At 43.3% G+C, this 71719-nt stretch overlaps 3 protein-coding genes across 7 annotated transcripts in view; 1 reads left to right on the top strand and 2 right to left on the bottom strand.

The window, feature by feature from the left end:
• Positions 1 to 28076, bottom strand: part of aacs (acetoacetyl-CoA synthetase) — a 33693-nt gene extending 5617 nt beyond the window's left edge. Inside the window, exons 1-12 of the mRNA XM_062381523.1 lie at positions 27121 to 28076; positions 25695 to 25798; positions 24698 to 24818; positions 23256 to 23369; positions 19875 to 19972; positions 19362 to 19476; positions 18905 to 18986; positions 18645 to 18798; positions 15012 to 15092; positions 13707 to 13831; positions 4308 to 4372; positions 2260 to 2382 (exon numbers count right to left, since the gene is read on the bottom strand). Of these exons, the coding sequence (XP_062237507.1) occupies positions 2260 to 2382; positions 4308 to 4372; positions 13707 to 13831; positions 15012 to 15092; positions 18645 to 18798; positions 18905 to 18986; positions 19362 to 19476; positions 19875 to 19972; positions 23256 to 23369; positions 24698 to 24818; positions 25695 to 25798; positions 27121 to 27259 (1321 nt within the window). The 5' untranslated portion in view covers positions 27260 to 28076. The remainder of the gene's footprint in view (positions 1 to 2259; positions 2383 to 4307; positions 4373 to 13706; positions 13832 to 15011; positions 15093 to 18644; positions 18799 to 18904; positions 18987 to 19361; positions 19477 to 19874; positions 19973 to 23255; positions 23370 to 24697; positions 24819 to 25694; positions 25799 to 27120) is intronic.
• Positions 28077 to 32860: 4784 nt separating this feature from the next.
• Positions 32861 to 56179, top strand: gak (cyclin G associated kinase). 2 transcript variants are annotated; one of them, XM_062381520.1, is made up of 30 exons: positions 32861 to 33217; positions 38738 to 38799; positions 39121 to 39180; positions 40006 to 40120; positions 40698 to 40840; positions 40995 to 41120; positions 41840 to 41929; positions 42321 to 42456; positions 43015 to 43127; positions 44992 to 45070; positions 46173 to 46290; positions 47625 to 47633; positions 48586 to 48635; positions 48793 to 48941; positions 49142 to 49264; positions 49365 to 49498; positions 49589 to 49783; positions 49871 to 49988; positions 50141 to 50220; positions 50443 to 50636; positions 50738 to 50911; positions 51097 to 51263; positions 51375 to 51624; positions 51709 to 51903; positions 52230 to 52367; positions 52478 to 52564; positions 52656 to 52910; positions 53190 to 53338; positions 53644 to 53820; positions 53907 to 56179. In XM_062381520.1, exons 1-30 carry the CDS (start codon positions 33079 to 33081, stop codon positions 54006 to 54008), a joined length of 3927 nt encoding a protein of 1308 aa, XP_062237504.1. In that variant the 5' UTR covers positions 32861 to 33078; the 3' UTR covers positions 54009 to 56179. The 2 variants fall into 2 exon arrangements, with proteins under 2 accessions (XP_062237504.1, XP_062237505.1); XM_062381521.1 differs by lacking the exon at positions 47625 to 47633.
• Positions 56180 to 56922: 743 nt separating this feature from the next.
• On the bottom strand, positions 56923 to 67093 carry LOC133950855 (cytadherence high molecular weight protein 1-like). Of its 4 annotated transcripts, none has more exons than XM_062385002.1 (12): positions 66938 to 67093; positions 64276 to 64713; positions 60736 to 60783; positions 60014 to 60058; positions 59626 to 59925; positions 59219 to 59278; positions 59017 to 59109; positions 58593 to 58637; positions 58325 to 58474; positions 58109 to 58216; positions 57897 to 57975; positions 56923 to 57800 (listed from the first exon to the last, which is right to left on the bottom strand). In XM_062385002.1, the coding sequence occupies exons 1-11, from the start codon at positions 66980 to 66982 to the stop codon at positions 57913 to 57915; spliced, it is 1395 nt and encodes a 464-aa protein (XP_062240986.1). In that variant the 5' UTR covers positions 66983 to 67093; the 3' UTR covers positions 56923 to 57800; positions 57897 to 57912. The 4 variants fall into 4 exon arrangements, with proteins under 4 accessions (XP_062240986.1, XP_062240987.1, XP_062240988.1 ...); XM_062385003.1 differs by having other exon boundaries at positions 56923 to 57716; XM_062385004.1 differs by having other exon boundaries at positions 59626 to 59898.
• Between the last annotated feature and the right edge of the window lie 4626 nt (positions 67094 to 71719).

The following is a 71719-nucleotide window of genomic DNA, read 5'->3' as shown; positions in this document are numbered from 1 at the left end:
ACACACACACACTTCCTCTGCTGCAATATCCATTCGTCTCTTTCCACCTTCCAATCATTTACTATTTCTGACGCATTCGATTCATCTCGCCTCCCATTGTTCCTTCTCCATCTCCCCGTTTCGCTCCCTCCCTGTATCACAGACTCCATCCATCCATCTTGTTCGCTTCCTTTCAGCTGCTTTCTCCCCCTCCGCTGCTCCCTCCTTCCCTCTCGCTTTTCTTTCTGTTCTTTACACTCGTTGTCTCTCTTGTTTCTCTCTCTGCCAGGTTCTTTATTGAGCTTTAATTGGCTCCCAGGAGGAAGTGGAAACGTTGTCTCCTGATTAAACACACATACACACACCCACACACCCACACCCACACACACACACACACACACACACACACACCTTTAGCAGGAAGAGGAGGCATTATTTTATCATCACGCCGACTTTAATGGGTGGATACACACACATCCACGGGCACATGCACGCACACACTCAAGCAAATTTGAAGCAAAAAGCCACTGTTGCCTTGTTGAGATGCCTTCCATCAGCAGCCATTAAGTGTGCATGTGTGTGTGCATGCACAACAAGGTAACTTAATAAACGTTATTAAATTAAAGTCTAGGGTCAGACTAAATCTCCAAGTGAGACAAAAAGGAAAGCATCTCAACACAGGCAGGCACAGAGGCATGGAAAACAGAATGACACACAAAAAAGAAGAGAAGAGAAGAGAAGAGGAGAGGAGAGGAGAGGGAAGGAGAAGGAGAGGAGAGGAGAGGAGAGAAGAGAGGAGGAAGAGGAGGAGAGGAGAGGAAAGGAGGAGGAGAGGGCTGACATATGGGCAGTCAGATGGAGGTATATTTCAATGGGGGGATCCAGCAGTGAAAGTGTTAAAATCCCCCAATGGGACACAACGGGGGTCAAAAATCCCTGCTAACACACACACACACACACACACACACACACACACACACACACACACACACACACACACACACACACACACACACACACACACACACACACACACACACACACACACACACACACACACACACACACACACACACACACACACAATTTGTAATAAACTGAATTAAAAACACAAAAACAGACATATTCCCACTCGAGCACACGTCTGCAGACATGTTTACACAGAGACACAATCACACAGGGTGCAATCGGCAAATGGGCCTATCACATATGTCACTGTGGCCTCCAGTCACACACATATGCTGGTAATCCAATGAACAGACACACACACACACACAAGCAGCGTGTTAACCTCGGGGGTCAAGGTTTGGGCGGTTGGCAGCCAACAGGGCAGCAACCTGCTGGTGCCCTTGGTGAGAGGGAGGAAACTGACGGGGGCAGGACATGCTGTTCGGTAACACACACACACACAAACGCACAACGCACACACGCACAGATTCAAATAATGTGTCTCGAAACAATAAAACCCTGTTAAGCACAATTTGAGTTAAACAATGTTTTGGCCGCTCTTCCTTTCACTTATGATAAAAATGTCCTCACCAGAGTATTTCAGTAATAACTGGACAGTTTGTGTAGTTGTCACCTATTTTCTCCTCCAACTAGATTTTGTTTTGTGTTCAGGCTTCACATTAGTGGTTTGAAGATGCTCAGCATTAAACCCTTGACTGAAGCTACAAAATGATGATTCACGAGTGCTTTAAAACTCAGCTTGCTGTGAACTATTGAGTGTTTCACTGTGTAGAGTGAAAAGTGGATGGAGAGTGAGTGCAGGAGAGGTCAGACACAGGGATGGTCATTACCATAACAAACTTTCCTTGTTGTGTCCAGTCTCTTCTACATGCATGTCACTGTGTGTGTGTGTGTGTGTGTGTGTGTGTGTGTGTGTGTAACAGTGCTTTTGAACCTAATGCTTAGTGCACTACAGCTGTGCTTCATTTGTTTTGGTGCAGCCAATCTGCAAGAGTGATGCTCCAAGCTGCTTCTCAATGTGTGTAAATGTGTGTGTGTGTGTTTGTGTGTGTGTGTGTCTTCAACACGTCACCCAGGCTGTCTAAATATTAAATGTGTCAGGAAGCACAGGGAGGCAGATAGCGTTCGAGGGCCCTGTCAACATTACAATGGACCGAGAGGGCCCCTGCCATTGTGTGCAAGTGTGTGGGTGTGTTGGCATTGTGGGTGGCGAGGAAAATGTGCATTTCTATACAATCTATTTCACTGTGTCAGTCATAAACAGTGTTAACCGCCATTTGTGCCCTTGTGTGGAAGATGTCGCTCGGTCACCTGAGATGGAGCCCAGCAGCACGTTGCTCTTGATGCAGCGGTAGACGTAGTCGTAGCTCTGAGGTTTGAGAGGAGACCCGGTCGACAGGATGGTGTGGAGCGACTGGAGGTTGTGTGTTTCCACTGAGGGACAGAGAGAAAAAAGAAAATAATGATGAACACACAAGAGGAAAGATGATTTTAAAAGGTTTAATAGAGATAAACTGTGTGTAAAGATGAACGACATGTTTCCACTTTCTATCACAATCCAGAAATGAAGCCAAAACCTGTCGGATACGAACCACACACTCTGTGACACACACACACACACACACACACACACACACACACACACACACACACACACACACACACACACACACACACACACACACACACACACACACACACACACACACACACACACACACACACACACACACACACACACACACACACACACACACACACACACACACACACACACACACACACACACGCCCAAATCACCACAAGCCAATTACACCCTGCAAACTAATAAGCTTCCAGCAACCGCCCCTCATCCCATAAAAACACCCGCACGCACATGCACAGTCTAACACACACATGCACAGTCTGACACACACACAGACACACACTCAGTGGGATATTTTGCTACCCCCCCACCATGCCTCCAGGTGTCCTGGTCCAAATGTCAACCCAGGGAAAGGGCCTCTCCGCTGGGGCAGCCCATGAAGAAGCTCCCTCTACCCTTCCCAGTCCACTGGAGGCACACACACACAGACACACCCAGACACACACACACACACACACAGATATACAGCTCCCTCTGCCATGCTTTCTCTAATAAGCATCCCAACACACACATACACCCACACCCACACCCACACACAGTGCCAACTGGATCAAGAAGTTGGCTGACTGATGGGGGAGCAGCAGAGAGACAGAGACACACTGGGAAAGAGCAAAGTTGTCGTTGTTTTTTTTTGCCGGGGGGGGGGGGGGGGGGACGATGACGACTGTGTTTAACTAATTTGCAGACACACACAAACACACACACGCATAGGAGGCACCATGAATAAAGAGTTGTGGTGAATACAACAGCACAGTGGGAAGTGAGACACAACACTGGTTACAATTGCTGATTTAACATTAGGAGAGAAGAGGAGAGGAAGAGGAGAAGTGATGGAGAACGGGAGAAAAGGAAGGACAAGTGGGCCCCGGCTAAGCCCTTTGCATTAGTTAAAACTGCTAATTTACATGATGATGAGCACAATTCCATTTGAGGGTTTAAAGAGGAGAGGATGAAGACCAACAAACGAGAGGACACGAGGAAGAACACAACACAAACTCACATGTGCACACGCCATTTATGGGACTTAAGTGCTACTCCATCGGAATAATTTCGCTTGATGGATCAAATTTACACCCAGTTAAGGATTCGGAGCTTAAGAATTTGATAAAAACCTGCTAAGTGCTTTGTTCGGTGGCAACGAGGAACGCACCTTCACACAAGAGCACAGCAATAATTTGAGCGTGCACGTCTAACGAGGCATTTTCTGTCACACAAACACTGAGGGGAGAGCGGCGTGAATGAAGGTTAGCACGAAGGCTAATAAGCACTGGCACAACGCTGATTATGTGCAGAGACCTGGTCCCCCCCCCCCCCCCCCCGGAGAGCTGTGACAGTAAAAGCAATTAGACGGGCCTATCCATGATTCACATGAATTATCCTAACAGCACTTTTATCCATTCGATTCAGTGTCAACCAGCAGAGCACAGGGCAAACTGTTGATTCACTCGGTAAATGGCATAAAGGACATTTAGAGTCAAACAGCATCACTTTAATAATCATTATCGCGTCCATCTGCTCTTTTGGTTTCAGGTTCCACAGAGGAGATGTGTGAATGTGTGTGTCTGTGTCTGTGTGTGTGTGTGTGTGTGTGAGAGGATGCATTTCTCTCTCTGGCTTTCTGCTTGTTATTTGTGTGCGTCCATGTGCGTCTCTGGTTGTCTGCTTGCACGCTCACGTAGGTGTGTACACGATTGGGTCTGTGACCACGACTCACCGGGTTTCAGGTTCTTCTCCTGCAGCACAGACAGCCACTTGGCCCCGGTGCCAAAGATGGTGATGCTGGAGAAGAGGAAAAGAAAGACTGATGAGACCAAAAAGTATTTTCAATATAAATATGTAGGATTTTTTCCAACAATAAAATGAACCCATGAAATGAGGCCGTTGTCTTTTATCTTTGGAAAAGAGACAGAATTTGTGTCAGCGTTGCCAACAATGACAGCCGATGTAAAAGTCCTCCTACATACATGTACTGTATTCTGCACAGTGACAGCAGAAAGAATAAACGGAACCGAATTAGAAAACTTTATGAATCATCCCCCCGGGTGGTTTTAATGTTGCTGCCAATTTTCACGGCACTCTGTTTATTTTTCGAGGGACGGAGGTAGATGGGTGGAGGGGCGCACCGGCTGACACAAACCTTCCCCATCAGCTGAACCAGAATTTTTTTTTCCAACTGTCTGTACAGTTTTTTGGTCTTTGGGGTCTCAGAGGCTTTTATTCTGAAATTTGCAACTCAGAGTAAAATTGAAAAATTTGGAAAAACAAATGTCAGAATCAGATCTTGGTTCATGCTATGGTAACTGGCCTATACTTACAGATACTGAGATTATGATACAAAGATCTTACACACGTGTATGAATATGATGGGATGTTATTATTCAACTGGCAGCAAAGCAGTTGAGACAACGATGGGGAAGCTTGAATAAACAAGCTTATCCAAGTGAGACTCCAGAAATCACTGGGAACTGATGCAATGCTCCATTTGTTGCCCTGAATCTTTGCATGACAAGGCACAATTTAAATTTGCCTGTGTGCTGAATGCAGACGTATAAAAGGAAAGAAAAAGGACAACAGTTACTGAAGAGCCTTTGCCCTTAATCCCGTCTGCTCCAGTGGAGCTGCTCAGTATCCTGCTTGTACCAGGAAGCTCCCAGGAGACTGTGTCACTGTGTAAATGTAGAGCAACGTGATTCTGAAACTCTGCCTGTGTGCTCAGTCAACCCTCCGTGGATAGATAAGAAAAACGAAGAGAGGGAGAAACTGATTGGAAATTGACTTTCAACCGAACAAACAGAAGAAAAAAAAAAAGAGTCAAACACAATAATGGCCAGTGTAGCATAAGAGGACAAAATGTCTCCTTTGTCAATGTCTCGCCAGGAAATATAATTCAAATGGAGAGTGTCGTGAGGGGATGTGTGCACACAACCAACGCTGGAATGAAATGATTCGGGGAAGGTGCTTTCTTCTGTGAGGGGAAGTCGCCCTGACAGCTGACAACAGACGGACAACATGTGGAGGACGAGAAGTGACAGAACGTCACTTCAGTGTTCCCCTGCACTTTAAATCTTAAAACAAAGGGCCTTTTAAAGTCTGCCTGTGTGAACGGGTGCGTTTGTCTCCATCTGCGTCTTTTCCAGTTATTTCTGTCGACACTCAATCAATACCATCGCCGCCCCATCACTATGGTTACCGTGTCCGTCAGTCAAATATGAAAAAGAATCTGTCTCCAGGACACAAAACAACTGTCCGCCGCTTGATTGGTCAATAACATGGAATTGGTTTGCGGTGAGGGAGATGTGATTTGCTCTCGGTGCCTCGCATCGATTTGTACTGATACAGGCCGCTCCGGGTGAATGAAGGCGTTCCAATGAGGGAAAGGGTCAAAGGTCACAAGAAGTAATATCTCACAAGGAGCAAAGTGAAGGATGCACGCAGCTCTGGGTCTGTTCGGCCTCTGACTCACACTATCTCTCATTCCACCTGTTGAATGATCTCATCTATAAAGTGTTAAGTCATATTCAATCTAATGTGTGTGTAATGTGGATTAACCAGACTTGAACGTTGTTTCATTCATAATCTGCTTTATCACAGTGATGCAACAATCTGCAATAAAAGGTTTTATCTTGATCTTATATCTATGAAACTTCAAACCGTCTGGAGAGAATATTCAAATAAAACAATAACAATGCTGCTTTAACGATCTTTTATTTTGTTGATATAACAAAAATATTAACCAATCAAATAGAAAACTATGAAAACATAGTTAGTAGAAGATAAATGGTAAATGGTTTTGTATTTATAAAGTGCTTTTCTAGTCTTGATGACCACTCAAAGTGCTTTACAGTACAGTTTTAAATCGCAGCACTTTGTTGTTCTATTTGGGGGGGGGGGCATTCAGGTTCAGCATCTTGCCCAAGGACACTTCGGCATGCAGATGGGTCGGACTGGGATCGAACTACCGACCTTCAGGTTGGAGGCAGCCACTATACCCCTCAGCCACAGCCGCCCTGCTCTGTCAATTTGATTTCTAACTTTAAAAAGTCCTTAAATCTCCATATATGTAATAAGCGTGTTATATATAATGTATGTAGATTTATATTTGTATAACATGTGAAGGTAGATAGGATCTATATCTGTTCTGCGTGTTAACAGACAGATCTGACACGGCCGACGAGAAGCATGAATTCATAGAGCTCATTTGTCATCTGCACTCTCACGCTGGCCCTCTTCACTCTTTCCATCATGTCTGACCCCCATCCCCCACCCCCCCCCCACCCCCCCGCTCCGCTCTGATTGGAGGCAGGTGGCCGGGTGTGGCAGCTAATGGGAGGTTTAGGATGGAGGGCGGAGGGGAAGCTGCGAGCGGCCGCCTGCGACTGAGCGTGTGCAGATGTACCTGCGCCTCTGCCTCACTGCAGACATGCCACTGGAAGCTGCTCGGTCAATAAGAGGCACTCGAAGGCCGACCAGTCACTGAAGAGCTCTTCCTGGCAGTTATTACATTAATGTGTGTCTGTGCAGGCCGGGATGCGGCGACCGCGGCTCCCACTTGTCAGCGAGTGCTCTCTGAACGGATCTCACACTCATCCTCCAGGAAGAATTGTGATTGCTTTCGTCTCAAGCAGGCACAGGCCGACACTAGTGTTTGATGGCGTAATTGTTTTGCGGTATGAAGCATAAACCGATGTATTCAATAAGTCATCACACACCTTATTCCTTAGTGTAGCTTGATTTAATTACTTTGCATACACGAGGAAATGTTCAGTATGATAGAGTGTGTTTTTAGGACGAAAATGAAATGAAGTTTCTCTCACCAAGAGGATTCTGCGGCTCTGCCCCCACTGTCCCTGGCAGATATCTGTTCTCTCCCATGTGTTACTCAAACGACAGACATGTTAGGAGGGATTTTATTCTCTTTATCTTTCTTTCGGTTGTGTATTACTGTGAAGCTCTTTCCATTTTTTTTCTCCTCCTCCTCCTCCTGCTACAATCTATTCCATTGGCAGACAATTTAAAAAGACAGAGCAGATGTCAACATGTCTCAAAACGAATCGGGTCATTTTACTTGTTTCAATGTTTATCTAGCACTTCAAACAAGAATGGATGAACTAAGAGTGGTTGTAAAGTTAGTCTGTCAAACATGAGGATTATTTTTAATTTTTTATGCTGATGTTTCTAAAAGTGTAACTGAGCTGGCAACACGCAATCTGCTTAAACTGTTTCTGTACATATCGCTCCAAGGAGAACAACTTGAGAAAATTCCTGGTCATTAGCCAAAGTTTCCATTCATGAGATGGTATGAGAGTAGAGGAGGACTAAAAGGTGCCATGGTGTAATGGTTAGCACTCTGGACTCTGAATCCAGCGATCCGAGTTCAAATCTCGGTGGGACCTGACTGGCGGTGGACTAAGGGCAGAATGCTACAGACATCGGACTGGAAGGTCTCTGGTTCAACTCCTCACAGTGACAATAAAAACCATACCTGGATGGACAACACCTGGATCTGTTCTAAAGTCCAAAAAGGACTCTCCCTACCCCAACTGTCTAAGTGCCCCTGAGCAAGGCACCTTACTCCCCAAACATCTGCTGTCCACTGCTCTGTTTGTCCTGTGATGTTCACCAGATGGGTCAAAAGTAGAGGACACATTTTTTCATCTGCATGTAGAGTGACTGTGCATGTGTTTTGGATCAATCTCTTGTATCTTGAATGTTTCCGATCATATCGGCCTGAAACATAATTGACAATGGATAGAAAAGACGACAGGAAGTTCCTCAGAGAACACAGAGCAGCCCCTGAAGTGGCACACATCCATGGAACCTGTCAGGATTGTTAAATGCTGTAACCTTTAGCTCGTTTCACTGAGGAATACTGCAGAGCTGGTCACCATTGTGGCCTTGTCTCAATATATCTGCCTTTTCCTGCATGACACAGTTTGGAATACTTGTCAGAGCATTGAGAGGTTAGTGAATTCGTCAGTTTTATTGATATTGACATGGATTACGTTGTTGTTGAACATAATGTGATTCTATATTTTTCTAAGAGAAGTTTAAGCTTGTCCAGATTTATTGGAAATAAAACAGTGGACTTATTAACTGTGGTGATCCAGCATTCTGCACCAGATACTAACTGCTATACTTTAGGTTTAGATGAAGAAGGTCTATTGTGCCTCACTTTACTTATAGACAGGAATCCACCGAATAACTAAACCTAAACACACATCTCCTGAGACGGTCACGGTGCAAATCTGCAATCATCCATTACAACAAACACAAAGTTCTTCGTGTAAAATTGTCCGTCCTTCTCCATTATTGAAAATGTCATCTTTCAAAAACTTCTATTAAAAGGGCATTTAAAACTGTAAATGTCACTTAATGAGGGAGATGTGGAAATAAAGCGGTTATTTACAACCGCACAACTAACACACTTCGAGGCAACAGGGGAAGCATCAGTTTAGGTTTAAAGGCTTTCTGCACGGCAATCTCAATACATTGTCTGAATCTAAGTGGCACAAGTGCATCTAGGGTGTGTACAAATACACTGCTGGTATTTTAATGGTGCAAAAAAGGTTGTAATGTCAGTAGCATGGTCTAAAAAGATTGTACTACAGTGGGTGGAACATGCAATAAACCAATCAAAGTGCAAATGGATCACCACAAAACAATCACACACACTACGGACAACCTTTAGGGATTCAGTAACTTGCCCAAGGACAATTAGATACAGAATAAGGGAGACTGGGATCGAACCGCCAACCTTCTGCTTAGTGGACGTTGACGACCCACTTAACCTGCTCAGCAGTACTACTATTTACAAAATGCTCCTCACTTGCAAAATACTGAACCATCAACATCAAACCATGTCTCTGATGGTTAATCGCTCTCTGTGCCAACAATGCACCCGACCACACCTCACACGTCCGGAGATGCTCATGGGCACGAGGGCAGTTGCGAGTTTTAACTATGAATCAGTAGAGTGCATCACCTGCACTAAGGCCCGACAGTCTTCTGAAATACAAGCAGCACTGAATTTCACACACTCGTGGATATGAGTTCTCTTCATTAATCGTACACCCTTCGGAAAACAGTGAAAATGTTGAAACACTCATTTCTCAAATGTTCCAGATGAAGAAAGGTCCTGGATCCGAGGAGTTCTTCCCTGACCCAAACTTCCACCAAGTTTCATGGTAATCGGTTTAGTTGTTTTTCTGTAATCTTGTATACATATCTAAACAAACAGCGGTTACCTCAATGGAGGAGGTAACAATTAATATGAAACCAGGTTTTTATCTTCCAATCACTTTCTGTGCCTACAACTCCACTTGACCAAATGTCGTTATAAGAGCTACACAGCCAAGGGTGCTCAGAACACCAGAGGAGTATTTGCCATTCAAACAAAACGAGCATCGGATGGGGAAACAACTGCATCGGTCAGAAACTAGCAGAGACACTTAGCGTTTTGCTCGGCGCCACTTTGTGCCCGGTGCCAACACTGACAGATTTACCCGATTTAAAACGTCCATGCTTAGATGAGGGTGCAAAAAAACCCCTCATGTCAGCCTCTCCCACGAAGCGGGCGGGGGGGGGGGGGGGGGGTTCACACTCTGGGATATGTCTGAGGTGGCAACATCAGCTCCTAATTGGTTCAAAACTCTTGCCACAGTTTAAAAGGTTCCATCTGTCTTTCTGTCACGCTGGCAGCTCCCCACTCAACTCCTCCATGTGGGTAATTATGCTAACAGTATTCTAACCTTGTTCACTCCATTTCAGGGTTGGGTTTTTTTTTTTAAGGGGGCAAACGAGCAGCGAGGCTGAAAGACGAGGACGTTTATCTCATCTCGGCTGCCACACGCCAAACACCGCTGTTGATATTAACCAACCATAAAGCTTCAGGGAGTCGTTTAATACCTTCTCTATTGGTGACAAAGAACCAATCATAGTTTAAAGACCTGAGTATATTTGGGATTAATAATGTCTGCTACAATAGTGAAAGGAGCTCATTAGGTTTTTGGATCCACACATCCTGCTTCTGGTTTCTGCAGTATAAGTACTTTTTCTTGGCACTTTCAGTCCAGAGCTTCCACTCCTCCCCATCTGTGTCAACTTTTTCTCCCCATTACTCCCTTCCTTGCTGAAGGCAATATGCCGTCTCCCCTGCCCTGAATATGTGTCTGGGGTATAACTGTCTTCAAGCGTCTTACTTTTGCTGACCACACTGCAGTTTAAAAAAAACACACAAAAAACCTAGTTTAACCAGAGGTCCTCTGTAACACACTCACAGGCGGCTCCGTGTGAAACCGTCTCTGGTTGTTTTAGGGATACATCAGGGGCAGTGATGTATCTCACACACACACACACACACACACACACACACACACACACACACACACACACACACACACACACACACACACACACACACACACACACACACACACACACACACACACACACACACACACACACACACACACACACACACACACACACACACACACACACACACACACACACACACACACACACACACACACACACACACACACACACACACACACACACACAAACACATTGTAATTGTGTCATTATGACAACCAAATTAATGTTCTTAACAACTGGGTTTTCGAATTTAAAGCCAAACTCAATTTGTTTGGGAAATAAAACGCGTCCCTCCGTTCTTCCATTGTCTTGTCACTAGAAAACTCATTTTGGCCAAGTGGGGTTTTCCAGATGTCCCTCTATCCAAATCCACCTGGGGGATTCTGTGGCGTTCCCAGGCTTGATGGGATTTGTAGTCCTTCCAGCAAGTTCTGAGTCTGCCCTGGGGTCTCCTTTCATTTTGGCATAACCAGTAACCCTCCAATGGAAAGCACCCAGGAGCCTTTCTCCCACTGGATGTCTGAACTCCTCCCCCCTGTCTCTAAAACTCATTTAGTGTTGCTTGTATTTGCGTTCTCTTGTGTTCTTAAAACTTTGCTGCAGGTCATCTTCATGTGTTACTTCAGTTAACAGTTTATTTTTACTGATTCTCCAGCTAATGTCTTGAAAACTTTCCTCATCATTTTTTAAAAAGGTATCTGGCTACGCTTCAGAAAGCCACGGAAATTAACTGCATGAATAAATATTTCCATGTATTAAGAGGGACGCTCTGATTTGAAAAACTGGTTGAACTGGCCGATCATAGCACTACTCATCTTTGAAGGTTAATTATGCACAATATTCTACGATGTATCCGAGCTTACCACCCTGCAAAACTGACATTTTAATTGGAAACGCTCGGGGCATATTCAGCACACATAAACTTTCACAAATTCAAATACACAAGTGCACAATGAGAAAAAAAACACATATTTGCTCACCAACCTCCCTATTAAATATGAGCCAATTAACTGGGCCCAGCACTCAGTTGTATCCTTGACCATTTCAGCTTCTCTCTCTCTCTCTCTGTCTTCACGAGACAATAAAAGAGGATCAATACTGGCTTTAACATCTGCTGTTTATGGTGGTGATAGTGTTGAATGTTGGAGGAGAAGGGGGGGGGGGGTTGGGTAGAGGATTTGCTGTTAATATCGTCTGTGCTATTTTGGACCTGAACCAACACTGTGTGAAAATAGGACGAGGGGGTTACAGGTTATATAGGTGGGTCTATACAGTATCTTCTGTATCTTCAGTCGGAATTCATCAGACTCAGTAAGAGCTTCTGTTCGCAGATGGATTTGTGTTGTTCAACAACCTCTGGATAAGATGGAGAACTTAAGGTGTGACGGTCGTGCAGTTTGATTTGGGTTTTCACCATCTCCATCAATCTTCAATAACAACAACGACCTCAGGGGACGACTGACCCCGCTGACTTCAAACAGCCCGTTCAGCTGAGCACTTTCAAAATGACAGGAGGGGGGGGGGGCATCTCATCTGTAATAATCGATGAGCAGGTCGAGGGGGGCTTTTGTGCATCTGAAATATGAGCCTGATTTATGTTGATTAATGCTAAGTTATGTGAAACTTCATAGAGAGGTATGGTTTGTGTGAGTACAAAAGGCATTCGCTATTTACAGTAAACCTCAAATGTTTTTGGTTTTCCAAAATGTTTCCTTTTCAACTGACGCGCCCCTCGACACACAAACATAATTACGGTATAATCTACCGCTCTGTTTTTAATGCATGTTATAACGAGCAGAAATCTTTATTCACGAGTCCGCTCATGTGAGCCTGTAAGCAACTTGTCAATTAAGTGAACACATCGTCGGTTCTGAGGTTAAGAAGAACAGGAATACGTCAACCTCTGCTACCACTCTCTTTCTAACTAAGGAAATCACAGGAGCCCACTTGTTCTTAGACCTTCTGTGTGAGTCGAATCATTTATTGAAAATGCAGTATAGACTGTATGGACGACATGACGGCTCGCAGAGAGTGAAGCCAAACCATCTTGATCGCCATCTTGTGGCTAGCTGCGGTACAGGTTATAAACCTAGCTTCCTCCATGTAAGTGGATAGGACAAGGGCCGAACTACATAGCATGCCAAGGACTTCAAATCATTTTTTCTCAAAGATGGTTTCTGTCATTTGAGGTACTTCTCATAACACTGACGTTTGAGTGACAGCTGAGACTGACTAGCAAATGGTCGAGGGCGTGTCTCTGATGAACCGCCCTGCTGCACGCCATCATCACCACTGTCTAGAATGATGTCATAAGCGTATCCAGGATATATTGGCCCTATTTTTGTACAACAGATGAAGTGGAGACGCATCTTCCATCCTTATTTAAATTCTATACTATTAAAGCTACAATAATCACCGAGAGTATCTTCTATAGAGAAATTGAATGAATTATTACTTTCTCCCTTATTTTTGAGTTTGTTTGGAACGACAGGGAAACATGATTCGTCTTTGAGGAAGAACACCAGAGCTGAAAATTACTGTAAATGAGTCTTACAGCTCCGCATTCTACTGGAAAAGGAAAAGCCAATTTTAACAGCACTTATTTGAGGGGTATAAAATAAAAAGCTTCCCATCAGTAAGCAATAAACACCAGAGAAACCCAGCTACTCCCTTTTTGCAGCCCCACTTATTTCTTAGTGATTGTGTGTCCGTGTGTGTGTGTGCGTGTGTAACTCACCCCAGCTGGTCCGTCAGGTTCCACAGTACATCAGGTGTGGGCATCAGTGGTGAACCGTCGTACAAAACCACTGAGGCTCCCGTTGCCAGAGCCGACACCAGCCAGTTCCACATCATCCAGCCAGTCTATAAACGGCACACATACAAACACAGTGGTCACTTTATCCGGCTCCTCTCACGTCAACACTGATTCACGGTTGCGTTTCCCTTTCAGCTTCATGCTGAGCTGCAGCTTCCATCGCTCATATGTACAAACACTGGTGACATTCATTCTATTGCATTAAAACTGCACACAGTGCTATGTGCTTGCTCCAAGTGGGAACTGTTGGGTTCTCTAGAATATTGTAATGTCTCATCCATACTGGGTAAAGTGCATTGAGATAACGTGTGTTGTGAGTTAGAGCTACACAGATAAAATTGAGCTTATATATGCTGAACCGAATATAGGGTCAATACTGCAATATCAGCCAATGGTGAATTTCTCCCGTAAGCAGCAACAGAAGATTCACCGTGTTTCAACAAACTGGTTTTAGCTTCTCAGTTGTGGGTGTTTGCTGCTTTTCTCTGTTTTCTACTATTGTAGACTTAATTCCCATAATTTTGGATTCACAGTCTGAGAAGTTATTCAAAGATATTAAGTTCTGGTAACGTTTTATGGATATTTACAAAATATTTCCAGTTCTAAATACATATTGGTCATTAACTGATTTTAATTCACAGGTTTAATAAACATGTAAAATAAGCACAATAGGATTTTATTTCCTCAAGTGGAGGTAACTTTTATTTATAATCTGAGAATTTCCTCATATGATGCCATGAATACACATCCTACAATACAGCAACCGCAGCTTTAATCCACACAAAATGAGGTGCGGCTGACTAGATCTGCTGTTTGTGCCGAAAATGTGAAAGATAATAATTTTCACATCCGTCGTTATCGATAATTATCACAATAAATGTCACATTATTATTTGTTTCACCTTTAAAGACTGATTTTAGACAGCTTATGTGCTTTACCTCTTCATCAAGCTTGCACAATGCATAATAATTAAGTTGATTATATTGAACTTTTGTTATATTCCTATTAATGACAACGTAAGGCGATAAATAGTGTTATAGTGTCATCGCTCAGCCTTACGTAAGTGTGTCTTAATGACCAGACTTTTTGATTTATTAGAACCTGCCATATTAAACTTCATACCCCTGCATATGGCTACAAGGAGAGGGTAGAAGGGCAAGAGAACCAGGATTAGGAACCTTTGGTACGATTGGTGTTTATCTTATTGTGAAAAAGTCGTGGACTTACCGTTGTGTAGTAGATGATGACATCACTGCTGGTCATATTGCCATGGATGATGTGTTCCTTCAAGTGTTGGATGAGCGTGCCCTGCAGAAACAGACAGAGATATATGAGTGTTAAAGTGACAGGCAACCGGTTTGACAGACAGAACTCATCTTGAATAAAAGACACTTGTAAAACACTAAATCTTAGAATTATAAGGTTTTTTTCCAGACATATTTTCATGCTTCTTCATTCGGCTGCACAGGTGAAGCCTTCTATCCACGGCAGCTACACACAGAAGATCTCTGTCCAACAATAATGGGCAATTCAGGGTAAGTGTGGCTTCTCTCCCGCAGTCACTAACCCATCACAGTTGGAAAGGTTGTTATTGGTGGTGTGGAGTAGGAACTGTACAAGTTTGTCTGTGTGTGTGTATGTGTGTGTGTGTGTGTGTGCTTAAGTTTTGAGCCTACGTGTACATTGCAGTTCACATAAACCTGCTGGTCCGTGTACTTTGTGTGCACGCGTGTGCATATAATCTTTGGCAGGACTCAGCTGCCATGCCCGTCCACGGGTTTGTGGCATCGCGCTGCTGACAGCATGTTAACAGAGCCGTAACAAAGCAGAAAGCACAACGCCGCGGCTAATTGGTGGAGCCAGAGAGGACCGCCAGCGCCACAATGTGAAATGTTTTCACCGACACATTACTGTCCAATTATCTGCGGCATGTGGAGAAGGATGGGTCACAAAAAAAACAGAAAAAAAGAAAGAGATGGAGAAAGACGATAAGGGAGGGAGGAAAGAAAAGGAATAGAAAATACAAGGATAGGAAGGAAGAACGACAGAGACGACAGGGGAGGAGAAAGAAATCGAGAAGGGAAATGAACCTAATGAGCGTCTGAAAAACGAGTAAATGGGATGAAAGGGAGAGAACACATGCAAGTTGAGACAGAAAATGACGGTGAAAGACGGTTGAGAGGGTGAAAGAAGGAATGAAAGGAAAAGGAGGCAGAACGGCTGCTTTGTGGAAACATGTGAATGCATCTGTTTTTGTGTGTTAACCTGTTTGTGAACGTCGAGTGCCTGAGCCTTCAAAGTGCAGTGGTCCTTTTGAAATCACACATTCATCCAACACTCTACGCACTCAGATGTGACATGTAGCAGGGGGGGTGGAATTGTTATTCATGCCCCCCCCCACCCCTTCCACTGAGCAAGAATAACTTTCCGGGACCTGCAGATGGAGGTTTGCTGCCATCTTGTGGTGGAGAGTCACTTAAAGTAAAGGCTGAGAAGTAATACTGAGAATGATTTTAATAACCTGTTGGTGTCATCTATATCAATATGATAGAATTAATACGCCACGTTCTGTCTGTACTACCTCAACGCTCAGGTCCCCCCCCCTCGCCTGAATGTTCTGGACATTTTCCTGTTGTTGTTAATGCGTCTCACTCTGAAAATCTCCAGCTGCGTTATTCGTATGTGAAAAAAACAAACACGGGAAAAATGTCTGCACTTAATTTGTTCACAGACATTATCTGAAGATCATGTAACAGTGTCATCTTCTGTTTATGTGTATTCGTATAAATACTGTGCACTGCAAATCAAACTGTCAATATGGGCCAACTCTGCAGAGACAGATGTGACCAGAATGTGCATGTACGTGTTTGTGTGCGTGTGTGTGTATGTGCATGCGTGTGTGTTTGTGTGTATGTGTAACAGCTGGGGCCTGACTAACACTTATGGGTCAGTAAGAAATCATGTTTTTTTTTATCTACCATTACACAAATACAAACTAGAACGGAGAACAACCCATAGGCCAACTCGTTTTTCTTTCTAGGATGTGTGATGCACCATTTTCTGTGTAGTTTGGCCTCAGAGCCATTAAAGAGTTCACAGTGGGGACATTCAGCTTGTTTATGGACCCAGGGACTCCAATTCCTTCCCTCCTTCAATTAAACTATCACACAGATATTGAGCGGAGACCGAATCTACCCACTTCCAGGACAGAGCCGCCTTTTAACACGTCGGAGAAATTGACGTCAGAGGACTGGGGAGATTAAAACCGGAGAGACTCAAGGTAGCTAAATGGAAGTAAACAAGCAAAGTCTCAGAAAAGAACCTCAGATCTACAACAACAAGGGCTCATCTCTGATTAACAGTTATGTGTTACTTCACTCAGAGAGAGAATGACATGAAAGGGTTTAACTAACACTGATGTGTGAACCCTTCCTCCCGAAATAGACATGAAGCCCTTCTCCATGCCCGTGGTGCTGCTGTTGGTGTTTAATGTGGAAGGGGTTCAGGATTTCTGGTTTGAAAGTAGGAGGAACCGACATCTCTCGCTATGGGAGGAGCTTTGAGAGAAAATAAGCAGAAGCAGCAGCAGTAAAGATGCTTTATATAAAGATGGACGTGCTCTCATATGTCTCCTTGATCTTGATCACCACCTTGTGGCTGGCCGCCGTATATGAATCCCACCTCTTCTATGTTAGTGGAAGGAACATTTTAAAGTCAAAATATACATTTAAGGTACTTTCACGTTAAATGTTAATGTTTCTGGAAGTTTTGGTTTTAATTCATTTTTTGATGCTTTAGAAAACGGGGTGATGATTGACAGCTGAGACCGACTCGTGATTGGTCGAGTGCATGTACTGGTGAGACCTCAATACCACAGCTTTATCCCCTGAGTGCTACTGCGCAGACTCTGGTTATACGGGATATCTTGGCTTCATGTCTCGACAGTGGGAGGAGGAGACACGTCGTCCATCTTTATAAAACAGTCCCTCAACCCTCAAATTTGAGATGTAATGACTTTAAAAGTACATTTTTTTCAAAGATAAACTGGCAAAGCAGCTGGATTCTGTCCGATCTGATTTCTTTCAAATGGACATTATCCCAACTTTGAGTTGGGTTCTTCTTCTTGATTGAGATGTGATGGTGCTTTGCTGCCCTCTAATGGTGAGTGTGAACCAGTTAACGATCCATCTCTGTTCTGGTTTGGCTCCGCGCTCCGTCACTGGCACCGGCCCGGTGTCCTCTCTCAGATATCAGCTTCCTAACAGGCCCGACCATAAATCACGCTGCGCACCAACTGTGACTTAAAAACTTGTTTTTCTCCTTATTGGCACATGATGGGATAAAACGTCTAAAGTAGTGGTTTCATTTATTTTGCAATCGAGTTTATAACATCCAGCCAAATATTTCTGTGACCCAGCCAAATATTTTATCTACCTGCTGCACACAGAGTTACTGACCAGCTCTATACAGCCATCTACTCACATCATCTTATCCAGCATCTAGCACACAAGCCATGTTTAATGTTGATCTTAATTTGTTATAGTATAGCCTCTGCTTATTTTAATAGCAGAAATGATCTACCCTCTGTGGTACTAGATAGCTGATACTAAATCAATGCTCCTTATCTAGACCCTGGTGTGTCTCTTTGTAAAGTAGAGGTTGGAGATCAATGTAATCTACTCATCAATTTAATTATATAGTCTAAGGTTGCTCACATAGGAGCTGATGTCCCCTCAACAAGAGCATTATGTAATTAAATTTGAGCATATCTCTAGAGCTAATTTCCTTTCAGGTGTATTTCATGTGGAGCGATGCAGAGTTTATAAACTATGGGTTGATGTGAGCCAGTGATTTCCTCACCCCAGCAGAATGCACCATGCATTTAGGAGCCCCCGTGGTTCCAGACGAGTACATGATGTACAGAGGATGATTGAACGGAAGCTGCTCAAACTCCAGCTGAGGAAACTGGTCGCCGTCACCTCGTCCGGACGCCAAGAAATCGTCTATGAACACACTGCAGAGACAGTCAAGAAGAAGGAGAATAAAATGTATATTTGACCCGCTCTCTGTCAAGTAAATAATTAAATCCTGAGAGCGTAGATGTATCCACAGACACTCACCTGTTGGGGATCTTGGAGAGGTCAGTCTCGTGTTTGGAGCGAGCGTAGGGGATGACAACCACTTTCTTCAGGTCAGGCAAACCTGGAGGTCAGAGTGGAAGAGAAGCTGAGTTAGTGAAAATGAACTACAGTAGATATTCCTGTGGAAGCAGATTTGTTCTGTGCAACTTTCAAGCATCTGTATTGTATCATTTCATCAATCACTTCTAAAACAGTAAATCTATTTCTTCTTCTTGTCTTTTCACTTTCCACTATTTAGCAGAAATTCCATTACAGCTTTACTTTACTCAGGCAAATGTTGTCACTCTCATATGGTCTCTGTTCATAGTCTGAACTCTTTATCAGATGTTACATCCATCAGAAGGAGAAACTAAATGTATCTGTTATTAAACAGAATAAAACAAAAACAATATAAATAAAGAAAATCGTCAGTCTATTAGTGAATGTGGTTGACAACCTTTGACGACACTGATGAGCTTTTCCATGTGGTCGTGTGTTTTGCCGTTGTAAACCACGGCGGACACAGAGAAGATGAGTTTGGGCTGGATTTGTGAAAACCTGTCAAGGACGCCCTGAAACAAAGAAAAGAGAGAGAGAGTGAAAACTGATGACAAGTAAAAAATATAAGCAAATAATTACAACAACAGAAAAGCCTTAAAGTTTCCTAAATCTCTCCAGGGAATGAGAGAATACAAATAATTTGTCCGACATTCACAGGATTCCAATCGGCCAGATGGGGGCAGTAGCACAACAGAAACACACAGCATGATGACAGAGGGACCATTGATGAAGGAGCTGCTGCAGGATGAAGTTATTCACGCTCACTCATACACATCACACATCCTCCCCTGTGCTGGCTCACCCCACATGTGATCAGTCACCACCACCTCATTCACTTCCTGTGTGTTTGTTTTGTATAATGGTCTGTTCTGCCACAACCATGACTCCACGAGTACAGAGCAAGACTTACGTTGACGCCAAAGTCGACAGACGTGGAGCTCCACACGGCTCCGATGCTGGCGGCGGCCAACATGGCCTCCACTGCATGGACGCCATTGGGTAGGTAGCCTAGAGTCAGACGAGAGGGAAAAGGAAGACGTTAAAAAATAACATAAATAACAAAATTTCGACTAAAATGAACGACAGTACTTCTGTTTTTATTTTGCTCTGCAGATTTTTCTTGTAATCCGTAGAATATTTATCAAGATGGACGACACATCACCACACTTTCTCCAGCTGTGCAAAAATGACCATGAGCCACCATCTTGTGCTTGTGAGGTCAGAGTCTGCACTGTAGTGATCATGGTTTAACGTCGCTCAAAAATACTATCGGCCTTTATGATATACGCTGATACGATAACGTATTTAACTGAATAAACATTGAATTGCATGTTTATTTAAGGTCTATATATTGGTTGTTTTTGTGTGTTTTTTTTATTCAAAGTTTTACAGGTTATAAGGGTTTGATGTTGACATCTTAAGAATCAGACATTTATTTGAATATGTATAATCAGCTGTGAAAAATCCATATTGGCTCTAGTGTCATTTCAATAATTGAAACAATTTGTTGTTTGCGTATTATCTCATGTTGCAATGCTGCCACAGAAAATGTGATTGGTTTCACATTTGTGTGAGTCACCAGTGAGACTGTGGTTTCACACTCTGTTTAATGACACACCCAAGAATATGCACTCCCCAGAGGATGAACAGTGACGTCTATCAGCTTGGTAACCGGGTGGAGGGCACGTCGAAGATGTCAAGACCAAGGAGAAGAGCGATGGAAGGGAAGAGTGCACGGAAAAGAGAATACGTGTGTGTGTGTGTGTGTGTGTGTGTGGACCAGTTTGTGCGCGTGCGTTGGGTTGGCTCATGTTCTACTATAAAGCTCGGCGGGCTTCATCAGCTAAGTGCTTATATATCTCCTGGATTACAGACACTGACACGACAATTAAGCTACGACCTCGAGGAAGAGGACGTCGCTGTCTCTCTCACACACAAGTGAGGACACTCCATAAAACACACACACACAGATTTGTGTTTAGATATACATGTTATTTAAAGGAAACAGCTGATTATCAATCCCCTTCTCTCTCTCTCTCGGTTGTTTCTCTAGCTCGCTCCCCCTTTCTGTCCCTCCCTCCATGCGTCCCGTCCTTCTAATGAGATCCCTACAGGGCTTAAGTCATTTAGCTAATGGATTTCCCTCCAGTGACATACAGCTTTCTTCTGGGCTTTCATTCTCATCCTGGTCACTCCTGGAGAGTGGCTCAATATGAGCTTGTGAGTGGCAGCCAAAGATGTTAGTCCCACTGCTGCTTCAGAATAAAAAGGTATAGGAAACCGATATAGGAACGGACAATTTCCACTGAATGTTGCTGCTTTCAGACAATGCACTGCACTCTGAGCTTTTTGCTGAGGTTTTCAAGAGGGGCTGTATATGAGAATGCAAATGTCAGATTTTTCCCCAGTGAGAATAATAAAGCAGGAAACAGAAAATTCGTAGACGTGATGATTCATGAGGTTTCTAACATGCGATTGAAGTCTTAGGATGAAAGTGTCACACGGAGAAGACGTCGACAAAGACAGAAAATCTGGAAACATAACAAGGTTTGAAAGCTTTCGGTGTTGTGGGCGGAAGGAGGAGTATTTGTGAGGAAAACTAAAACGTGTGATTTGCAAGGGGAATGTTTTCATCATGTCCTCCCTCGTTTGTGCTCGACCCAGACGCCAGAAAGACTCCTGCTGCGTTCTTCACATGGTCATGTGGAAAAAACCCAAGTTTTGGTTAGTTTTCCATAGTTCAAGTTTGAAAACAGCTCTTTAAAACTGCTCAGATAGCTCAGATTTCATTATGTATACATTTTTAAATCCACTAATATTTCCTGTAATCTCTGAACGACGGTGCCTGTTATCTGTTCATTTATTCAGATGTGAGAAAGTATGAAAAACTAAATTCTTGTTTATATCCATCGTGAGCGGCAACAGAAAGAATTCCTCAAATAACGAAATTCTCAGAAATCAGAGATGCTGCTGTTAGACAACCTCGGTGCAAGTGAAGCCTCCGATACTGACCGAGCACAAACAGCTTGATACTCTTCACAGACAGAATATGAAACACAGAAGTGGACAGATAAGACTCATATGTCTGAGACCTGTCCTCACAACAAGCAACAAAGAACTGTCTCATATTAAAAATCAACTCTTCTCCTATTTTTGTTTGTGAAATAACCATGGAGGTTATGTTTTCGTCTGAGTGTGTGGCCCAAGGAAAAACCAAGGATTTGTTCAAATCATGGATCTTGATTTAAAACAAATTCTGACATGTTTAAGGGACTGATATTTATTAGTATGTGCAATTTGGTGCAGATCCAAACACAAATCTAGATCTACTGAATTTAAATTTTGATGTTTAATATACGTTCATGATTAAGATTTCATAATAAATAGATGAAATAAATGAATAAACAAATAATACCTCTGTTCAGTCAGTAATCTTCAGAATGGGTGTTTCTTTTGTGATCAGACAATTTAAAAAAAAACATTTTCTTTTCAAGAGTCTGTTTAACAAATGATTCAGTTCAGAAGTCTGAGATACTTTTGTTTGACAACCCCAGAGTAACATAGCTCCTGATAACAGCTCAATATCCAGCAACAAGTGTGCCAACGAGACAGAGATAAGTTTGACATTTGAATTGTCTTTCTGTAAATGTACGGATTAGAGATTGGCGAGTGGAAAGGTGCACGACCTGCCTTCAAGCCGCCGCTGCACTCACTGCCCTGCTCAGTGTGAATGAGAGGGGTGTGTACATGACTGCTCTTTACTGTGCTGACTTGCAGAAAGACAAATATTAACTTTGAAAAAAGTAAACGCCGACATTCATACAGAGCCGACTTGTGTCAAGAGAACCAGTCCTCCTCCTCCTGAGTGAAGAGAAAACAACTACAACTACAACTAACAGGACTGGATGATGAAGAGGTCAGGAGAGGAGGAGGAATGATTGTAGCTTTACTAGCACACAGGAAATGCTTGGCCTCCAAGTGTCTATTGCTAAATCGGTTATATGTAGGTGTGGCCTAGGGGGTAGAGTAGTCTTTATCCAACAAGAAGGTTGCCGGTTCAAACCCCACTCTTCTCCATCTGCATGCCGAAGTTCCCTTGGCAGAATACTGAACCCCTAAATGGCCCTTCATAAATGTTGAGTGTACTAATTGTAAGTCGCTTTGGACAAAAGCGTCAGCCAAATGAAATGTAATGTAATGTAATATATAAATACATAAAATAATACCCCTGCTATTCCATACTCTTTTGTTAACCCCCAACGAGACAGACAGCAATAACCCTGAGACTCACCTACAACCCTGTCTCCAGGCTGGACGCCCATCTTCCTCATGGCTGCAGCGAACACTGCCACGTCACGCCTCAGCTCCCCAAACGTCACCTTCACGATCTCGTCATTGGCCTCGCCTGAAAGACGGACGCAGAGAGAGGGGGAGACACAGAAGCAGAGATGAATACACACGTCTCGTGAAATGATTAGGTTAACCCAAGATATCTAGATGTGTTTTGATTGGTTTGGACATTTTAGATTTTGTGTACCACTTCAGTAAAAAATGTTTGTGACAATGCAAATTAATTTGAAAACCATAGCTAAGACAAAAGACAACCAGGGAGACACAAACGGAGACAGACTGTTTGGAGGGACAGAAGCCACAGGCAGCAACGGTCCCATTGTCCCTGTCAGCAACGGTTAACTGAGATTCAAAAGGGGCTCCACAGCATTGAGACAAATGGGCCATCCCATAATTACATTCCAGCTCCTGAGGTAGATCGAGTGCAGGAGCTCACTCTCCCTTATACAAGCATCTTGCAATGATGAAGGGTCCTGCCTGTCCATTAGTAAGTGACAGCCAGAGCTAGAGCAGGAAGCAGCGGTTGTGATAAGAAGGAGACGTATGAAGCCCGACGCTCACGATTCTGCTCTCAAACGCATCTTCAACACTGTTCTCACAAATCTGTCGGAGTTTCATTCTGCTTGATTTGGAAATATAAATTCTGAGGATGGAATAAAGTAAAGTAAACCCAACCTGTGTGACTCACAATCACAGAAAGCAAACGTGTTAACACTGACACGTCTGGAGACAATGCATGTTATATTCTTGTGGTAAAAAATTCGGTCTTCAAATTTATGATATGATAATGTTAAGTACTTATATATAATTTATATAGCACTTTTCCAGTGTTATCGACAACTCAAAGCACAAAACACGCTTCTATACACATATTTTTCCATCACCCAGAATTCATACACTGTCAGTGCAGCCATCAGGGCCAATTTGGGGTTTGGTGCCTTGCTCAAAGACACTTAAAAATGCTGAATAAATGTACCAGGGGTTCATTTGGACCCTCTCTTTGGACCCTCTCTTCCCCTTGAGCCACTTTTAATCTTTCTTTTTTAAATCAGATGCTAAATATATACGAACAACAACAATATAATATCTGATCCAAATATCAGGATGGAAGCCAATAATAGAAAAAGAAAAAAACACTGAAAAATAACTGGTTCTGCATGAATCCAGTGTTTGAAGGTGTGTTCAGGAAGGATAAAACTGTGTTATCTGATATTAAGAATGTGTGTGTGTGTGTTTGTGTGTTTGTGTGTGTGTGTGTGTGTGTGTGTTAACGTGCTCCGTGCATAGAAACAACACAACCAGGATTCAGGAAACAGGAGCACCACTTTTACATGTATCAATGTTTATTACTTTTATCAGTTCCATATCACTCCATAAACTCACTTGCAGCGTAGAGAGCCACTTTGTCCTGGTCCGCATGTTTGAGCAGGTTCTCCGCGTAGTTGAGCCGAGCCCCTTGAAACCACTCTGGAACATCTGAGATCCGCTTGGATACGTCCACCACCTGGGAGACAGATCACCAAGGACACACAGAGGAGAGTCAAACCAATGACACTGATCTGGCTGAGATGTTTTAGGCTTCTGTGATGCTGCCAGCAGATAATCAAATCGCCTTTTCCCTTTAATTTGTTGTTATTTTTCACACATGCTTTATGCGTCACGTGTAACTTACAGATTTCTTTGTGCTTGCATCAAAACGTTTGCAAAAAAAAACACAATTTTTCATAAAAATCCATGGCAACATTGGGATTTAATAGTCTCGCCCACATTGTGCGTCACTGTAACAACGTCTCTCTTTCCTCCATCCGGATTCTGCTGCTGCTGCAAACCTACCAAAGGATTAAATGTGTTAGTCGAGTGTGTACAGTGGAGATCTGGGGCCAGCGTGTGCCGTGGGACGTGTTCTCTCTGTGTACTGAAGGGGTGTGTTGAGAACAAGGTTCGATACCAGAACATCAGTCATCTATTGTTATCTAACACACACACACACACACACTCACTTCAGTGGCTACATCCTGGTTCTAAGCAACTTGAAGAGGTTAGAGAGAAAATGACATCATTGATTAATGACCAGGATTAATCTCATAAATGTCTGAGCGCCTGCACATAAAAGGGGCGTTTCTGACTGTTTACGACCAATCACGTCCATGTCCCATCGGCTAACAGGGAGGAGTCAGGGTTTATGACCTGAGCTGCTGCCAGCCACCACACAATTGTAGGGGCAGTCATGCTGGCCATCTTTCAATAGAGTCAAATGTTGAAAATAAGAGAGTTTGAGAGTTAGACATTAGAGCAGGTTAATGTGCTTCTTCTCAGTTTTCATTTCAAACCCTTCTACCTCTACGATCACGGTGTAGCGGCAGAGACCGGCTGGACTCACCTCCTCGTACGGTTTGGAGCTGACGACTCCACAGAAGCTCCACACCTCCGCCCAGAACTCTGGGTAGCTGTCCACCGACCACTGGTACAGGTCGCTGTAGTTAGCTGGAGGAAAGAAAGTCACCAGTTACTACGGATTAATAACAAGTTTTTAACTTGCTGTTGTGTCTAATCTGCTCAAACTTAAAATGACAAGTTGCTGCAGATGACCTCCATGTGAATGACATTATGTTTCACGAATAACAATCCTACAATCTACGATCTTGAACTCTGTAAACCTGAGATTAACGTCACTGATAATCTTCACAACACGATGGAAGATTAATGACAAAATGTCAAAATGAAATCAGCCGCTGCTGTTTTCTCTTCACCATATTTGTATTAGATCTGCATATTTACATTCTCCACTTATAAGATTCTAAGATGTAAAAGTCGAATTTCCCACTGAAAGTTTCCTCTGAATGTTTATAAGAGAAAATGTTAAATAATAATGTGACCTCTATTGTGATAATTACTGATATTGGTTGATGTGACATTTAAAATCTATATTTTTTTCCTTATCTTACTATTTCAACAGATACACTCACACATCTGCCACATCTGTCTGTCTCTACTCTCCTCCCTCAGCAGGGGCAGATCAGGGGGCGGGGTCAGGGGGCACTGGCCCCTGAAGGGCCCCTGTCCTGTAAATAGTCTTAAAAAAACAACAACTGGTCATTAACTTACTTACAATACTATCAGTTAGTTTGACAAATTGTTAAATAGTTTTCAATCTTTACGTTTTAAAGTTCACAATGTGCTTGACAAAAGTGACAAAATATATTCAAAGATAAGTGGCAGTGAGTTTTCTCTGGGCAACTACTCATTTCTGTCTGTACTCCAGTGTCTCATGTGCACTAAATTACACTTTATACAGTGAATACATTCAGTTTTACATAGTATTATAAATCATATTTACATATAGCAAGTTAACTTATAACCTCTGCAGGACTGAATTATATATATTTGGCCCCTCTTAAGCGAATTCAGGCCCCTTTTGATTCCAATTTAGAATAATCCTAGATCCGCCACTGTCCCCAGTCATGTACATCTCTTCCTCTTTCTCTCTATTCATCCACTGCCCTGCAGACCGAGTTCTTCAGCATTCCTCCCTGAACTGACGCGTTATCACACAGACAGATCCAGTCTGTCGTCACCGTCTGGCAGCTGAGCTGGAGCAGAAATCACCGACAGGAGCTGCAGATTCACGCACAGCTACTTTCCTCCTGTGATGTAAACTGAGGTAATTCAGACGGAACGCATCTGCGGGACGGATAATTACACAACAATGTGCAGGCAGATGCAGGGACAATTGTCATGGTTCTCAGAGGATTAACCCTCTCCTCTCCCGGTCCGCCCTCCTCCTCCTCCTCCTCCCTGCTCCTCACCCAGATTAAGCCCGTGGTTCCCGTTGACCTGCGTCCTGAACCTGTCCATCTGCGTGTTCCTCTTGGAGTCCGGGTACCACAGCACCTTGCCCTCCACCTCCATGATTCTCTCGCTCTTTCCCTCCGCGTCTTTGGACATCTTCGCCGGGTGGAGCGGCTGCTTGGCGGCTTGCTGTCTGGGGCTGGGCGGCTGACGGGGTGCACCGGCGGGGAGCTGAGAGGGCTGGTGTCGGGTCGGGCTCAGCGGCTCGGCTGCTAAGTGTCTGCGGGGAATCACAGCAGCTGCGGCGGATACAAAGTGTCAAAGGCAAGCGTGGAGCTAACGCTGTGAAGCGACAGGCCACGCCCCAGCGTCATGACGTAGGGAAAAGAGCTGCGTTCAAGAGCGGAGTGTTCAAAGTGTATCATCTGATCTGAAAGATGAATTTATTCATGAATTTAATTTGAATTGACCTGAAACAAAAACACAAATAAAGTAACCGTGTAACCACAAGCACTGGTGAATATGGTTTAATACGGTGAATATTGTGTTAATGCCACAGCTGCCTTCACTGTTGGAACACTGGTGAACTTGATGGATGAGTAATGTATAAATATATTTTCCTTCACCACTTAAGAACATGTTAAAAGATGATCCTGAAGAAAAGAAAAGTCTGAGCCAAACACCTTCTTAAACTCGAAAAAACGTTCATATCATAAATATGTACCATGTTATCAATCTATTAAACAGATGTTGGATATCGACAAGCGTACTCGTACATTCTGAACTTCTGTAAAGTTTTTGCTCTTTGCAGGAACTGTTGGGTTCTCTATAAATATGAAGGTCTTGACCGCCGTGGTGGAATCCAACTCTTTACAACATTTACAAGGGCACCTCGTTATAATAACATTAATAAAGAAATTGTATGAACACAGCTAAAAAGTGCTCTACATAGGTAAATATGATTAAAACATTCCAGGACTGGGGCCGATTAGGTCAGGGAATAAAGCAATGTAGAAATAAAACAGCATTGAAGCAATAACAATGGAATAATAGAAATATTTTTTTACATCTTATGCTCCTTTCTAACTGGTCTTCCCTACATTCAGAGACAAATGTTTACATGTGACTACATTAATATATATATATATTTCTATTGTGTATGTGCTACTTTTATAGATTTTGATTTTATATTAAATGCATATTTCTACCTAACACATGGCTCCAGGTGCACAGTGTTCTCTTGCTAAAAGGTGTTAGTTTGCATGTTAATGTACATTAAGATTGTGTAACACTGGTGTGGCAGTGTGCGTCTCATATTTTCTCAGAACTCTTAAACCAGTGTCTCCGGTTTTCTATCACATGTTCTGATCAAACCAGTTTCCCCTTTTGGTATGTGCACACAGTTAACCCGAAGTGGGGAGACACATTGCAATGATTGTGCCACACTGTAAAAAGAATGTAATTGATAAATATGAAAAAATTAAAGTTGTTGAAAAAATAGATAGTCTCACCACCACAACTACTACAGAACTGTCACTGTAAAGAAGTATGCGCTAATAAAGATATTGATAATATAGATATTTTAAGGATAAGGTGATTGAAAGATACAAGTAACCAAGGCAGAGTATTGAAACCAAATGTAAATACAGATTTAAAGATTAATAACTGAATCTATCCAAGATTATGTCATTTATTAGACTTATATTATTACAGTAGATGTAAGTGGTTTATTTTAAGTGAAAACAGTGCAAGAGAAAAACTTAAATTATATAATTAAATATATAAAGATAGATATAGGCAGTGTGTTTTTAAATTGATAATAAAGTTATCATACAGACCAGACTGACGGTTTGTAATTGCAAAGGTCTTGTAAATATTTTGCTATTTCGTTAAAAGTAATATTTGGGTCCTGGGTTTTTAGACTTGTAATTCTTCTCCCCGTAGAGGTCTTGAACGTCCCCAACACGTGAACGCGCAGCAACCAGGCCTCTCATGCACACATGCATGCGGGAATCTTGCCTGTCAAACCGGACGCTTCTGATTGGTCCTCAGTGAACTGGTTCCACATCAGACGACTGATCGGTCTATATGTGGGGCGGAGCTTCCCCATTGGACTGGCGTCTTGTTGGACCAATGGCAAGCTGTTGTTTCGTGCTTCAAAGCGGTTGTACTGGCCAATCGGAGAGCGAGAAGGAAGGAGCGTTTTAGAGGTGTGCCCAATCAGAGAGAGGCTTGAAAGACCCTCCTCACTGGAAAGTGGTCTCATTTCAACTGTGAGTCAGCGATGCAAACTTTTTTCCTATAGCTATGTCAAGTTAAGTCAGTTTTAACACAATTTCTATATTACAACAACACAATAATTTCACTATAAGGACCCACAACTTTTTGAAACTTCTTTCATTGTTTAAACTCCTCTGCTCATTATAACATTATGGAAAATGTAATCCATCCACGTTAAACATAAAAGTCACGCGTTGGGTTTTTAAATCATAGATACACAAAAATCAGCTGGGATAATAAACCACTCATGAATAAGTCACCTGAGGCCACATTATCATCTGTCCAGCACAGTGAGTAGGGAATCTCTTTGCTGGAGACGTGAAGCTGCTGTGTGTTCTGGCACAGCAGCTGGAGACACAAGTGTTGTAACTTGTCTGATAGTGTTTTGTAATGTAGGTGTCTGCTTACTTAAAAGCCACCGAGAGCCACAGTCCACATTTGCCCAGTGACTCAAACCTGAACCCTCGTACTCTGAAAGACAAAGTCAGTTTCTTTTATGAAGATATGTCACAGGAGTGCACACAGTGTGTTTGCAGAAACAACATCACTCGGAATTGCTGTGGTGAGACCCTTGATAAAAGCATTAGCCAAATGGTAAAGGTTGACTCAGGAGGCAGATGTAAATATTTTGTCTGTATCTTATACAAGGCCAGACAGAGAAAGTGGCATTTTTACACATATTTTGAGGTAAACTGAACTGGAAGCTGCTTTTAATTTGTCTCTTCTCTCAGTTTTTAGTGTAGTTTACAACCCGTAGAAAACCTTGACAAAAATTAAATACATATATATATTGCTCAAATCATAAAAACATTTCTCTGACTAAAAAACTAAAAGAAGTCTTCTTTAAACTTTGGGTTATTGAGTTCATTTTCAATTAATTGTGGAGAAAACCCCCTGAATATTCAAACTAATTGTGTCTAAGGTTGGCAAGTCCTTTGATCTCCTGTTCAAAAGAAAAGATCCACGATTAATGAATGTTGGTAACAACATTATATGATCGTCTCCTTCAGATAACAATGTATAATTCTGTAAATCTCTATTAACATACCTGTATATCATGTACCGTGTCTTTTTAAAGTATTTAGATCCTTTCCCCCCTTTTCAGTATTCAGTCATTTATCTTCCCAGCTTTAAAAGCCTCGGTCAGCTTTGTACACCTGGATTTAGACACGTTAACCCATTTCTCCTTCTAGCTGTGTCAGATTGGATTGGAACTGTCTCGGAACAAAGTGGTTTAAGGCCAGGACAGATCCAGGACAGATCCAAGCAGCTTGTGTCAGTGTGGCAGAGTTCTGAAAGGTGAAGCATCGCCTCCAGTCTCAGGTCGTGCACACTCAAGGTTTGTGTTCAGACACTCCCTGTGTTGGCTGCATCTTCCCCTCAATTCAGACCAGTATCTGTTTCTGCCAGCACAGACGCATAATAGTGTGAGGAGCTCAGAGCACTAAATACTGTTTTACACCCTTGCACTATTGCTACAATATTCTCATGATGGTCTACAAAGTTGATTGATTTAACCTGACTTGCCAGGACCCAGGCATAACCGAAGCGAACATTGAACTTTGAAATTATTGAAACATTTGGTTTAATTTGATCATTTGTTTGTTGAATACAATTCTACAACACAATAAAGTGTGTATAAAGTAAAGCCACTTCAGAATGGTGCCTGATGATGCCACAGCTAAATGCTCCTGCCTCACTGAGATAAACCCTTTTGTGGCTGATTGGACACTGACGCCGAACTGGAATGAACTCTGGCTTCCCTCCACAGCAAGTGCCTGTTTTATCTGTTTATCCTGGCTTTGCCTCGACATGAGCTCATATGTCCTGCAGTCCAGCCAAGACTCACATTATGAAACAAGCAGTGGCTGCATCTGACAGTTTCTCCATTAAAGTCTCTCCCTGGAAAAGCTGCCCTTTGGATCCTGTGATGGACCACGCGTAACGGAGACTGGCCCCAGTGCCGCCCTGCACCGAGCATCGGTCTGGCAAATCAAATGAATTCCATTCAAAAATAAATAAATATATAAATGAATTAAAACTCACCTTTGAGTGAAGTCAGTGAAAGAAGTTGGAAACTCTGCTCTACTTTCCTTGGTTAAAAGATTAAAACTCCTTTCACCAAAGACTGCTGAGAGCTGATGGGAACATTTCACAGTTTGAGCAAAACTTGAGTCTTTTTGTTTCTTTTTTTCAGGTGAGTCTTGACATGAGGCCTCTGCAATTTCCCCCAAAAAGTAACTACCTTATTTAGTTCCTCATTTCATAAGAATTGCTTTTCATTGTGTAAATCCAGGGGGATTTAATGTGTCACGGAGTAATTGGGCTTTATGGGAAATACAAGTGCCCCCATCGCAAACACTGGTTGTTCAATTGAGTTTAAAATACAAACAATACTGGTCCAAATGCTGTGGAGCAGACTCCTCTCCACTGAGAGGCGCCATCATGACTTCTACTCTTCCGTGTTTAAAGTTGGGAAGGCGAGCTCCATCCAGAGCAGGACACAATCTGATTGGTTGAACAGAACCAGTTAATAGGGGGCGGGGCGTGAATGGAACGTGTCGACTGACAGCTTCCTTGATAAAATAATAAACAGTCATAGCAGCCAGGTATATTCAAAATACACAATACAGACAAGAAAATACACAATGTGCAGTGGAAGTACACTTTGAATACCACAGAATCCAAAATTAAATTGATAAGGTGCAAAGGAAGTGGTGATAACATATGATGAAATGATGATCATGTTGTAATAATAACTATGTCCATATAATACAAATGTACATACTACATACTAATAGTTATTTACAGTGATACAATAATAATAATAACAATATTATCTAGGTTGATTTTGGTTTTGAGAACAGGAAGCAAAACAAAGATTTGAGCATCACTATCTACGATCAGAGGCTCACTTTGTCATCAAGTTAGGAGCAGCGTAATACATGTCATCTGATAGCACACACTATATGTATAATATACATCATATGTATATTGTATGTATGTTTACATGTATGTATATATATATATACATGCTCTTATATAGTTTGTATATATCATTCTTACGACATCATTGCCACTGTATTATTACTGCTATTACTATTGTTATAATATTATGCTTTAACATTATTAGTAGTAAGTACTTTTGCTATCTATCTATCAATCTTCACATTGTTGATACAGTGTTAAGAAGATGTTGTTTGTAAGTACATTTGACTTCAATAGAGCATACCATAATAAGATACTTATTAAACACTTGTTGAATTCCACTCTATATTGGGTAATTTAAAGCAAACTTTATAAATGAGTGAGTACAGATGTAAACACTTTTAAAATACCTCTCTAATGAATAGGTTTGTATTCTATAATATTGTGTGTGTACCTCTCGTGTATCCGTACTTTTACTCATGTTTCAGAACATTTTGTTTCTTTGTCACATGACTGAATCGTGTCTCTGCGTCATCGTCCTTCCCGGAAGTCAGCAGCTTCAGGCAGATGGTGGCGGCCTCGTCAGTCTCGGTGCAGGAAGAGGATGTTTGCTTCCAGCAGAGGAATAGTATCAGCTGATTCCAGGTGTTTTTAACTGGTTGAAACCACCGTACAGTTTTTCTGCGGAGCTTCCTGGGCTCACCCCCCCCCCCCAGCTCCCTGCCCTGAAGCCCGGCTCGTGTGCGGCTGAAGCGCTGCTGGATAAGATGTCCCTGTTCCAGTCGGCACTGGATTTCCTCGCCGGGCCCGGCACCGGAGGCGCCGGCCGGGACCAGAATGACTTCGTCGGACAAGTGGTGGAGCTCGGCGACCTGAAGCTGAGGATCCGGCGGGTGATCGCAGAAGGTGAGGCGGCGAAACCCTCCGATCGGAAATGTGGATAACATCCTGCGCGGCTAGCCGTGTTAGCTAGCCGGAGCGGCTAACGGGGCTAACCTCTTATCACTTGAGAAATAACGTGAGCTACTGCAGAGCTGTGAGTCACCAAGTAAACACGACTTGGTCCATTGGTTGTTGATTGACTGATAGTTTGATTTCGTGTGTTCAGATTGTGAAGGGGACGTACACACAACTTGAACTTTCACTTTGCATGCTAACGTTGTTGAGGAAAGTCACGTACGCAAGGCTGCGTTTTCCACTCATCTACCCACTGACAACCTGTTGTTGTCTGCTTGCTTCAAACCGCATCCTCTTCCCGGGAAGCGAGACCAGGTTTTTTTCTGATATAAAGATCACTATGACGGGGACAGACAGGAAGGTGTGTTGATCTTTAAAAACTCCCGTCAGCCATGACAGTTAACTGCTGTTGTTAGCTAAACACAGACAGTAAACAACACGAGCAGTCTCAGCATCTGCAGAACGTCGTTGGATTCTGTTCTTGTGTGACATAGGCTCAGTGACAGTTGTCCTCCTCCTCTTCCTCCTCCTCCTCCTCCTCCTCCTCTTTTAAAGATAGCTAGATAGATTTATTTTAAATGACAACCAACCGGGAATTTCCTGAAAATAAGCTCATGATCAATAACAGGTTTTTAATTGAGTGTTTTTTGGTCTTGGGATGGTCAGCATGGGGACAGTTGTGTTTAGTCCTACATGACACCTTTGAAGTTTGATTTGCTTGCAGGTTAAACGCCATCTCGCTTGAAACAAGGTTTATTCATCACATATTATTTATAATAATAACAACCATGCTTAAGTACATCCCAAATAATATATATTTTTTGGGGGGCTGATGCTGATACTGAAATTGGGGAGTAAAACTCAAAACAATTAACCAAATTTTTTGATATTTATTAATAATTTCACTCAAACAGGTTAAGACAATAGATGACTATCGACATACTCATAACAATGTCTGTCAATTATGCAACCTAAGAAGAATAAATGACTTAGGCACATTTTTGAACATGCCTTTGTGACTTAAGCTATTTTAAACCTTCAACAATAAAGCATAACTAACACACTAACTAAACATAATGCTGAGGAGGCATGTGCTTCTCCTCACGCCGCTGCACACAATGATCTCCTTCAGTTCTGGATGGTCTTCGATCACACCTCCAAGGGTCTCATCACAGGATGGGGTATAGTCTGGATCTGTTATGACCTCATCATCATCAGATATGTCCTCTTCATGGTGTGGATGTGTCTGCTTAGCATCTTCAACAGGAGTGTTTAAGATATTGTCTGCTCTATCTGAAACAGAGTCTTGGCCTGGTACATGCTGCTTCATCTCTTCAACGACTGTCTCATTGTCATTTTCAGTGGATGAGGCCTGATCGGTGTCCGGCCTCATTTCAAGCGTGCATAATGCTTTCATCAATAGGATAGAGATAAGTGTGAAAGGAGGAGAGAGAGCTGAACTGAACCTGTGGTCCCTGCAGTAGAGCTGTAACCTGTATTTTGATTGTAAACAGCGCAATGTTTATTCTTTAGAATCAAATTTCATATTAAAAACATAAATACAGAGAACTGACCAATAGCAGTTGGTGGTTATCAATCGGCCAATTGATAAATCGGTTGAGACCAGTGTTTTTTTATAGATTCATCTCTGTAGTGTAGCCACTATTTCCAGCACCATTGGATTCAAATGATGTGCCTGAGCCTGAATCTGAAATAGAAGCCTGTATTCGTGTAAACCCACAGGTTAGGTTTCTGCTCTAAGGCAGCAAACACACCGATTCTTGACCTCAATGCAAAGTGGCAAGTTTGCAGGACAGTCTTGCTGCCATACTACACTACGTGGTTAGTAACTTAGCCATAGTGGCGGGTGGAGCAGACAGTAAATGTTTAATGTAAATGTTAATTTAGGTTGGTGTCTATTGAAAAATACTAATTAAATCCAGTGTAACAACACAAGATTGTGTAACAACATTACTGGTGAGTCCACTTTGGTTCAGGAGAAGTACTCACTCTTACAGTTTCGACAGCACAGTCAGGCCAGTATGTCAGAGTTGAACTCCATTGTGTGGCTTCAGTAGTTCAGCAAACAAACTTAAGATTGTAACATTTCTTCAACACAAAATAACAGCAACATATACATATTAAAAGGCGCCTTAACTTACTACAGCAAACTCATCTATTTGGGATTTTTAACAGCTCTAAGACAAAGTGGACCATTGTTACACTCACTTTGGATTAGTCTTCTAATCAAGGTGTTTTCAGGCAATTTACTTTGTGGACATGAAACCGATTTGTATTTCAGAAATTGGCAGGATTTTTTATATAAGATAAGTAATGTCCCTTCGAAAACATAGCATCTCAGTCCACGTTACTTGGAAATGGATCAGAAGGACGTTGTTGTTCGGAGCCGTTCATGTTGTAGGTTGTCAGGCCCCACATTACAAAGCTGAACAAACATGTTCACTTCCTTTTGTTTATGTTTCATGTCCTAAAACCTCTTTTCAAATGTCTGGAGGAGTTTTTGCTCTCCCCCCCTTCATAGCAAACCTTTTGTTTAACAGAGAAGAAGAATGCATGGATTTCACACACAGTTCCACTTTGTTTCTAGCAGCGCTGCAGCGGTAACGAGACTCCTTCACAAACCCTCCCACTGAACGAGTTTTCAGCTTCTAAGCTATCAGCTCGCTCGCCACAAAACATGCCCTGGATAACACTGTCTCTGTCAGAGGGCAGACTCGTGCGAGCAGTTTTTTGGCCCAAGTGTTAACGTCATCCGAGCACATATGTCCCCACATCTTACCCACTTTACCTGCATGTTTTCAGCTTTAACAAAACTTGAGATTCACCTTTTTTTTGCCGGTGCAAGTGCATCGCTGTAAAGTAGCCACACTGGATTGTCCTCCTCTTCAACAAAAACATGGTTAATTGTCTACTTCTTTTAGAAGCGAAACATTCAGTATCTACTTTTTTGCCCTGAATTGTAATTTGTACAATGACACGCAACAGACACCTGTCACATTTCATTCCTGACAAAAGCTACAGTCTTGTATATGGCCCGGTCGGTTCTACATCCCCAAATTAAATGATTACTCATTTGTTTGCATAAATGTCTGAGAATAAATGATAAACTGATGTTTCTGCACTGATTCCAATCTAATCAACGGTATAATCACAGAGCTGTGGTTGCAAATCCCCTGCTCTGGCAGAAGTTAAAGAAAACCCAGAAGACTTTTAAAGAGCAGATGGCAAAACTCAAGATCATTTTACACAAAACCTTTTGCCTTGTTCAAACTCCTGTCCTGGGGTTTGAAACGTCTCTTTGTTGTGTTCTGTCATCAAGGTCTTTGGTGAGGGGGAAATACAAAGCCTCCCTTCACACAAGTGATGGTTGTCATCATGGTACTGAGCAAGGTTTCACAGACTCAGTCCTCTTCAGGTTAGAGGATGGTACCTTTCAATAGCACATGATTTTTAGGTACAAGGATATATCGGACTAGTTATTCCTCTGATTTAGGCGTTCATGTCCTTTTTGAGCAGGTGAAACAGCAGACAACAAGGGTCTCTTTATTCCGAGCTGGCCTGGGTATTCCGTTCTTAATGTTATATTACACATTGATTCCGCCCTAGCAACCTTGAACAACGTGGTGTATGATGAAGAGGCTTTTTATCATTTCTATTGGAATGGCCTGGTAAATGGAGAAGAGGAAATTTAGCTTTTCAGGTTTCACAGAGCAGAGTGCACAGAGCAGAGTGAGATCTGTGATCCCCACAAGGACGGGTGCATCAGTGCTGTGTCTCAGTGGGTTGATTGCTGACTTGAAGGCTTTGTTATCGCAGATGGTCAGGTAGAATATTAATTGTTAATTATTAAACCATTAACGTCCTGTCGATGCAGATGATCACCCACCCAGTGTGTTCGTCTCTACAATATTGTAATATTGGTCTCAACCTCACGATATAAAGATGAACCTATGTTATATATTTTGTTAACTTGTGTTCTTACATTATCCAAACGGTTTCCAACAATGTCCAAACCCAGAAAAATCCACAAATTTATTAATGGTTTCATTTTGTCGCCTTTGATTTGCTATATATCCACTTTACACGTGGCTTCGCCATCTCTTCTTGGGAAAATGACGTGTGTCAAAGGAAAAACACACCACTAGCAGTTGATCAGCTGCTTTATTTTCCTTGCAATTGGTTTTTGCTGCATAACATGAATAAATATTTGTCCTCATCCGTGGGCATGAGTCTGACTCATGTCACGTAGATTTTAATCGGCAACTGCAGTAAAGACAACAACTCCCATGATCCCGCGCTGCTTCACAAATCATCAAACTGTTATTGTTTTGATTAAGAGACCCCTCGTAGCCAAAGTTACACAATGAACGTCTAAGTGTCTTAAAATAATGTGGTTTTGTACAGAAAGATACAATGCAATTAAACTAGTTTGGTTCTTTCAAGTTAAAGACATGCATGAGGGCATGAGGTTACTGGTTGGAACCTCTGCCACGCTCAAAAGTCCAGACTGGCTAAATACCAGTTACTGCTCCCCTCCCTTTGTAAATAATACGTTGGGGTCTTGAGTTTCTTCATTATGGTTTTCAGAGAGTTTCACTCAAGTTAGGCTGGTAGTTGATTTACTCATCCCTATGGTAACCCTGCCATGTCCTTGTTTGGAGTGTACACTTACTATGGAACACCAGCATAAGGACGTCTTGTCCACCAGTCTAGAAATTGTGTTGCTCTCTATTCTTTTACGTCTGACATATTCCCTGTGTAGGATCAATAAAGTTTATCTTTAAATGATTTCCTCCATAAATTCCCTTGTGATTGTGCATTGGGGGCAGTGTGGTCCAGTTTCTGTGAATGACTGAACTTACCAGCACTTGGCACGTTAACACCAGTCCAGGTTTCAACCACACCCCCAGTGAAAAGTGAATATTCAGCAGGGCTTAGTACTGGCCTGAAGTTTAGAGGTGTGAGCATGTGGCAGAGATACTCTGATTGTCATGTGGTGTACTTGAGCAAGGCACCTAATCTCCAATTCCTATCATGTGGCTGAGCAGTGGCCAACAGTAAGGAAGGTGATAGCTGGTGTTGTGTCAGTGTGTTGTCAGGGAAAGTATTAATTTAGAGAGTGAATGTTGCATTTGGCAGCTTCTAGGCTGGAATCAGGCTGATCTCTGTTGTTCTAAGGTAAAAGTAAAGGAATTCAGTATCCTTTGGAATGGGATGCACTTCTCTGTCAGTCAATCAAATGTGCAAAATAAAACACTGGACATTAATTCCTGACAATAGCTATTATAGACTGTATTACAACACATCCTGCTATGCATCACCTTGTTTCTTCAACACACTGAATATTTGTTGATTATTATGTTCCATTTAAGAGCTCTAGAGCCGCACGTAGTATCTGTGTAAATGTAAACAATGTTAATAACACTCTGCTCTCTCACTTTTCCTCAGGTGGATTCGCCTTCGTGTATGAAGCCCAGGACATGACCAGTGGTAAAGACTACGCCCTCAAGGTAAGATAACTATGTACCCACACAGCAAATAAATGTCTATGAATGATGCACTGAATCATAAACATTAGCTCCATCAACAATGACTCCAACAATAAACTTCTAAAATATAAAGTTAATATTACATAAACTCTGTAATCAGTGTGTTGATGGAGTAGGTAATGGCTTTACTACCCTAGATTGTATATGATGATGGAAGACATGTCTCCACTTCCTCAATAAGAAGTATTCATCTTTGTATACGTCTGTGGTTACTACACAAAGATGAGTCCAGAAGTATCGGGACATTGATACGATTGGCCCGTGTGTGTTCTTTTCTTTCAGAGGCTGTTGTCAAACGAGGAGGAGAAGAACAAGGAAATCATACAGGAAGTCTGCTTCATGGTATCCATTATCATTTTCAAGCAGCTGTGAAATGAAACTTAGTTTTTTTTTTAAGATTGCAAAAGCATTTCAGTTTCAATACACAGCCGCAGGTAAAATGTGACAACGTTCAACTCTAACCCATGACTGTGTGGCGCAGTATGCTGTCAACAATACTGTTTATTGGCAACAATTCACAAAGCCAACATGCGTAATTGAGGAAGTCATATATACTTAGTGTAAAACTTCATAATAAGCACTAAGCTTGTCATTTCTGAATCTTGTTTTGAAAAGAATTGACGAGCATTAGAAAACAGGAATGACTCTTCTGAAGCATCCCATTGTATTTCATCAAACAGCTACAGACTGCTGGGGTGTCTCTTGTTCTGTTGTGCAATGATCGGCCGTGGTCATTGTGGAGACGGATGCTTTCTGGGTTAATGAAACACAATGTTCCTGGATGCATTGCAACATTAGTGTTTGCAGAGCTTCACTATTTGCACAGCGTTTGAAGTCTTGAATGCTGATAAGACGGAAAAATAAGCAGTGAATTCTTCCTGTCAACCAACTACAACTACTTTCTGATTGCACGGCTTCACCAGCAAGCTGCAGTAAGTTACAGACTAGAACTGCTTATTCAGAGGCAATGCAACAAAGTGCGTAGTGGACAGAACAGAGATTTCTCCCTAAATCAGTTGCCACAATTTATCGGTCAATTTGCTTGCGATTTCTGTTCGATCTTCTGAAATGACTGACCTATATATACTTGTATTTGTATATTAGAACTAACAATAGTTGTAGTAGGTTTGTTTTTCCTGTTTGTTCCTTGACCTCTTTGCCCAATAGAAAAAGTTGTCAGGTCATCCCAACACGGTTCAGTTCTGCTCTGCTGCCTCCATCAGCAAAGAGGAGTCAGACACTGGACAGGCCGAGTTCCTCATCCTCACTGAGCTGTGCAAAGGTAAACACACACACACACACACACACACACACACACACACACACACACACTATAAGAGACACATTTCTCAGTATCTGTTTCTTTGCTACCTCTTTCTGTCTGATTACTTCTGAAGTGAAGTAATCAGTGCTTACTCATTCATCAGACTAAAGAGCCGTAAATCTGTCGTGTCACGTCAGCTTCCTAGTAACTGACTGAAATTAATTTGTGATGAAACCGCTTCCTGTCTGTAACCTTTCCACTTCCTGGTTTGCTTCCTTCCTCTCTTTTCCTTTTCGTTCAGCAGTTTTCCAGCTTTAGAAGCAAACAGCAACTCTTTGCTTCCACCAGAACATTTTCTAATAATCGTATTTAATCCTATCCAAACATTTACGTGATGTGAAAAGCAACTTTTGATTTAATTTACCTATTTTATTGCGTGATCCAATGCTTCCCTTTTGATTTGCAACGAAATGTTTTATTTAAATTCATTAGACATCTTGCAATCAACTTACAAAACAAAATGCATCTGGGTCCGAGCAAGTGTTACTCTCACTGACGTTTTTTCATTCATGTGTTTGTATCTGTTCTGCCTCAGGTCAGCTGGTGGACTTTATAAAGCGAGTAGAGGAGAGGGCGCCCCTGTCATGTGACACTGTGCTGAAAGTCTTCTACCAGACGTGCCGCGGCGTGCAGCACATGCACAAACAGAAACCTCCAATCATCCACAGAGACCTCAAGGTTTGTCTGTCCTTGGCGAACGAGGAAGCATCCCAGCAGTCCTTCAAAACTATTTGATTCAATGAAACAACTCAGCCTGAAGTCGTATTACATTGATAGATACTGCAAGTAAAACGCCTGGTTGATGATGATACTTTTGTTTGGTGTGTTGCAGATTGAGAACCTCTTGATTAGTAACCAGGGCACCATCAAGCTCTGTGACTTTGGCAGCGCCACCACAGTGTCACACTACCCCGACTACAGCTGGTCGGCACAGAAGAGGTCCATGGTGGAGGATGAGGTGCGCACACACTTCTGTTATTTCCTTATTGCCATTAACATCGGAATAATATAGTAGTCCTTTTCATCACTGAGACAAAACGGAGTAAATGAGTTAATATTTCACACCACACAAATGCTCTGAATGAAGCAGTACATGTTTTAAAAGAACAGTAAGTTTATTTTTTATTATATATTCGTTAATTTCACTAATAAAGTATATTCCCTATTTTAATTAAAAAACGAGTCAGTGGTAAGTCAGTTCCGAAGTCAGTGGATCAGTGGCCGACACTGACCTCATGTTACTGGACAGGAACCAGAAACCTTTAATCGAATGAACAGCTGGAGGTTGAGGAAGCACTGATCAATCCGGTTAATTATATTAATACAAAGACACACACACACACACACACACACACACAGAGAGAGACACTCACACATCAAACCTTAGCCACAGATGACCTCAGTGTGCACAACCCCAGAGATGTGAATTTGATAACATGGAGGTCCATCAGGCGCCTATTTGCAGGCTACAAACAAGATGTAGCAGGAAATGGATTTTTATGGTAGAAGCTTTTTTAGTGACACTGTGTTTTCAAAAGGTTCTGGATAAGGTTCTAAAGCATTTCCTCTATTTAGTCAAGTTCAAAAAGATATCGTAGGTGAACATTGCAGTTGTAACAGAGGATCATTGCAGTACCCCACAGAGGTCTTTATATTGTTTTCCCCATTTGCATGTAGATCACAAGGAACACAACTCCAGCGTACAGAACACCTGAGATGATTGATCTCTACTCCAACTTCCCCATCAATGAGAAACAGGACATCTGGGTCAGAACTCTTTTCTTTTTCCCTCCTTCTAATCTGTTGAAATCTGCTTCCATAAAGATCAATAGTGGTAATCCAAGATCAAACATCACAGTTTCTGATTCACGAGATGAGTTAGCCGTGTTATTGAAACAAAAAACAACATTTGTTATCATGTACAGACCAAAATGTGTTTTCTTCTCGAGTCTGCTTCCTTTAGAGTTAAGAAAGACCACAACTTAAAAATATTTTAGTCCTAAGGAAACAAATTGTGTGTCTTTTTCAGAGAGTTTCTTTTACACTGTTTTGTGTTATTTCCTTTTTTCTTTCTTATTTTCATTTTTGCTTCAGCTCATAATGAAATGGCCGGGTCATTTATATATATTGTCTTATCGTCTCTGCTCTTCCACCACAGGCCCTCGGATGCATCCTCTACCTCTTGTGTTTTAAGCAGCACCCATTCGAGGAGGGGGCCAAGCTGCAAATCGTCAACGGGAAATACGCCATCCCTCAGAATGACGTGAAGTACACTGTGTATCACAACCTCATACGTACGTGTACTGTCTCTCTCTCTGCCTGCCTCCATGTTCTAGTTTGTTCTTGCCAGTCTATTTATCCATCTATCCCTCTATCTGCAACTGCTTCAATTTAATGGTCACCTTTACCTTCGTCTGCCATATGTTTCGGATGGCACATCTAAAGTTGGTGTTTATAAACTGTAGAAATATTGGATAGACACGCTGGGTTAATTAAACCAGGTTAATTAACTTAAAAAGCTCAGTCTATTGTTTGGTAGAAATCTCATCAGAAATTTCATGCAAAGAATGACACATACAGATTTAAATTAAACAAGTAGCATTTTGTTAGTTCCCTGTGATGCCACACATGTGATCAATGAAAACATTTATACAATTTTACTTTGTATGATTTTCATAAATTATCATATTATCATAATTTCCACAAACTTCTAAAAATGACCTCACAGTGCAGCCGTCAGCCTCATATCTTCTTCTCCTTCTAATAAGTATTATCTTCCTTGATTTGAACATTTCTTCCTCCCTTCCTTCAACGCTAATCCATCTCCTCCTCTTCCTCCTCTTCCTCCCCAGGTTCCATGTTGAAGGTGAACCCAGAGGAGCGTCTGTCCATTACAGAGTTGGTCAACCAGCTCCAGGAGATCGCAGCAGCCCGCAACGTCAACCCAAAGTCGCCCATTACAGAGGTAGGCGTGAGCAGGACTGCCTGTTGTAAACAATATGACAGCTCTTAATTTGTAAAATTTCCTTAGTAAAAAAAAATCACTCATGTCATTTACAATGGACAGATACTAGATTGAGAAATTATAAATGCATTAATATATATCAGAGCAGCACCTCCTACTATGGAATTAGGGGAGTGGAGGGTGCTTGGCTACCGAGTCGAATTTGTATATGTCTGATATCCTGAATCTTCATCTCAAATTCACCTGACGTTTACATTTTGAGTAGAGGATATACTTCTATATAATTGTATTTCCCTTTAATGAGTAAACAGGTTGATTTGCTGAGCCACAGAAACATCCCCAATATCTGCCAGCCTGTTTAAGACAGTATCAACAGGGGGGCTGCACAGCCTCTTCCGCCGTGCGTGTGTGTGTGTGTGTGTAAGCGTTATGAGCACGCACACTTGTACGTGCTCAAATTGCTGATGTGTTTACACTTGCTAAGCTTCACATATCTCACACACACACACACACACACACACACACACACACACACACACACACACACACACACACACACACACACACACACACACACACACACACACACACACACACACACACACACACACACACACACACAAACACACACACAGGGCACAAGGCAGCAGGCACAAAGGAGGCTGTCTTCTCTCTTCCCGTCTGACCTGATCCTCATTGGTCCAGAGAACCAGAGCAGACGCAGAGGTGGAAAATGTGTGAACTTAAGTAAACACCAATCGATACCAACATTTTCTCAGTGCAGCAGAACTGTGGCTGTAAAGACAGAAAGACCTTTTCTCATTTACCACCCACAGTAGTTAATTCAGCACAATCAGATTTAAGATTTTAGCCTCGGGTTTTGGAGCAGAGCAGAGAAGAGAGCAGCCATCACTGACTTAACAGCCACGGCTTCTAATGATTCCCACTGCAAATCCACAAATCCTGGTACTTATCACCAAATCCTCTGCCACAGTTGTTGTTTATATAAAGCTGATTTCAATGTCAAAATCTCCATGTTCAAACCGACTTTTATTTCCTCCAGCAACTTTATGGTCTGCAATATAACTGATATATGGATCAGTCAGTGTAGGTTTTACCGAGCTAATTTCTATTGGAATTAAAACAGAGAATATTTGAGCTCTTTCACTTCGTGGGAACAAATTAGTAAACTGATGCACAGAATTCTAGTATATCCCGATATCTTACTAATTAGAATCCTGATAAGGCTTGTAAACGTGTGCAGCGCGGAGCGGATCGCTGATCTGATTAGGATTAAGAAGGGGTTTCCCTGCTGGACATAAGAAGATTAGAATCCTACTTCTCCTCCTCCTCTTCTCTCTGCTGCCTCTCGGCTCGGACATATGGAGAGACAGACTGCGAGATGGAGCAAGGAGGAGGAAGCTAGTGAAGGAAGGGAGCTACGATGGAAGTGAAATTCTAAAAAGGAAATACTGTGGACGTCCTGGAGAGAATCAGAAGCTGTGTGGCTCATGAGAGAATTATTTTATTCAGAGCGTCACAAATTACTTTTATGATGCATCTACTTTTAGTAATTCTTTTGAACTGGTGATGTCACGTTGTGGGACAGAAACCACACCTGTCGCTTGACACCCGGGATTTTTTGTTCCTCTATTTGTGGACCATTCTTTTTCTGGGATGTCTACACTGTAATATGATATTTAAAATTTTTCGATTGCTGCTCATCCATCTCAGACAAAAATCTTAAGTCCTGGCTTCAAGGTTTTTCTGCCATCTTAGTTATCAGATTGTCGACCCACCTGTTACTATGTTGAGTACGTACTACTGTTGGCGTCCAGTGTCTGACGGATATGAATGTCTGCAGCTGCTGGAGCAGAACGGGGGTTTTGGCAACAACGGAGCTCAGCCGCCAATGCAGATCCACAACGTCCACAACAATGCAGGTGAGGCTGGTTTTGATTTATTTTTGGACAACAGTGTAGCACTCTCTGTGGGTTTGGTGTTGTTTTAGAGGTTGTTGGTTTGTGTATTTTTCCTGCCTCTTTGTTTTTAATGAGTTCACATTTTTTGATGTAGAGGGTTGAACTGAAATGTCTCCCACAGCAGAGCAATGGAGTTGTAGAACAGAACAAGTCTTTATCTGAAGCATAGCCTATAGCCCCCATAAGTGACCTGGAATAAATCGATCATGCTGCACTGACACTAACAAAATAACATCAACTATGCAGCTTTTTTACAAGGGTTTGAACAAGAGATTTACTGTCATTGAAACATCTCTTTTTAAAACCCATGTTAACTACCCATATCACTGAAAGTCCAGCATGGCAATAAGTAATCTGTTTAGTTCCCCTTGACCACCTGACTGCTGACACACACAGACACACCCACAACACTTCCTGTCTATTCAACGCCCTGCGAGGAAACCTAAAGTTGAAAGGAGCAAAGGGGTCGTCATGTTCATCAGTCTGTACATCGGTTTGTTTTTGTTACGATGACCTTTGGTATGTCTGAAGCAGACTGACGCAAAGTACACAAACCCCACAAAACGTCAATTTTCTGGTTAAATTCTGTATATTTAAAGCAGGAGCTGAAGGTTCCTGGTGAAAACGCATGTTTTTTTACATGTAACTTCTCTGTAAATGAGTGTAATAGGCTCATTATTACCTATCTATAAACCGACAGTCGCGTGGGCCGTGTGCTGTACATTAAGAGGATTTCTGCTCGGTCAGTCAACCATCTGTCGAAGGGCAGAAAGCGTTTGCTCTTTCCTCTGAGAGCTGCTCCCGTCCTCCTGCACCTACGTGCAGACATGGGCAATAAATGATCATGAGTCATGTGCTTGTTCCTCAACCCCGACATTTGGAAGCTCAGTGGTTGACAAAATGGAAATATTTCAAGTTTTTTTTCCCCCAATGCAAAGACGCATCAGTATCTTAGTTTTATCATTTCATTGTGGGTTTAACGGTTTCAGTGCTTAAACTGTGACAAAGTATAGAAATGTATGATATTTAGACTTTGCTCTTCTTCCTCCCACGATGTCTGAAGGTATTTATGATCCTGATCAGTCAGCCAGTGGCCTTTTTGATATCTTGAGGGGAGGAACCGAGCGCTTCCTGACCAACATAAAGGACACTTCCTCTAAGGTCATCCAATCAGTAGCCAGGTAAGATGCTCTAACCTGCTTACCATGAGTATCATGGTTGTATTACACATTTCATTTAAGTCCACAGATCAGATGATTTTTTCCAAACATGCTGTAATGAATGGAAAGTGTTTTCTGTGGAGTTGACTGAACTTTCACTAGAGCTTCTTAATTTTTTTCACTGGCTAATATCACACACAAGTCTATGTATAAGTTAATTAACCCTTTTAATTCCACCATCACGTTCGTAGTCTTGGAAGGAAATTGTAATCCGGCCATCCATCAAATGCCATAACTACATATTGCAATTGGTTTATCAGTATCATCAACCTGAATTATAGAAATGCTGTTGATTAATCTGAATCATTCATAATCATACCTCCCCTGCCCTCAGATCTACATTTAAAAGGAACATTTTGCTACTAGGCTGTTGGACACGTTCCCGTTCAGTCAAAGTATTGGAAATCATGGCCTGTGTATCCAGACCATAGATCAACATAAAGATGGATGATATGACAGCTCCCCTGGTGGCTGGTTGCACTATCGGTCATGACCCCACAGGCCACATTATTGCAGACTGAATATGACTATACAAACTAAAAAGCCAAATAACAGATGTTTTCTGTTATTTTTTTGGTAAACTATTTTTAATTAGTTATTTTAATACTACAAAAAATAGGGTGAAATGTCATGATTTGCAGCAGAGACTGACTCGTGATTGGTTGAGAGCAGATATCAGTGGGACCTCAATACATCACAGTCACTGCTGTGAAGACTCTGGCTTCAAGTTGCCCAGTGGTGACACCAGTATCCGGAAAACCTTAGCTTAATTTCTGTACAACGAGACGAGGTGGAGATGCATCATCCATCTTTATTCACAGTCTATGTTCCAGACTGAATACACTGCGGTATGCAGAGATAATCAGGCTACTGGTAGCACCATGATCTTTCTTCATGGTGTGTTCAGTTGGTCACGCAGGGTGGGACATCCCATACTTAGCGTTGTACCACCTTCTTCTACTTCAGAGAACAGAAGTTTAAGTCGTAACAACTTGTTCGTAGTTGTGATTCTGCCTAAAAACCTTATTTCAGGTCGTCTCTCTATGACGAACCACTGCGAGAAAAATCGGTGGATGGTGGGAGTTTTAGTCTCTTTGATTCATTGACCAATGGCTGCCTTTGTATTAAAGGGGTTGAGAAGATGAAGCAAAGTGTTCCTTTTATAGCCCCTCTATGTTTCATTTGGTTATATTCTCTCATCGGTTTGTTCCATTTGTTTGGTCGTTTTGTTTATTTTTGTTGTTTCTTTTCTCTGTCCCAATCCCTCATGGTCCCAATATGTGTCCCTCATCTAGCAACCCCAGGTAAATATGGGTCAGTGAAGTGCAGCGACTCAGGCGTTGCTCTGTGTGTTCCACCGTTTGTGTTTTCATTTAGACGAAAAACCCACAACGACAAACAATCAAACAACCTATCACCCATTTTTTTTTACGTTTGCTGTGTCCTTCATCACAGCTTGCTGATCCTAACATCACACATTCAATAACTGAGTTGAATGAATGCAGGGCAAAGAAAAAGGACAGAGCAATGTTTTACTTTTAGCTGTCTGGTCTGAATGAGTGAGTCAGTGAGTGAATGGTCGAGTAAAGGTTGTACTGTTGCTCCACTGCTTACTAAATCACCATTCCAGCAACACGCGTGTCTTCGTCTGTGTGTATTAACACCATAGAGATCGAATATTAGAGTAACCAGCGTAGATAGAGGAGTTTCTTTGCTTGGCCTCCAGTTTGTTTGTCTCTACTAAATTTGAATTAACAGTAGAAATCATGCTGCATTGTTTTTTGCTGCTGTCATTGTTTGATCTCGTATGATTTGGTTTTGTTGTCAAATCCAGCGTAACCTAATTTCTACTGTAATTAACTTCTAATAAGACTTTACATGATGGAGCTTCTCCTGAGTCTTATCCCTTGTGGCGTTAAGCAGCTGCCGGATGCATGAGGAAATATAAACTGAGGACTGTCTTGATCTAATTTTGTGTATTTGCCGCCTTCATCTAAATCAGTTGAAATGTGGGGTTGTGTGGCAGCCAATCAGCCAATCACTCATTTACCCCGGGTCATGTTAGGATACAGTAATTCACGGCTGTGGTGTGTTACTAAGCTTTGAGAATGGCTGTGTGGTGTGCCGGCTCTTAGACCCTTAGTCAAACTGTTTGATTTCCCTTCTTATTTCTAGTGTAGGTTTGTGTTTTGTTCTCCCTCCTCTGTTGTGAACCGACTCTATTCATAATAAGTGCACTTGTATGTTCTCTTACAGTTATGCCAAAGGAGACCTGGATATTTCTTACATCACATCTAGAATAGCAGGTAGGATTCGTACCTTCCATGAAACATTCTACAGAATAATCCAGTGCTTACAGCTTGAATGAAAGGGATGTGACTTACAATCTATTAGGGATTAAGAAATAATGATGGGATGTAACAGTTACACATGCTTCTTGTGTGTGTGTGTGTCTTTGTGCAGTCATGTCCTTCCCAGCAGAGGGGGTGGAGTCGGCAATAAAGAACAACATAGAGGACGTCCGCCTGTTCCTAGATTCACGTCACGCTGGTCACTACGCTGTCTACAACCTCTCCAAGCGATCCTACAGGCCGTCACGATTCCACAACAGGGTATGACCTGTGTGTGTGTGTGTGTGTGTGTGTGTGTGTGTGTGTCAGTGTGTGTGCACCTCTTTAGTGTGTAGAACCAATCTCCCTTGTCCCAAATCACCCCTCTGAACGAGTGGTTTGTTTACACTGAGCCAATGACAGTAGAGGTCTTCTGAGGAGGGTAACTTCATTCAGGGGTTTATCTCTCTTTGTTCTCGTAGGTCTCAGAGTGTAACTGGCAGGTGCGTCGTGCCCCCAACCTCCGCAGTCTCTACAGTGTGTGTAAAAACATGCATCTCTGGCTCAAACAGGACCAGAGGAACATCTGTATAGTTCACTGTCTGGTACGTAACCTTACAGAGCGACTGATCGATGGCCGCGTCCTCCCACGTAGAGGAGAAGGACAAATTCTGCCACGTCTCTGATTGTTTCCTCTGTCTGCAGGACGGCAGGGCAGCGTCCGCTGTGGCAGTTTGCTCCTTCCTGTGTTTCTGTCGTCTCTTCACCACAGCTGAGGCCGCCGTCTACATGTTCTCAATGAAGAGATGCCCTCCTGGCATAGCACCCTCTCACAAGAGGTAGGAAAAAACAAAAACAACCTAAAATATAGTCTGTGTTTACAATAAACGTCCAGTACATGAGCCTCGTCTTGCTTTTGATTGTTGCAGGTATATCGAGTACATGTGTGACATGATGGCAGAGGAGCCCATCATCCCCCACAGCAAGCCCATAACCATCCGCTCCATCATCATGACGCCGATGCCGCTGTTCAACAAGCAACGGAACGGGTGCAGGCCGTTCTGCGAAGTCTACGTTGGAGACGAGAGGGTCCTCACCACGTCACAGGAATACGACAAGATGAGGTAAGATACTGCCGACAACAGGAAGCCAGACAAATTCACACACATGAGAGAAATGTGGCTGAAACTTTAGCTTTCATCTCTTTTCAGGGATTTTAAGATGGAGGATGGTAGAGCGGAGATTCCACTCAATGTGTCAGTCCAAGGAGATGTACTGGTGGTGATCTATCACGCAAGATCTACACTGGGAGGGCGTCTGCAGGCCAAGGTACACACACACACACACACACACACACACACACACACAAACCCTTACACACAAGCTTGAATGGAAATGAACCCACAACCAGAGCCATAGCAGATACAGCATTGTTGCATGAATTATATATCACATTTTGATTCCATTCTGTTCTGTTTCAGATGGCATCCATGAAAATGTTTCAGATCCAGTTCCACACAGGCTTTGTGCCCAGAAACGCGACCAATGTCAAGTTCAACAAGTGAGTACAATCCCTGATCCATGAAACAAGGTCACTGCTCCAAACTTCATTCTTCCTTCTTGGTACCATCATCTTTTCTAATAAGACTGGTGCCCGACCCTGCTGTTAAAGAGGTCTTAACGTGACACCAACATCAGTAGTAGGAAGTACTGCTCTTATCAAGCTTGTAATGTGATCTTTCTGTTAACTGGTTATTTCTCAACTACCTGTTCCTCCTGTCAGGTACGACTTGGACGCCTGTGACATCCAGGAGAAGTACCCGGACTTGTTCCAGGTGAACTTAGACATTGACATGGAACCCAGGGACAGACCCAGCACCAAGAGCCCACCATGGGAGAACTTCCAAACCAAGGGCCTCAACCCCAAAATCCTGTTCTCCTCTCGTGACGAACAGCAAGAGATCCTCAGCAAATTTGGTTGGTGACTTTGCTCAAGACATTTTGAGGGGAAAGTTATTGTACAGTTTTTCCAATTCACTTCTAAATATGAACTTTACATTTAACCTTATTCACTGTAGGTAAACCGGAGCTGCCTCGTCAGCCAGGCTCCTCAGCATTTTATGATTCAGAGGCGTCTGAGCCGGTGCAGATTCCAGAGGACCCCAATCTTACAGATCCAGAACCAGAACCAGAATCTCCTGGGAGCACAGATACCAACGCTAACAACTTCTTCCAGACGCTGGATTGGGAAGGTACCTTCTGTTGTTCTAGTAAAGCTCCACTTCCCTTTACCATTCTTTAGTATTCTGGTTAATATCCTGCTGTCTAACCAGGAGAGAGAGAGAGAGAGAGTTGTTTCACCCCCCCTCCCCCCCTCTGAATGATTCCAAAGAAAAAAACGTTCCTTTAAGATGCCCATCATTTCTTGTATGTGTAGATGTGAGCGGCCCACAGGACGCCTCAGACAGTCAAGCAGGGGGATCCATGAACGAGCTGGACGACATGAGTGATCAATCAGAGGGAGAGTCCTACTCCTACTCTGCCCCCGGGGGGGAGCCGCTGTCACGTGACCCCAGCGAACCACTATTTGATGCTGACTTTGAGGTGAGGAAGTCTTGCATGGCTGATTATAGCATACCAGTAATACACTAAGGTGTTCTTTTCTTCGTTCTTCATTCATTTCTAACTCCTCCTGGTGTCCCTATCTCCCCCTAGACTCCCCCCCCTGCCGCCCAGGAAGCTCCCGTCGGTGGCACAGCGGATCTCTTGGGTCTCCACTCTGACCCTGAACCTCCCTTCGCGTCCTCCACCTCCTCCTCTGCTCCTCAACAAGGAGTCCAGGGAGGAATGAAAGCTGCATCCAGCAACAGCGACCTCCTCACCGATCTGTTTGCACCCCCTGCTGGTCAGACCGGAGCAGGGCAGGAAGACTTGTTCTTCAGTGAGACCACACCAGAATCAAAACGTAAGGCTCCAGGCTTAATACGTGGTGATTGCACTAGTTGTCTTGAATGTGTTTTCATCCCCCCACTCCATGTCTGTGTTGCAGCCACGGGCGATCTGTTTGATCCGTTTGGGATGGGGTCCGGCTCCGGTGTCGGCTCCAGCGTGGGCTCCTCTCGACAGGCCTCCGGACCGGACCTGTTTGGAGACTTGTTGGGTTCTGATAGTTCTGCCACCAGCGGGTTCAGCTCAGGTCACAGTAACCCCACTCCAGCTTCCAACACCAGCCTCTTCAACCTCAGTAAGTTCGACATCACTCAGCATTAGATCTGTCTCAACCGTCCAATGTTCTTCTGACGCCTCATCATATCTCAGTATCTGTGACCCGGAGATATGATGATTACACCTTAAAACAACAGCTTCTAAATGAGGTTGATGGTTCAACGTGTGGAATATTCAGCAGGAAATTTTAAAGTTATCAAAATTCTAAACAGAATATGGTGGATTTGTTGCAGCAGCAGTTCTTCTTGTTCAGGAAGACGCCGTGGATCATGGACTAATCAATTTCTAATCGTAACGTCTTAAAGAATCAGAATCGTGACACTTTGGTCCTTTGTGTCTTCACAGATAAGCTTGTAAATGATGCCCCAAAGATGACATCATCCGCCAGCCAGCCGGACCTGCTGGGCGGGTGGGACAGCTGGGCAGCCGGCACCAACACTGGCATGAGTAGCACCAGCAGCAAACCCAGCTACACCAGTACAGGTAGGTGGAGGAACATTGTGTAGCTGATGGTTTACTGATCCCTATCAGTCTTCAGTGTTACATAGAAAACGTCAGCAGTTCTAACTTACCTGTTGTCCCTCTGCCTGTAGCTGCTGGTGGGTCGTCCATGTCAAAGGCCAAGTCTCAGACCTTTGACCCCTTTGCCGACCTCGGAAACCTGGGTTCCAATTTACCAGGTCAGTTCTCCTGCTCAGATAATCAGTTAGCGGTCTTCCAGAAAGGGAAAGTGTACCGATGTTAACTAACTATCCTTCCTCCATGTTTCAGGACCTTCTTTTAGCACGAAGGCTCCACCCTCCTCTGCTTCCTCCTCCACCAACGCTCAAGGGCAGCCCTGGCAGTCTGGTAGAGCCGCCGCCGCAGCCCAGGGCAAACCGTGGACTTCGGGATCAGGATCCGTACCCAAAACCTCCTCTGCATCTCAGCCTGCAGCCGCGCAGCCCACCAAGCCTAACTACAACCTCAGCTTCTCTAGTGTCATCGGCGGGAGAGATGAGAGAGGCGTGCGTGGGCCTGGGTTTGGTAAGAGACACTGAGTAGAGGGGAAGTGATTTGATGCTGGAGCTGCGGATCATGCAGGAAGCGTAGATATTACTGCAACCACTCGAAAAAAGAGAATCGATGCTGCAGCTCGGACATCATTTCATTCAGTTTTAAGATTATTACCGAAACTTAGGATATTGTTTTTCAATCTTCTCCAAAAATGCCTCATCTTGTGTAACAAAGTTTGCATGCATCTTTTTATTCAAACACGATTTCCTGTCAGACTCCTCATTTCTCTGTGCCGTGTTGTGAACGCAGGCCCCAAGCCGAAGGTCAAGCGGGACGACTTTGAGGACCTGCTGTCCACTCAGGGTTTTGCCTCTAAGCTCGATAAGAAGGGACCGAGGACCATCGCGGAAATGAGAAGACAGGAGATTACAAAAGACATGGATCCGCTCAAACTGCAGGTAACAGGCTGAAAGCATGTGTGGGGGACGTGTTATACACACGCTGCTCCAAACACATTCCTGGGGAAATGCAGATATGGTGCAGTCACTTGTGACAGGAGGTGGATCAGTTTGATCTTTAAATAACAATACATCTTGATCTTGAAGAAAATACCTCATCTTACTTCTGCTGCTCTTCAACTGCAGAGTAGACGGTTACTTTCCAAAAGGCTGATTAGAGAGGCCGGCATGGCAGCCTTCCTAGGGCTGGACAATGTTTGCACTTGCTAAATAATATTCCTGTTTGTTTTCTTGTCCTGCTGCAGATCTTGGACTGGATCGAAGGGAAGGAGCGAAACATCCGGGCGCTGCTGTCGACCCTGCACACGGTGCTGTGGGAGGGAGAAACCCGCTGGAGGCCCGTGAGCATGGCCGACCTGTTGACCCCGGACCATGTGAAGAAGTACTACAGAAAGGCTGTGCTGATAGTCCATCCAGATAAGGTACAGTGCTAAAACGCATTCAGCCAGGTCAGGAACAACAGGCTGTGATTTGAGGATTCAAACGTATACCCTCCCTCTCTCTGCAGGCGACCGACCAGCCCTATGAACACTACGCTAAGATGATCTTCATGGAACTGAATGACGCCTGGTCAGAGTTTGAGAACCAGGGATCCAAAGCACTCTTCTAAAAAATGGTCTGGATCCCAGCTCGACTGGACTGGATTCGGCCTAACCAGTCACGGGGTTAGACTGGGCCAGATAAGACAGGACTGAGCCCACATTGGGCCTTAGGGGGCAAAGAGCCTCTGAGAGGTGTCCTCTCTACCATTCCCTTCACTCCCTTATTCCTTCTTTATGTTCTTCTGTTCCTACAGTCAAGGGGAAAATACCTTTTTGTTTCATGCCTGGCTGTAGTTAAAAAAATCCTCACTGGTTATTAAAGTGCCAGTTAAGTGTTGTGATCGTTTTTAAACTCACTGCCTACCTGTACGACTGCCTGAGTGGTGCTGCAACGGAAGGAGGGTGACAATCACTCCGAGAAGACACAGTGGGAAAGAAATAGGAAAATAGAAGGACTTTTGAAACTACAAAGATGATTATCAACACAGTGGTATTCCGATTAAAAACAAAAATAAGATTTATTTATCCCTGACTAATAAAATGCTGGTAATTTTGGCTGTGGCTTGTAGGTTGGTCATCTGTGCTTGGCACCTTTGCAGACAACCAGTCGTTTATTTTACTGGTCAAAAGTAAAAAAAAAATGACATTTTCCAAAACATGATTTAAACATTTTGAAGCTGAAAAAGTAACAAAACATTGCTGATGAATCTGGGAACGTAGCGGCCACAGCGAGCGACGGACAGGAACAGTCCTGAACTCTCACTGCAGAAGATCTGTGGATGAAACACGTCTAAACTTCTAAAGTGCTTCTGCTTTGAGCCGTTCCCTCTCCACAAGGACGAGACCATTGCCTGCTGAACACTACTCGTGCTGCTTGTACCATTGTAGTTTTTGCTACACACACACACACACACACACACACTGCTCAGACTGATGTGAAAACCTGCATCCTGAACTCCCGACGAAGGAGCTGAACTTGTTTCGGAGCCCTATATAAACCCAAGTGGGCCGTGTGTTGTTTATTGAAGTGCTCTTTGAATTCCAGCCACTCGGGCTTCACTGTGTAGCGTCGCGACTGCATGCTCTCCCAACGACAGGGGGTGGGCGTGTTTGATTTCCAGACCAGGGTAGTCCAAATGGGCGGTGGCTCTCTTTTTTTTTTTTAAATGAAGTGTTCTTTTTCTTGTAGCAGAAACTGAGTCTACCTGCGTAATATTTGCTGAGGGGCCAACGGCTCTGCCTTCTCGGTGCTCACTCACAGCTTGTCGCTTCTGAAGCCTCTCCATCTTTATACCCCCCCTCACCCAGCCCCCACCCCCTCCTCTGTTCGTCTCAGTAAACCCTCAGTAAAGTTTATAGGAGATCAAAAAGAGAAGAGAGAACATGGTGATTTAAACTGGTTTTATTCTTTTTTGGAGGCGGGGGAGCTCCTGTGTTGAGGTTGTCGTTTTTTCTTGTTCGTTAATCATCCATCAAGTGGCTTTGTTGAGATTACAGCCTGTGTGTGAGTCTGTATGTGTGTTGAGTGTGTGTTTCTGGAGTAGACAATGAAACCGATGTTACACACAATGCTTTTCTGTCACAATCTCTTCTTCATTAGCTTCATTTTTTCAGCCACGTTTGTTTTTTGTTTCTTTCCAACCTATTTTTTTTATCGTTTCACATTTTACCTCATGGACCAATCGAATCACCTGTTTTCCTATTTATTATTGTTTTTGTTTTTTTTGGGAGTGTGGGGGCGTTATGATGTATTCATGCATATTGATGACACAAAGTAAAAGAAGAGAAAATCAGATAATATATAAGTGGAATGTGCTGAGTGCAAATAGGACAGTTGTTGGTTGATCACAGCCTCTTGTCGCTTGTTTCATTCCAAAGCATCTATTATGAATACGAATGTGCTTTTACAAATATATATATATATCCTCTCTGTTATGTGCTATGTGTTTTATCATTTTTTTCTTCTTTGTTTCGTTCTTTTCTGAAGTCGTTCGTTCTTTTACTTTTTTGCTACAATTCCAACACGAGGGGCCAGTAAATCCTACGTATGACGCTGGGAAAATAAAATAAAATCAACTGATGCTTGAAAATTCAGTTGAAACTCTAGACAGCGTGATCACCAGTATAAAGAGGGAGGCTTGTAAAACCATGTACTGGCGGTGTTTACTGAACCAAATTACATCATACTAATATGAATGTAGATTTCAATGCAAAAACAAATAAAACTCTTTGGATCCGAGTTAAGGAGTCTGGTGTTTCCTTGTCCTTATTGATCATTGCCTTCACTTGTTACTGGTTTGAGTCTTTGTCAGCAGGATTAACAGACGACTGAATTTAGAATTAAAAATGTTGGTCTGGATCATGACAACGCAGCCAGGAAGTAGTTTGGACATTTACACTAAATTTCAGGAAATAATTCATAGGGATTATTTTTTTTTATAATCAGGCAGATTTAAGGGACTGATGTTTGGTGCCTGATTAAGTTTAAGGGAGCTGGTGGAGGTATGTGCTCTGAGTTATATACATGTATTGATTATATTTATGAAGTCATTTCTGTTCTTTGGCCTAAATAGAATGTGTTAGTCTCAATCCAGTTTTGGCTTTAATCATCTTCATGTAACATTCACTTTGATCTGTATGCATTCACCAAGTCTCAGCAATTGTTTTTTTTATTCATTTTAATAAATTAAAGCTGTTTTAATTGAAGATTCTTGATTAACAATTGCATCAAAACCCAAGTACACCTTATTACCCCTGATAGACAAGAATCTGGGCTGATAAGAGTTGTCATTTAGCTTTCTTTCTGAAAATATAAGTCTGAATATATTTTATTTAGATATAATACACTTTCCCAAAAGCTCCAGCTGTGACCCTCAAAATGTTAAGTGGTATAGATACTGGATAGATATGTATACAAATGGACTTAATTTGTTTCCCCATCAGTTTGTGTCAGTGTATGAAAAGAGAACACACAAGCCAGCATCACGATGAACTACAGCTTTATTTCAAAGTTGGATTAAGTCAGACCATCAAACAGCCAGATTACAGACTTCGAACACAACTGTATCACATCATATGGTCTATACAAAAATTAAAAAAAGAAGAAAGAGGGGGGGGGGGGAACGGGAATACCTTGAGTTCTTCCCTCCACAGCCGCCAGTTCCCAGAGGCCACTGGAGCCATAACACCCTCGTTTTTAAAGCATCGGCCTAATGTGAGCTGTGGCTCTCAGGAGGCAGAGAGGAGAGCAGAGGGGGGGGGGAGACGCTCGAAGCTCCGACTCCAGGTAAACGGATCAAGAGCAAAGAAATGTGATTTTGTGATTTGACAACAGGAGAAGTATGAACACAGGCCCAAGTGCCAACCAGCCACCTCCACCCCTGCTGCAGTGTTCACGTGCATCGAGTGTAAATGCAGAGTGGAGGCAGACGTTCTCGAGGGGAAGGAGTCCACAGGAAATACCAGGCGCTGCCGTTTGTCTTGCTCTAGGAATCTCCATCTCTCAACAACGTCTGCTTCCGCTGCGCAAAATTCACTGTACATGCCTTCGGGGGGAGAAACAGATTTTTTTTTTTTTTTTTTTTTTTTTTAAAAGGAGCCACGATATGGTTGTTTCCGTTTTTTGCAAACTAATAACAGTCTGTTCTACTGCCTCAAATGCAGCATTTCTGGGGTTTTGTTGCATCTGGTTTGGTGTTTTGACGGGAAACCAGTGCAGGAAAGGCACTTCAAAGTGTGGGTATTCCTTCGATTTCCTGACGGCTCCGTTGCAAGCCCTAAAAAAAAAAAAGATGAAAAAGCTCAAAGGGCTGGCTGACTCCATTTAGAGATCTGAGTCCTCCAAATGACGAAAGGGAAATCTGGAATTTAAAGATAAACTGTCAGATCAGCTGCACAAACACCGGTCATTTATGTGATAATGGGCTGATTCAATTTCGGGGGGGGGAGCAACTTACAAAGACTGTGGGGCTTCTAGCCCTCGATGGAGACCTCTGGAACAATGTGTCCATTCAACGCCGTCTCCACTGACATCTCCTGAACAACAGAGGACATCAGATCGGGTGAGATCAAAAGCATTGTGAGCGCAACAAGTGAATTAACTAGGTCTCATTCTACTCCACGAGGACGTTTACAGCTCTGTTGTTTGTCTTTAATTGATTTTCTTTACCATTGCTGTGTTGAGCTGCATAGAGTCCACTGTGAGCTGCATCTGACACGGCATGTCACACGTCTCGGACTTCAGCTCCTCCAGGCATTTCTGCTCCACCAGGGCATCCTGGGAAAGACACAGAAGAGAACGGTGGTGTGGGTTTTAATAGCTATAGTCTGTATATTTTGAAAAGTTATAGTATGTATATCAAAAGTCACCAGGTGGGTAACTTACGATGATCATTTCCAATGCAGGGGCAGCAGCGAGCTCAGGCTCAACAACAGGCTCGGGCTTGAGTTCAACCTCCACCTCGGGTGTAGGCTCAGGCTCAGCGGGGGTCACATCCATAGGCTCTGCCGGGGCATCAATCGTGGCCACAATTTCCTGAACACAGCAGAGAGAGGAACATGTTAGAAAGTACAGAGCGATAGTGATCGTACAATTGAGCATTTTGTGGCAGGTGAGACAGATTTATGTTGAACCATGAAAAGCTGAGTCTTACCTGTTCGGCCTCTGTTGGTGCGAGTGGAGCCTCAACTGACTCAACCTGGAGAACGAGAACCAGTTTAGCGAAACTGTTCATTTACGACAGATGTCATTTTAAATAGATAAATAGCAACAATGGCTGTTGTCCACATTTTGTATCAATAAATTGTTACCGTTTTGTTTCTCATCTCTTTAACATTAATTTAGAAATTTCACTTTTTAACTCTTATTTTATACATTTTCATCTTTGTTTATCCATGTCAAGACTGTCGTGTAACTTTTTATTCTTAAAGCACATGGAGTCCAATTACATAGACAACGCATTTGTTGCGGCCTGCCCCCTGGTGGACACAGGATTCATGTACTGTTTCAGTGGATAACAGATGCAATTGAAATGTGATCTAACACGCGTCGCTCATCAGTAAGCCAGTGAATCTCACCTCCTGGGCAGTGACGGACTCTGCAATGGCGACCTCCACTTCGATGGCAGAGTTTGTGACAACAAAGTCATCAACGAACGCGTCAGCAGGCGCCTGAGGGAACCAGACGGGGAAATGTTCAACACAATAAGCACACGGTATAAAGTCAAAGCATAAATGTCTGATTTGGAGAAAAGTTCTGCATCATAGCTGACATTTTTACCTCAATGACTTCAGCTACTGGAGTTTCTTCCACCAGAGCCTCGGGCATGGAGGCTGGAACCTGGAGAGACAACAGGCTCGGTCAGGACGTCAGTTTGCATAACACAAGTTGAGTAAGTGGTGCTACTCATTTAGAAGTTACTTAAGAAACTAAAGTAAAGTGTCAAAATGAACTGATGTAAACAAAACAAATAGGTCATAATGTGCCTTTTGTGTTTGCTATTAAATGGTGAAATTGAACTTATGACATTGCATGCTCAATAACTAATGAAACGTTTAAAACACATGAGGCACACTATCCACAGATGAAATGAGAAAAAACACATTCAACTTTTATCACTCTGCATTCTACAAAAAGACAGAAACTCAAGAGATAGGGAGGAAGAAGATTGTTTATCAGCGTTGCACCTCTGCGATCGTAACGGGCTCAGCAAGTTCTACCGGTGCCTCTTCTTCAGCCAACACTTCTACTTCAGCTTCGTCCTCCTCAGCTGCAGGACTGACGACAGCTTCAGTCATCTGTTCAGGTGCCATCTCCTCCACGACTTCAGCTTGTGCTTCTACCACCGGTGCTTCCACTACGGCCTCTAACGAGGCAGCTTCTTCTGTGACGGCCACTTCGACCGAGACTTCCTCTGCCACGGGCGCAGCCCCCGTTTCAGCCTCGCAGACATCGTGCGTCTGCACCAGTGAAGCCAACACAACACACTTTAAACAACCATGCAACACTCTGTACAGATAAGATGACCAAACTACTGTGATGTGGAGCCATGCAGATGTAAAAAGAAACTCTTACCTCTACGGTTTCTGTGGTTACAACTGTGGCTTCAACCGACTGCAGCTGCAGAAATGAAACAAATTGTTAAGACCAGAACATTAACTGATCAATAGATAAGTCATTTTTAAATCATGCCAGAATACAGATCACATCATATCCCTTATTAACTAATTGTGGTTTTTGGTCATAATGAACATAGCTAAAGTCAAAGAAACTTTTGAACACTTTTCCACTGAACGGTTTCTTTCTCTCATCCAGTTACCGTAATCCCATAAAACTCGAGGAAACTGTGACTAAGTCTTGTTTTAACCTTTGTCGTCACTTCCTCAGCGAGTTTTTATTTTTTAAAGAAACAAGACAAGTATTTTTTATCTAGGGAAAGTTTAGGAGTTGTGTACATTTTTGATTTTCCAGAAAAACATAAATTTATCCTCAAACTTGCAGCAGTTTCCTTAGGACTGACGATGTGTTCTACGTAGAGCTGATTTAAAAAGGCCCATCAGGTTGCTGCTGTAAAACCCTGTTCACTGACTCACTGGAGCCGTGTCATAAGGAGTCATCCTCACTCACTTCACACCTGCTATGTGCCTCTGGTGTAGAGATACTGCCTGAACAGGTTTGTTGTAATTCTGCAGGCGTTTGTTTCCGTGCATGAATGTTGAACATGCAGCTCCTAGTTTGTTCACGGACTCGATGAACTGTGGGGTGTCTACTAGAAATCTTGCTGCTGCGAGTCTTACCTCAGCCTCTGCTGGAGTTGCCTCTGGAGCCTCAGCTGTGGGTGTAACCTGTGACAGAGAGAGAGTTTATTCATTAGTCAGCAAAACAATCATAAACTTATGTATATGATCTAATAAAACAGAAACTTGCAACAAAAGGCCAACTGGGATACATTATGCATTTACAGGTACTTAAAAGTAAGTGCTGCTGCCGTGATCCTGTTTTGACTTTCTTTCTTCAAAAGGTCGAGGGGGAGGGGCGCAAACAGCTGCCCTAAAAATGTGCCCGGAGCAAAACGACCTTTTAAAGAAAAGTTTGTCGGACAAACTGCAGAGAGAATCGACTGAGACTCAGGATTTACTGTGTCCGGCACAGGAAACGCTCTCCAGAAAGAGAATGTTTGACTATAAATTTCAACTGGCAGCGAATGCACCAGCTCCCTTAAGTGTGATTTGCATGCGTGTGGGGGGGGGGGGGGCATTATATACCCTACAGGAATGTGACAGCCAAATGCACAATGGGAAGCTGTTACACCCTCTCCTCACTCCCTTGTGCGATGCACAACCTAAATATTCACTTCATAAATCCCCTATTCCAAAACACTTTGGAAGAAATTCAGGAGTGTGACTTCATTGTTATTAATATCTGAATATAGAAGTCAGTATTTTCCCAGACTGAAAAAAACTGCTCTTAATAATAGAAGTCACTCATTTCACATATTGAAGCCTTTGCCATTGATTTGCTGGAACCACTGGCAGTAGCCCACATGGCCACTGGTGGCCTCCATTGTGCAGCCAAGCGTGTTGACTGAGCCACAGCGGCAATCACAGGGAGCAGCTCATAAATACTGTAAATCTCTGTCTGACAGTAAATTATTCAGCCTGCGTTTCTACCAGCACTTCTTCAATGTAGGACAAGTCCAGAACACGCAGGCGGCTTCAGGAACAGGCTCAACACTCACTTGATAAAATATTTAAAACAGTAGAGTGTAAAGTCTCAAAAGTCTTCAAACATGTCCTCTTGCTCTACTGTGGGCGAGGGGGCCAGTTTCTGTGGAACCTAAAACAAACTTTTCGAACAAAAGCCAAGTAAGCAAACAAGTGTGCACGTGTGGTTGAGCAGGCTACAAGTATATATAGCCTTGGGACCTATAGGGGAGTGAGCCGAGGGAGGCCTATAGACTACAGGCCTCCCTTGACACACGTGTGGCCACATACAGTAGACACACCCCCCCCAGTCTGCCCCAGAACACTCTGTACCAAACTGATCTGCACACACATCTTGCCCTGCACGCCCCACTGAAATACAAATTGAGCACAAGCCGAGGCTGATCTGGGAACAGCTCTACTTTACGCAACCCGACACAGTGAACCTTCAGTTAATGCATGGAACTTTATGTTCCAACCAGATTCTGAACAGACTCCAACACATACAGATTCTCACTCTGGCCTTTAAAGAGGGGGGGATGTGAGGCTTTGTTTTAAATTAAGACTCTCACTTCCTACATCTTTAATTCAGTTTTTACCACTTATTAATTTCTGTGATAAAATATAATATGCAAACCAATCATATTCTAACGTGCAACTTCACTGTTGTTGAATATGTCAGACTTTAAAAAGGTAGTAACAGCCATCTGTGAACTCTGCACAAATAGCAGGGTATAAACTACACATTTCTACTGATGACCCCCCCCCCCCACCCCCCCCCACACACTCAATAGTCCCGTCTCCTCCCTCTACTTGAAGCAACGAGGAGGACACGTATATGAACACATACACGTGCTGATTAGTCGATCCACTATGAGCCAATGGGGTGCCATAGGATAGACTGAGAGGAGGAGGGTGATGGAAGGGGGGGGGGAGGAATGGAACAAATGGCGAGAGGAAAAGCACATTTACAGGAGAAAAAAAAACCACGAGGAACTAGGAGAGGGGGGGGTGACAAGCTGGTACAAAATGTTCAGCCTGAGCCGCGCCCACCCCCCTCTTAGGGAAACAACATGACTCCGGATTGAGCGGTGGGTTTACACTCACCTGACTCTCTGTGGTGACATCCAGAAGTGGATGGGCCACCGGCTTCTGGCCCATGAGCCAGCTGAACACAAGCCCCATCGTGGCCTACAACTACTTGGCGGCACAGAGTGGCCGCAAGTGCAAATTAGCTAAATATCAAATATCAATAAGTCAAGTCAAAACCCGAGAAACTTCAGAAAAGCAGAACTAGTAGTAAAAAGAAAAATCTGCAACTGCTTTTGTTTAATCTGCACTGACTAATTGTCAGTGTCTGAATGTGGCCCCCGACTGCAGGCAGCGAAGGAGCAGACAGAAAGCCAGGAGAGAAGGGAGAGAGAGGGGAGATGGGAGGTATGGTGGACGTGAGGGAGAGGAGGGAGGGTGAGACCAAGGCGCGGAGGGGGTGGATACTGGCACGGCTCGACAAGTACACAATGATGTGCAGCCCAGCTCCTATAGAAGTGTCTCTAGTGCTCCTTTGTAGACCAGTGGTTGAAGAGTAACAGTCCAAGGCTAGAGGCTGCAAACCAAACCCCCTAAATGACATATGATCAGGACAGGATGATCCAAGCGGGGCTGAGGGGACGATCCTTGGAAAAGAACACTGATAACACCCCCACTTCTTTTAACACTATAGACATAGGGGCCGCCGTGCAGCATGTGTGCTATGCGTGTCTCTGGCCACACAGACGTACATGCATGTGCACCGTGTGAGCGTCAGTCTCCAGGCTGAAACAGAACATTCTGTTCCCTCACACACTCAAGCATGATGAAACCACAGAGACCAGCGTTTCACAGCTCACTAATGACAGTGTTTAGCTTTGGGGGGGGGGCGTACAAACAATCTTGAGCAAAGCTAATAATGTGATACGGATCTACAGCCGATCTGGAGCGTTTGCTAAATAAAAATCACCAAACAGCCTCTTTAAATAGCAGAGGTGGACAAACGGCACATTTTTCTTCCAACAGTCATAAAAATTCTCAAGATCTCATTAGAAACAAGCAGTTCCATTAAGCAGAAAGGTGATAATGTAACACGGCTGCTGGAGAAAGCTCTGTGCACTCACTCTCCACCTCTCCGCTAAATGGAACATGTTGTTCCCTGGGCCCCTCCCCCACAGCTCCCTTCAGTACAACCATTTCACCAAATGGCAATCGGAAAAAAAACTCCAAACCACTAACACAAAGCAAAACTCTCAAATATATATACGATTATATACAAAATGCTCATAGAAAGTGTCTCTCTATAGCAAACCATAAGCAAATTGGAGCCAAGTGATGTTCATTTCTCCAACATGTGATTGACACGCATGTAAAATGGTGACGGCATCCATTTCAGCAGGGTACACGCTGAACCCAACACAGCTCACTGGGCCAAGCAGAAACCAGTTTGGGAGAGTTGTTATTTCTAAAACTGGTTTTACAAGATGGCTCCAGTGTTTGTGAAAATTCGGCCAAATCGAAGAATCAGAATTTTGTTTCCGACGATGGATAAACAAACATTTCTTCATTTCTAATCTCCAGTTGTAAAAAGAAACACGTTCTTACCTCAGTTACTGGTTCTGTTTCAGGAATGATGGGCTCAGCTTCACAAACAACTTCAGCTGCGACTTCGGAAGACTCGACTGCAACAGCCTCGACGACTGGCGCCTCTTCTACGACCGGCGCCGGCGCTTCAGCCGCGACTTCCGGAGTCTGTTCCACCACCACGACCTCAGGCTCTGGTGTCGCTACTCGGACTGGGACGGGCTCTGCGACGGGTTCTTGCACAACTGGTTCTTCTTTGGGGATCTCCACAACAGGTGCAGGGATGGGAACGGCTACGGGAACGGCCTCCGGGATCTTCACTGGTGCTGGTGCTGGTGTCGGCGCTTTAGCCGCTGGCTTTGGGGTTGCTGCAGGGGGCGCACCGACTGCGATCCCTGGGCCGGCCTTGACCGGTGGCTGACCTGCATACTGCTCTTCGAGGGCTCTCCTCTGGGCTTGCTGCAAAAAGAAGACAGTACAAGTGAATGAAAGTGGACCTTTTAAAGGTTTGAAAGCTGAATGCGATCTTTCCGCGCGAGTCCATTGGGGGAACTTAGGGTCAAGAACAAACATAACAGTTTCTGAGTGTGTACACCTGGCTAATAACGTGAAATGCTAAGAGAGCTCGGATGATGCGCGTTTAAGGGGTTTGAACGCTCCCGAGGACCTGAGCATGTTCAACTGTTTGTTGTTGTCAGTCCCACTTCCATCAGCAGGAATACCAGGCATGCCACCCCTCAGCTCTGGACAAAAAAAGAAAACAAACCCCTCTGGCTTCAATGGAGGTTTGAGGAGCGCGGGCCATTGGTGGGTGGGGCTGCTCGTTCCTGGGAGTGGGCACAGTAAAGCTAGTTTGATAATGGGGCCAATTAGTTGAATCGGAGCCATCCTGACAGGTCTGGTGAAGCGGGAAGGGAAACCGTGCGAGTCAGCACCACTGATGTGTGAGCCTCCGCGGGCCAGACAGTGGGCCTAATCACATCATAATCAGGATCTAATCACTCCCCGAAAATGCTTTTGTTTGGCCGCCACAGCCCTGGAGCAGTACTGTAAGCCAATGGAGCAGCAAGCCACAGTCAAAACACCCCCCCCCCCCCCCCCTTTGCTTTCACTCTCGTCGCCCACAAACAGCTCGCTGTGCCCAAATCCAAATATTACACCTCAGTAAATCAAAAAAGGAGTGAGGCTGTATCACGGAGGACTAAACACTAAAAAAGTGAGAGTGCATGAGTGTCAGTCAGCTCCTTCCTGTGATCTGATGAGCTCAGGGGAGAGTGCAGATAGCACCACAGTGAGAGGGACTTCACAGGGGCCACTGTTATCTGAGTGTCACTGGCAGACTGAGAGACTCGAGGAGACTGAGCAGGCCGGCTCCGATCTGGCAAAACCTGAGGCAAGACATTCCTCCAGTCCACACACACTACCAAATACAGTTGTGCGGTGCTGAGAGTCAGTCCGGCCAGCCCAGAGGCATGGGGGGGGAAGGGCCGCATGCATTCAACTCCATGATGTGAAGTCTCAGGAGCGCTGGGCCTTGAGGTAGACTGTAGGGGGGGGGGGGGGGGGGGGGGCTATCTATCCATTTCAAAGCTGAAATTAGGCAATGGGTTTGAAACAATTACTTATTCTGGTTGGAAAGTTTTTTGGGGGGGGCGGGAACCTTTGCCCTCTGGCAAAAAGGCACTTCTGTGTTAACTTTTCACTTTCCCCCTCCCCCACTCACCCCCCCTCTTCCTCCGCCTAGGCACTGAATGTTCAGAAGAAAGATATTTCTCGGTTACCTAAGAGAAGTGGCGTAGACTCATATTTCATATCACTGCTGGTTCAGCATATTAAGAAATTTAATAATGGCAGTAACCATATTCTGCAAGTGGGTGGATGAGAGATGGGGCCAAATTTCTGCAAAATAAAGTTTGTTGGGGAGAAAAGTTCAAAAGTGTCCCTTTAACCGATTATGGACGATAAACCGAATATAAACCTCAAATCTCGATTCCCCGTTTTTTTATTCTAACAAAGCGCACCGTGAGAGCACATGGCGCAAGTGAGGAAAACTGAAATGAAGCATATTCTTTTGTCTCTTGTTGATAAATATAAAAGCAGAAGCAAGAGTCTGGAAAATAATCAATAGTTCAGATGTAGTGTTTTTGGATGCACATGGTCTGTCCTGGCGAGGTTTTTACGCACGGAGCATGGAGGGCCCCTCGCAGCAGAGAGCCTCACGGGAGATGAAACACCGAGTAAATGTGTGCAGTCAAGTGAAGAATTACTAAAATTTAATAATTCAGAGACCGTGCAACAAAAACAAACCATGTAGATGGTTTTTCCTCACCTTTCTGTTCACATTTGGTTTTACGCATCGATGCAAAGCAGGTGTTTGTTGCAAAACGTTGTTTGTGTTGCAAAACGCAACCTGGTGCAAACGAGGAATCACTAATTGCATTTTTTACGCATCAACAATCTTGGCTGGATCGGGTTCGAGGGAAAGGTTCTTTTATCTCGGAGGAAAAACATGCTTCAAGACGCATGGATTCAAAATACGCTCGGTCAGAGGCCATTTTCCAAAAGTGGACGGTCCCAACTTGTTCTATTGTTTCTGATATTACGAGGTCCGGCTGGAATTCAATGATCGAGGTGAGGATAAAGAGCTGTGGAGGGAAAAGTCGGTCCCCTGCCACCCACTTACCACCCTCCTCATGCGGCGCTTGTTCTTCTTCCTCTTGCTGGGCATTTTGGATGTGAGCTGGTGGAAACAACAAAGAAGCGGAGAGAAAAAACACACAGGCAGAGGGACCGAGGAAACACGGGGGGATCCTTATAAAGCCCCCGGTTCTCCCGACACCTTTGCCAATAACCTATGAGAGCGCAGGGATGAAAGATTGGAGAGGGGGGCGTGGACGCTCGCAGACCCAGAGACAGACCAGAGACGGAGGGAGAGGACACACCCCACCAGACACGTGCACGTGCGCGACCACTCAGCGGGGTGGCTGCATTAGTTTGTATGTGAAGCGGCTGCAGGAGGCTGGTGTTATGCAACCATCGAGCGCCACACCCCCCCACCCCTCTCTCTCTCTCTCTCTCTCTGAGCATTAAAAACAGTTTTCGAGCACATGGCGACAAATCCAAATCCAAAATTCCCGCAGCAACAATAACAACATCACGTCTCTGTCTGTGCACTGTGTACAAACAAAGTGAGATCTGGGTCTTGTGTGCTATAGTGTGCACATGCATTGGGATAATGCATTCCACAGCCCCTTTGTGCAATGAGCAAATGCCCGTGGGTTTGTCCCCCACCCCTAGTAATGTGTTTACATTAGAGACCTACAGTGTTTGAGCCACTTAACTCAGCAGGAGGATTTATCAAGAGGGATACAAAGATTAGATCTTGTAGGAATAAAACCACGATGGTGTCCATAGCCCTAAAGATAACCTAAGCTAAAGTCTAACCCTTAAGAGAAAGTCTTCCCACTCAAGGACTTCTGTCCCCAGGGAGGTATTATGACAATACTTGAGTTACAGATGTTTTACAGGAATGTGCAGAATATGTTTTTAAGTTTAAGTGGCATTTGACAAAATTACACACGTCCTGTAACCAGAGCATTTTCAACCAACATGTTCCCAAAATGTCTTCACTCTGGAACTTCTGCTCTCAAAATGGCAGCCACAAAGATATAAGTGCACACACACACACACACAAACACACGGTCTGCTCATGTTTAATATTTCAATTCACATGATCCATATTTTATTTCGATCGGCACCAAATTTCCCACAGTCAAGATTCATGAAATATTTGCAGAGAAATCGAGAAAAACTGTGACAATTTTCTGCAAAGTGAGAAAGAGTTCCTTCTTCCCTTCCTCCAGGTTTCACAGTCATCCTTCCGGTAGCTTTAGCCTGATCCTGATGACTAACAGAGAAACACAGATGACAACATGACCTCCTTGCTGGAGGTAAATATGTGCCGCATGTTACAGTCCACCATCATAAGAGCAAGGAGCAGCCACATCTGGCTTTTAAAGGGAACGGGAAATTGCATCGTGATTGGTTTATTGCAACATGATCCCTCACACGCCTTTTCAAACATGACGTAGTGCCTGTTGAAGTAGCAGGCGTGGATTTGCGTGCACCATAAATAATCCTGCGCTCCACTCGTTAAAACACAGAGTCAGTTCTTGGATTTTACAGAATTGAAATCACGCTGTTATTTCACTGTAAAAAGCTGTTATTGAGAGGAAACCTTCACACGTGTGCAGATTCTCTCGTGTAGAAAACGTTGTGTTCTTTCAATCCGTTAGAATCTCGGTGCCCGGAGAATAGTTTTCCTTGTGGTGAACGTATACAATCCAGACAATGACAAGGAGAAAGCTTGTACATGTGCCCCCCCCCCCCAACGCCTCTGGGCTCTGCTTCCGCTGTGAGCACCCATTGTCTCCCTGCTCCTTGGGTGCAGCCAGGCTCATACATAATTAAAGCAAGGAAGATATATATACGTGTTATTCTGTCTTGAATGAAGTGGTCTGCCATTGGCATGTTTCTGTACGTCACATGTTGTGCAGCGTGGGGACTGTGTGGGCTGAGTTTATATTTACAGGAGGGATCTCAGTGTTTTGGTGTATATTACATCACTGAATGTATTATATATACAAACTACCCTGAGGTCGTACGACGTGGCAGTCTCGCCTGAAGGCTCCACTTCCATTCACGCCTCCTCTCACTGTGTGTGTGTGTGTGTGTGTGTGAGGTGGATCACATGCTGTTTACATGTCCCCAGCATGTCTTTGTTGAACTGTTGATCTTTCCATGATAGTCACTGTGGCCCAAGATAACATACAGCTGCTGCAGGAACTGAACCACTGACGCCTCGGTTGCTGGGACTTGAACTGTAACCGCTCAGCAAATATCAAAATAAAGCCCCGACACGTCCGTAAGCTGAGAGGATTCAGTGTGGAACCCCGAAATACTTTGCAACTCATTGACTACATGTATTTGTCCTTTATTTCTGTTTATTTTATTGCAATATTTACTTTGTTTCGGACACGTTTAGAAAAAGAACATCAGCAGTCCTATCAAAATCCCAGTTAGAGAAATGAAAGCATGCTTCTTAACGAGTTGTAATAACGAGACTTATACAATGACTTCCATTCATTGTGGACAGCTGAACCAAATGTATGTATCCTCTGTGTTTACTGATTACATGTTATTTCCATACTTTAGCACGGTAGCATGTTTAGTTAGCATGTATTTTGAGGTCTTAAAACTATGACCTTATTTTGACAGGAACATTTTTTAATGCAGCACGCACAGGAAAATGTTCTTATCTTTAAAAAAGAAAAATATTTTTTCTAAAATTAAGAACACAATGAAAAGTAACCAGGATGTTTAGAAAATATCGGACAGTTGGAAATAGTGTGTTGGTGCCACTTGATGAAAAAGACAGTATTTTGACTGTGTTCATGTAAATGTGATAAATCCTGAGGGACACACATCTGTCTCTCACTGATTCAATCTAATTGTTTGAGATACAGTCGGTAACAGTCAGAAAGACACTGATCCTGTCATCTTCTGTTATATCTAAACTGGTTAGTGGGATTCTTTTGATAAGAGATCATTCTAATCACTTTGCTTTGTAGCCTCTTCCTTGCAAACGTTGATTGCGTTTTCAGGGATCAATAATGAATGGCATGGCGTCGTGAGTGGATCAATCCCCAGCAGAGAGATGTGAACATGTTTCCGTGGGTCAGGGGGAGTGTCAAACTCTCACTAGCTGAAGATGTAGCTTCAGCGTTCATGTCTTGTGAACTTTAAAAGAGATTTATTTAAAAGTCATTCATTTATTGGCATTAAAAAACAGTAACTTTGAAAGGGAAGGCAATCTTTGTCCTACAGTCACGTTCAATAGATCATCGGTTGTCGTCCCAAACTGCCCAAACCACCCTGTCCCCCCTGTCCCCCCTGTCCACCCTGTTCCCCCTGTCCACCCTGTTCCCCCGGTTCACCATGTTCCATCACAGCCCCTGCAGCATCCCACCCATGAACGGCTCCACTGAGTCTGATGGCACCTGTCAACGGGTTTGATGTTTAGGTGAGATAGTGCAGTGATGTGAAGTTATTTATTATTGTGGGTGATAATTTACACATTGGTCAAAAAATATTTAATTTTTCGCGTCTGTTTTAAAATTTGCCTGAATATTTAAGAATGAAATATGGATGAACTATTAAAATACCAAATATTGATTGTATCGTGTGTTTTCAATCCTACATTCAGCTCCAACTTCACGACCAGATTTGTATATTCAGTGTTTTTGTAGCTCCAGCTTGTGGATGCTTGTGTCACATGACAATTTGCAGATCCTGAGTCACACTCCGAAATCAGGTCAGATAGCTGAACGATTGATTCAAACACATGCAGGGTCACACCGACGGTTTTCACAGTCTTAGCACTTGACACAATCAGCTGTGACACAAACTCTAAATATAAAGTTCTAGGCGAAGTCAAACTGAACTAATTGTGAATAGAAATGTTTTAAACTGTGAGTGTTATCTTGGTTTTACTTTGAAAACAACCATTAAAATGTATATATTTATATATACAGAGTGTGTGTGTTGTTTTAATTTACTACATAGTATCCAGAATAATACTCAAGCATCCCAGAGTTTATTTGGAAGACTGCAGGAAACAGCCGGCTATCAGCTGGTTGGAGAGAATCACCATCTTTAAATAGGCACATGATCTTTACCTGTTTCTGAACTGGGTTACCACACACACACACACAAACACACACAAACACACAAAGACACACACACATGCACACACGCTGGAATGTTGTTCATCAACAAACACCCCTCCCAAGGTCAGCTCTATGGTTACAACCCCTATTCCATCAATGCAAACAACACACACATACACACACGCACACACACACACACTCACACTCACACTTTGAGTTTTTAGGTTTTCACACTTTTTTCTAGTGCATGACGAACAGTGCTTAAAATACATCGTGGAACATGCAGCTTGAACAAAATGTGTTTTAGTGGAAGTGGTATTTATTCATGGATTGAACACTGAAGAAAGAGGGAAACGAGGTGTGGAGGTGAGAACGAAACACAGACTTAACGTGTTCAAACTTTATTTCACTTAAAGAAGAGGAATAAATTCACTGCTTCAAGTGATTTGCAGAATATCCTACAAGCATGTGACCACATCATAGGGCAGCTACACAAAAAATAGTTTGTAAGAAAACAAAACTGAATCTCAGATTTTTTGGGAGCAAATTTTAAGCACAATAAATCCACGTTTCATCTGAAATCATGTGTCATGAGAAAGATTCCTGCTCCTCGTCTCGTGAATATGAAACTTACTGACGCCACATCCGTGACTGCTTCCCTCCAGAGTCACAAACTCACCTCCGACCTTCCTGAATCCCACCACCAGCAGCCCGCCCGCCCTCCCACATACACATGC

Source organism: Platichthys flesus, chromosome 3 (assembly GCF_949316205.1).
Source record: "Platichthys flesus chromosome 3, fPlaFle2.1, whole genome shotgun sequence".
Taxonomy (NCBI): domain Eukaryota; kingdom Metazoa; phylum Chordata; class Actinopteri; order Pleuronectiformes; family Pleuronectidae; genus Platichthys; species Platichthys flesus.
The sequence above is the reverse complement of the archived record's forward strand: the minus strand, read 5'-3'. Positions and strand labels throughout refer to the sequence as shown.

Bases quoted from the DNA above. Each gene is read 5' to 3' on its own strand.
- gak (XM_062381520.1), top strand. From the start codon at position 33,079: ATGTCCCTGTTCCAGTCGGCACTGGATTTCCTCGCCGGGCCCGGCACC. The intron at 48,942-49,141 runs GTATGACCTGTG...TTGTTCTCGTAG, and splicing joins CGTCACGATTCCACAACAGG to GTCTCAGAGTGTAACTGGCA. The intron at 51,625-51,708 runs GTAAGGCTCCAG...TCTGTGTTGCAG, and splicing joins GACCACACCAGAATCAAAAC to CCACGGGCGATCTGTTTGAT.
- LOC133950855 (XM_062385002.1), bottom strand. From the start codon at position 66,982: ATGCCCAGCAAGAGGAAGAAGAACAAGCGCCGCATGAGGAGGGTG. The intron at 58,638-59,016 runs GTGAGATTCACT...CTCGTTCTCCAG, and splicing joins AGTCCGTCACTGCCCAGGAG to GTTGAGTCAGTTGAGGCTCC. The intron at 57,976-58,108 runs GTAAAGAAAATC...TCTGTTGTTCAG, and splicing joins TGCAGCTCAACACAGCAATG to GAGATGTCAGTGGAGACGGC.